This window comes from Choloepus didactylus, chromosome 10 (genome assembly GCF_015220235.1).
Source record: "Choloepus didactylus isolate mChoDid1 chromosome 10, mChoDid1.pri, whole genome shotgun sequence".
Taxonomy (NCBI): domain Eukaryota; kingdom Metazoa; phylum Chordata; class Mammalia; order Pilosa; family Megalonychidae; genus Choloepus; species Choloepus didactylus.
In genome coordinates this window covers 115832124-115904212 of record NC_051316.1, presented here as the reverse complement: position 1 = coordinate 115904212, position 72089 = coordinate 115832124, and the positions used below count along the sequence as shown (strand labels likewise).

At 39.2% G+C, this 72089-nt stretch overlaps 2 protein-coding genes across 2 annotated transcripts; both read left to right on the top strand.

Moving 5' to 3' along the window:
- Positions 1–11996: 11996 nt before the first annotated feature.
- RAD23B (RAD23 homolog B, nucleotide excision repair protein) lies at positions 11997–55832 on the top strand. The gene is made up of 10 exons (XM_037797512.1): positions 11997–12464; positions 26456–26537; positions 27950–28029; positions 33106–33374; positions 39225–39280; positions 44003–44130; positions 47036–47171; positions 48635–48762; positions 49543–49713; positions 53986–55832. Exons 1-10 carry the CDS (start codon positions 12399–12401, stop codon positions 54097–54099), a joined length of 1230 nt encoding a protein of 409 aa, XP_037653440.1. The 5' UTR covers positions 11997–12398; the 3' UTR covers positions 54100–55832.
- A 13336-nt stretch (positions 55833–69168) lies between these two features.
- LOC119504874 (charged multivesicular body protein 1b-like) lies at positions 69169–70915 on the top strand. Its single transcript, XM_037797474.1, has one exon. The coding sequence runs from the start codon at positions 69169–69171 to the stop codon at positions 69766–69768; it is 600 nt and encodes a 199-aa protein (XP_037653402.1). The 3' UTR covers positions 69769–70915.
- Positions 70916–72089: the final 1174 nt, after the last annotated feature.

The following is a 72089-nucleotide window of genomic DNA, read 5'->3' as shown; positions in this document are numbered from 1 at the left end:
AACAATGCGAGGGAATGAAATAGACAAAGATCCCTGTCTTCTAGCAAAGGAGATGGACACTAAACTATAAAAATAATAGTAAAAAATAGGTAAATAAATTATGTAGTGTGCTAGAAGATAGTAAGTTTAATGGAGTGTGAGGAAGAGAAGAAAGTAAGGAGCATCTGAGAGTGCTGGGCTGGGAAGTGTTGGGCATTTTACCATATATAGAGTGATCAAGAGCTTAGGGTAGGTTTCCTTGAAGTGAGACTTGAGCAAAGATTTGAAGGAGGTGAAAGAGATGGCAGATAGCCACAGAAGGGGAGGAATGACAAAAGCCCCAGGTGGGAATGGACCTGGCCAGTTCAAGGATCAGTAAAGAGGCCAGTGTGGCTGGAGCAGAGGGAACCTGGGGACATGTGACGAGATGAGACAGATAACTGGGAGGAGGAGGGGACAAATCACGTAGAATGCTCTAGGCTACGGTAAGGACTTGGGGTTTTACTGAGTGACGTGGGGAGCCCCTACAGAGTTTTGAGTAGAGGTGACCTGATACATGTTTCGAAAGGATCATGCTGGTTGTTGGGTTGAGAATATATTATAAGGAGGCAAGAGCAGAAGCAGGGAGGCCTCTTAGGAGGTGAGGCTTGGACTGGGGCTGCACAGGAGGTGGTGAAAATCAGGTGGATTCTGGAGGTATGCTGGAACTAGTATACTTTATTGATGAATCAGATGTGCAGTGTGAGAAACAGAGAATTGTTGTGGCGAAGCAATTGTGAAAAACTTCCAGTGTAATCAGACTGTCCTTCACTTTTTAAAAACTAACCACAGAGATAGCCAGGGAGATATACCACTCCCATCTCCCTTTCAGAAAGACTTGCTGTTTAGCTAAGAGGAGATGCAATTAGCTGTGGGTCTCCACCTGCAGCACATTTGGGATCCGCCACAGCATTTGAGCCAAGGCCACACTCCTCCAGAGCATGGCAGAAGTTCCAGGATCTGACTACTCTAACCAGCAATCTTTGCTCCACAGCTCCCAGCTGGGTCAGTAGAGACTTTGTCAGATCTGCATCATAGTTTGAGTATTTCTTAGCCCAATTCTGCCTCCTCCTCCCTTACATTTCAAAGGTGATACTCACCCAGAAGCCTCTTATAATCCTAACTCGATTTCAGTGTCTGCTTACCAGAGGACTTGTGCTGACATAGCAACTGAGTGACGAATAAGAGATTCCTAGGGCTGAGAATCTTGGGGTGTGGGAGGCTGGATGGAAGTTGAGGAAGCTCAGTTGTTAAGAGCTGAAGGTTTGCTTTTGTTTTTGTTTTTAATTTTTACTGTGACTTTCAGAGTTGAGAACTTTTCTTTTAATAGGGAAATATTTTTGCACTTAAAGCATGATATTATTAACAAAGTGTCACCATTCTACAAATACCTAGAATTTAGAAAGAAGTTTTATTGAATAAAATGTGTGCCGTACATAACCTATAGACTAAACAACAATGAAGAAGGGGGCCATAACCTATGTGGGGTTTATGGTCTCAAGAGAAAAACATGCCACATTCAAATTAGGTTTATTCAAGGATGATTCAATAAAGGGACTCCTTAGAAGGATGTGGCGGGGAATATAGGGAAACCCCACGGAGAGTGCAGTACCCTGGGGTCAGAAATAGGGGCCTTTGAGTCCTGAAGGGTCAATGTGGGAAGCAGTTTCCAGAATCCAGAAAAAGAGAGTCATGTGGAGAGGGCCCACCCTTCAGGAGCAACGACCTATCATTTAGAGGTATGGGCAGCCGCATAGAGGAATAAATACCCTAACCTCATTATTCTCCCCCATTCCCGGATCCTAGAGAGACTTCCCAGGGAGCCAGCTGAGGTAGTCCATATGGGTCAGCCTTCTTGGGACCAACTGATGGGTGAAAAGGGAGAGGAATGATGGTGTGGGGGATAAAGATATCTGGCATATTCTCTCTAGCAAGTCATCTTTTCTCCAGCACTGTTGATCTTTATGTGCTTTCTTAAATAGCACTTATCATTGCTAGATATACTATAAATATTTTGTAATTGTTCGTTTGTCTGTTTATTTACTTATCCCACTAAAATATAAGCTCCATGAAGGCAGAGACTTTGTTTCGTTTCCTACTGTCTCCCCAGCAGTCAGAAGTTTCTGGCATGGAGAGAGTCTCAATAGCTCTTTGTTGAATGAATGAATGGTTTGGAGTCTGGCATTTTTACTCTAGGATTTTCTAAGTCAGTTGCTGCTGCATCTCTGCTTGATCAGTCTCTTCCCGGAAATCATTTGACTGATTTCCAAAAATACTGACAAAATTCCCTGGCTTGTTACCAAGTATTTGGAATCAAAGATTCCCTTCCAATTTCTTCATCTTGGCCCAAGAGCTCCAGAAGAGCGTTCCAAGGCTGATCTTGCAGAGCTTTGCTCGCAAGCTCACCTCAGTGGTCTGATGGAGGGGTCCTAGCCTGTGAGTTGTGGGACTCTGTGATCTTGAGTTTAGGCAACTACCTCCTATGAGGCAGCATTGTCTGTCCAACCTCTGCCACTAGGTCTAGAGCAGGTTTGTCTGAGATGCAATTAGAAATTCAAAAATATAAACAACTTTCTATCCTGACCGTGTACTTTAGAAAATGCTGTTGAGAGAACCTTTTAATTAATTGACATTTAAAATCTGCTGTCACAACTACTGAGGGGAATATATTCTTGTACGTATCTAGAAAATTCCTGAAGACACTCAAAACAATGGATATTTCTGGGGAGGGAAGAAGGGAACTTTTAGGGGGGATACAGTGTACTTTATTTATGTTATATGACAAGGTAGGGCTCTCTGAGCCCCTGCCCTTCTTCGGGGGGTCTGGGAGGGACAATTATTGTGGAGGATGGACATTTCTCAGTGTTGGGGAATCAAGTAGGGGCTAGGGCTCCCCAGCAGCTGTCTGCCTCTCCCTTTCTCTTGTGCAATTGCTGGGGCTGGTGGTCCGGGGGGCTCTTAATGCTTGGAGAGCTGTGGACCAGAAGGTCTACCACCCTGTTGCTGTACCCAAATTCACTGTCATACCAGGAAATGAGCATGATGGAATGCTCATTGAGGATGATACCAGCACCAGCATCAAAAGTGGAAGACTGGGTGCCACTGTTAAAGTCTCAAGAGATAACCTGATCCTCAGTGTAGCCCAGGATGCCCTTTAGGGGGCCCTCTGCACCTGCTTCACCACCTTTCTGATGTCATAGTATTTTATTTTTTTATTTTTTAAATTCAATTTTATTGGGATATATTCATATACCATACAATCATCTGAAGTGTACAATTGTTCACAGTATCATTATATAGCTGTGCATTCATCACAATCAATTATTGAACATTTTCATTACTACAAAAAAAATTTAAGAAAAATTATAGTAAAAAAGAAGACCCAAAACATTCCATCCCACTCCCATCCCTCCTTATTATTCATTTACTTTTTTGACCCCGTTTTTCTACTCATCTGTCCATATACTGAATAAAGGGGGTATGGGCCACAAGGTTTTCACAATAACACGTTCACACCATATAAGCTATATAGTTATACAATTGTCTTCAAGAATCAAGGCTACTGGGTTGCAGTTCAACAGTTTCAGGTATTTCCTTCTAGCTATTCTAATACACTAAAAACTAAAAAGGGATATCCATATAACGCAGAATAACAACCTCCAGAATGTCCCTTTGGCTCCATTTGAAATCTCTCAGCTGCTGAAACTTAATTTTGTTTCATTTCTCTTCCCCCTTTTGGACAAGAAGGCTTTCTCCATCCCTCAATGATGGATCCAGGTTCATCCCCAGGAGTCATGTCCCACATTGCCAGGGAGATTTATATCCCTGGGAGTCATGTCCCACATAGGGGGGAGGGTAGTGAGTTCACCTGTGGAGTTGGCTTAGAGAGAAAGGTCACAACTGGGCAACAAAAAAGGTTTTCTGGAGGCGTCTCTTAGGCACAATTATAAGTAGGCTTAGTCTCTCCTTTGCAGTAACAAGCTTCATAAGGGAAAGTCCCAAGATTGAGGACTTGGCCTTCTAAATTGGTAGTACCGAATGCTTCTGAGAATATCAGTAATTCCCCAGGTGGAAAAGTTTAATATTTCCACATTGTCCCCCAGTCCCTCAAGGGGGCTTTGAAAATACATTTTTATTCTCTGCCCAAATTATTCTGGGATGTATTGGGGCTTCACACTAACCTGTAAAAGCCAACCACATCTCACTCCTTATTTGTGCCGGTTTGTATATTTATGTCCCCCAGAAAAAGCCATATTCTTTAATGCATTCTTGTGGGGGCAGATGTATTAGTGTGGATTGGGTTGGAATCTATTGGTTCAGTGTCCAGGTAGATGTGACCCACCCACCTGTAGGTGATAATTGATTGGATAATTTCCATGGAGGTGTGGCCCCACCCATTCAGCATGGGCCTGTTTAGTTCACTGGAGCACTATATAAGCTCAGACAGAAGGAGTTCATAGCTAGCTGGAGCTGAGAGACATTTTGAAGAAGGCCTTTGGAAGCTGATGCAGACATTTTAGAGAACGCCATTTTGAAACACAACCTAGAAGCAAGCAGATGCCATCCAATTGCCTTCCCAGCTAACAGAGGTTTTCCGGATGGCAATGGCCTTTCTCCAGTGAAGGTACCCTTTGTTGATGGATACTTCATGGCCTTAAGACTGTAACTGTGTAACCAAATAAACCCCCTTTTATAAAAGCCAATCCATTTCTGGTATTTTGCATTCTGGCAGCATTGGCAAAGTTCCATGTAATTATTGGTGTTTGAATAAACAGATCATACAAGTTAAATTATATAGTGTGCTGCAGAAAATATATATTTGGAACCAAATAAACATCTCTTCCTTTGGTTTCACACAGAAGTTGAAGTTTTAAAACACTGTTCCCAGTATAATCACATAGTTACACATTCACTACCACAATCTATATGAGGACGTTTCCATTTCTTCCACAAAGAAAGAGGAAGAGGAAAACAAAGAAAAAAGAAAAAAGACAAAAAATGATGACTAAAAGAAATAAAAGAAAAAAGAAAAGAAAAATAAAATACAACTAAAAGTTCAGACAACACCACCAATGGCAAGAGCCCCATACCTCTCCCTTATATCTCTCTCTTATAGATATTTAGCTTTGGTATACTGCCTTTGTTACGCTTAATGGAAGCATACTATAATGTTACTGTTAACTATAGACTCTGGTTTGCATTGATTGTATTTTTTCCCCAATACCATCCCATTTTCAACACCTTGCAAAGTTGACATTCATTTGTCCTCCTTAGATAAAAACATTCTTATAGTTACACATTTAATCACAATCATTAACCACTCTAGGTTTCACTAAGTTATACAGTTCCAGTCTTTATTATCTATCTTTCCTTCTGGTGTCAGACCTACCTCTAACCTTCTTCTTTCAACCATACTCACAGTCATCTTTGTTCAGTGTACTTACAATATTGTGCTACCATCACACAGTATTATGCTATCCATTTCTTGATCTATACCATCAGTCCTCTTGAACATTCTATACTCCTTCAGCATCAAATGCCCAATCTCTACCCTCTTTTCTATCTCCCAATGTCTTCATTTCTACACTCTTCTCCAAACCTCTTTCTCCTGTCTTTTCCTATCTGTCTGTAGCACTCTTTTTAGTATTTCTGGTAGAGGAGGTCTCCTGTTAATGAACTTTCTCTATGTCTGTTTGACTGTAAATATTTTAAACTTTCCCTCATTTTTGAAGGACAGTTTTGCCTAATATAGGATTCTTGGTTGGTGGTTTTTCTCTTTTAGTATCTTGAATATATCATACCACTGCCTTCTCACCTGCATGGTTTCTGCTGAGAGATCTACACTTAGTCTTATCACGCTTCCCTTGTATGTGATGGATTGCTTTTCTCTTGCTGCTTTCATAATTCTGTCTTTGACATTTGAAAATCTGATTAGTAAGTGTCTTGGAGTAGGTCTATTTGGATCAATTCTATTTGGGGTATGCTGTGCTTCTTGGACTTGCAATTTTATGTCTTTATAAGAGTTGGGAAAATTTCACTATTTCTTCTATTATTCTTTCTGCCCATTTTCCCTTCTCTTCTCCTTCTGGGACACCTATAACATGTATATTTGTGCACTTCATGTTGTCATTCAGTTCCCTAAGACCCTGCTCATATTTCTCCATTCTTTTCTCTATCTGTTCTTTTGTGTATAAGATAGCCAAGGTCCTGTCGTCTAGTTCAGTAATCCTTTCTTCTGCCTCTTCAAGTCTGCTGTTATATGTCTCCATTGTGTTTTTCATCTATTCTATTGTGCCTCTCATTCCCGTAAGTTCTGCCATTTGTTTTTTCATGCTTACAAATTCTTCCTTATGGACACCCAGTGTCTTCTTAATATCCTTCATCTCTTTTGTCACATTATCTTTCAACTTGTTGATTTGATTTAGAAAATTTGTTTGAACATCTTTAATTAGTTGTCTCAACTCCTGAATCTCAATTGAGGTGTTAGTTTGTTCCTTTGACTGGGCCATATCTTCCTGTTTCCAGTGTGGCATGTGATTTTTTGCTCTCTAGGCATCTGATTTTCTTGATTAGTTTATTCTGGAGGTTGTTTTCTCTCTTTTGCCTAGGGTTTTCTTGTTGGTTGTCTTTGATCTCTTTCTTTTCTTTGTTTCTCTAGCTGGCCAGTTCAGATTGGGTCTGCCCCTCAGTCTTCCCCCCAAAATCAGGCACCCACCATGGCCTGCCACAAGGATGGGATGTAGGCACTGGGAACCCCAGCAAGTTCACTGTGAGTGGTAATACAAATCTGCTGGCTTCCAGTGGTGCTCTGCTTTCTGCTGGCCCACAAGACCTGGGTTTGTTTTAGAGCCCTACTCTAACAGTTGGCTCTTCTGTATTTCTCAGCCAAAACAGAGCCAGGTTTCCACACAAGGCATGTAGACCAGCTCCTGTCACAAGAAAGGGTCTGGATCCTCTTTTTAAAAGTTTTTCAATTCCCTTGCACCTCCCAGAGTGTCCAGAAGCATGCAATGTTTGGTAACTAAACTGCCCTCAGAAGGTGCTTTGCCTCCAACCACAGGCTGCATCTACATAGATGAGCTGAAACTCTGGGATTCCTATGCCCTCACTTTGCTGACCAAAATCTGGCTCATGTGGGGCTCCACCTGTGGCAGAGTACTCCCTCAGCTGACCTGAGTACTCCAGCCACCCCCCAGGCAAAGAAACAGCCACCAGCTGCTGTTTCTCTCAAGGGCCAGAGAAGGGCTTTCAGACCCAGGGTTGGAAAAACAATGTCTGTCCACATTTTCTCAGTCTCCTTGTCTCTTACTGACCTGGGCCTTGAAATGTCCTCCCCTGTCCCCTGGGTCTTCAAATGTTGGGGGTATGTCTCACTGCTGTGAGAGATTTTGTAGTCTGTGTCCGTAGTGGGAGGGGTCCTGTCTGCTGATTGTGTGCCTTTCCCATGCTGAGACCAAGTGACAGGGAGGGGAGAGGACCAACTTGTCCAGCACGGAAGATTCCTACCTGATATTTCTTCTCTTTCTTCAATTCAGCATTTGCAGGGTCCTTCTCTAGTCTATATCCTCTTCCAGAGTTTCAAACAATTCAGATTTGTCCTTTTTTTCACTGGATCTCTACCGGAGAGAAGTTTCCCGTAACTGTTTACAACTCCATGTTGATGACATCACCCCCCCCATCATTGTATTTTATGGCCACTTTCTCCAGATGGCAGGTCAGATTCACATCAGACACTCTGCAAGTGGGGAGGCAGAAGGTCACCCCATTCAGCTCCAGGATGTCCTTGCCCACCACCTTGGCAACACCAGTAGATGCAGGGATGATGTTCTGGGTAACCCTATGGCTGTCACATGACATTTTTCTGGAGGCCATCCACTGTCTTCTGGGTGGTAGTGATGGTCATGAGTACCCCCACAATGCCAAACTTGTCATGGATGACCTTGACCAGAAGTACCAAGCAGCTGGTGGTGCAGGAAGCATCTTTAGGGAGTTGTCATACTTATGGTTCACATCCATCACAACATGGAAGATCAGCTGAAGGGGAAGACATGATGACTCTTTTGGAGCTACCCTTCAGGTTAGCCCCAGCCTTCTCCATGGTCATGAAGACACCAGTGGACTCCATAACATATTCAACACCAGCATCATCCCATTTGATGCTGGCAGAATCTTGCTCCTATAAGATAGTAATGGGAATCCCATTGATGGCAAGCATCCCGTTCTCAGCCTTGATGGTGCCTTTGAATTTGCCATGGGTGGAATCATACTGGAACATGTAGACCATCTAGTTGAGGTCCATGAAGGGGTCACTGATGGCAACAACCTGCACTTTGTTGGTGTTTACAGAAGCCCTGGTGATCAGGAGCCCAATACAGCCAAATCCATTTATCCCGACCTTTACCATCATGGATCAAGGATGCAGCTGGCACTGCACAAAAAGATGCAGCTGTCTGCTGAGCAGGAAGGAGCAGTGTGCTGAGAGGGGAGCTTTTTGTTCGACCAATCACTTTCTATTCTGTTTATTACTCTTATTTTTGCCATGAACCAAAGATTGTTTAAAAAAAAAACAAAACACTACTGTATGGAAAGGCATCTTTTCTCTCCCCGTTTTTACCACACACAGACATCAGTAGTTATAGAAGGAAAAGATTTAATATTATCAAAGTGTTCAGCATATTCGTTTTAAAAATGTTTTCACATATTTTCTTACCACAGATGTAAATGATAACTAAAGCAATTTCACCATTTTTCCTACCACCTGTATCGAGCACCCACATTGTGCTGAAGACACCAGGGTGAACAAGGCTGATAAGATGCCTGGTCTCCTGGAGCTGACAGTTTAATCAGGGGTCTATTAACATGTTTATTGAGCACCTGCTGTGTTCCAGGCACTGTAGTAAACGCTGGGGATAGGATCATGAAAAAGACAGCGAGTTCCTCTCCCCAAAAAGCCGATGTAGTTGAGTGGGGAAGGGAAAACAGTAATATGAGACAGACAATAAGCAAGTTAAAAATAATAATTTCGGGCAGGGCCATGAAACATTTAAACCAGGGTAAGGTTGTACCTCTCTCAAAAAGTTTTGTGGGGATTAAATGAGATAATCCATTTGAAGTACTAGAATGGTGGTGTAGTGGGTTAAATAACGTTCTTCCCTAAAGTTCACACACACCCTAAACATCAGACTGTAACTTTATTTGGGAATAATTCTGCAGATGTAATTAAAGATCAAAATGAGATCATGCTGGATGGGGGTCGGCCTTAAATCCAATGAGAGGGTCCTTATATGAGACAGAAAAAGACACACTGAGTCAGAGGAGAGAGGACATGTGAAGATGGAGACAGATTGTAGCATCTACAGGCCAAGGAATGGCAAGGGTTGCTGTGTGGCTGCCAGAAGCCAGTAGAACAGACTCTCCCTCGGTGCCTCCAGTAGGGACCAACCCTGCCTCCCAAACTATGAAAGGATAAATGTTTGTTGTTTCAAGTCACCCAGGTTGTGGTAATTTGTTATGGCAGCCTTAGGAAATGAGTGAGGGTTTAATTCATGTTAATAATATGTTATTACAGTCATGGAAGACGTCCCCACTAAGGACATAAAATTTGACTTAAAACCTTAATGATGAAAAAGTGTCAGCCCTTCAAAGATATGGGAAGACAGTTTCAAGCTGAAAGAACCTCAGGTGCAAAGGCCCTGAAGCTAGAATCAGTTTAGCCTATTTGAAGGATGAAAGAGGGTGGGGCGGAGGGATGACAGGGGCCAAGGAGAGAGAATGAAAGAGATGAGGCCAGAGGATTTGGCCAGTCAGATCATGTGCTCTCTCTAAGGCCAGGTATAGTTTTGATTTCATTCTAAAGCATACTTGGGTATTAAGCATAGATGTGACATCATCTGATTTATGGTTGGAAAAGAGGACTCTGGCTGCTGGGGAGGGTAGATTGCTGGGGGAAAAGAACGGAAGCGGGGAGACCAGTTGGGAAGCAGGTGAAGGATAATGATGGTGAAAAACTGCTGAATTTGGGATAGTTTGGAGAAAAAAATTTAACCAGACTTGCTAACAGATTGTATGTGGTGGTAGAGGATAGGGATGATGACACGATTTTTGGCTTGAGCACCTGGGTAGATTGGTGGTCCCATGAACTAAGATAGGGGAATGGAGAGAAAAGTAGGTTGTGGTGTCTGGGGAGAGGCAGAGGGCAATCAATGGTTGTTTAGTCATGTTAAGTTTCAGAGGCCTCTCATATATTCAAGTGAAAATATTGCCTAGGCAACTGGAGGAGATCCAGGCTGGAGGTATTTCAAAATGAGGGACAGGGTATCACCTGGTGACTAAGTGTAGCTATACAAGAGGACAGAGGGCAGAGGATTAGATATTTAATCACCAGGCAGTGAGATAAGTGCTGCAAAAGGGGAAACACCATGTTACAGACCAGGGAGGTTGGTCAAGGAAAGCCTCATGGAAGAATTATACCTGAGCTCCTGGAATCCATGAAAAGCCAAGTAGTGACACTGTATCAGGGAGAATGCTGCTATTGGTCACAATTTAGCAGTCTGACTGTAACTGGTTTTTTAAACTTGAACCACTGTACAACAAATATAACACAGGGACCCCTTTTAAGAGGGGAATAGCTGTATCCCTAGGAGCACAGGGTCTGGAGTCATACTGCCTTGGGTTCGAATTCTGGATCTCCCACCTATTAGTTGGATGACCCAGAACGCATTACTTAACATCTCTGTACTTTGGTTTCCTCTTTTGCAAATCGGCATGCTAACAGTAGCTAACCACTTATGGAATGAGAATTATATTCCTAGCATTGAGATTTTACATGTAATATTCAACCTCACCCCCTCACCGAATAATCAACGAGTTGAGTACTATTATTATCCTCATTTTCATAGAACCACATAGAACTGTAACTTCATCCACCCATTCTACAAATCTTTTATGTGCCTGCTATGGGGCAAGAAGGTTCTTAGGAGCTGCCAGGAGTAGCTATGATTCATCTTCCCATCATGACCCCTTTCCATAATGTGGTTCATTTCAACTCTAGCCGAAAGTAAGCGAGCCCCTTTGACCGCACCGAAGGATACACCAGTGAACTCTGCACAGCTTTAACTTCGGGTTTAGAGCAAAGAGAGAAAGACGATAAACATAGTAACTATGCACAATACATGATGATTTTAAAAATGATACATGCTACGGAAAAATAGAGCAAGAGCGAGGGAGGTTGCGATTTTGAGTAAGGTGGCTAGTGCAGACTTCACTGACAAGGTGACATCTGAGCGAAGATTTGAAGGTGGTGAAAGCGAGCCACCCAGATACGGGTGGAAAGTGCACTTCGCGGGAAGAGCAACACAAAAGAAAGTCCTTCGGCGGGAGCAGGCCTAGCATTCACCGGAATCTCTGGAGAGTTCTGCGCCAGGAGTGACATGACCTGACCTCGGTTTGAAATCGATCATTCTGGTTAGGTCCAAAGTCACCAGGAGAAGTAAAAGAAAACAAAAAGTAAAGTCGGGCGGTCTGGCGTTAGAGTCTGTGCCCTCGGGGTTAAGGAATCAGTCCACACCACAAAGGCTCAGCCCCACAGCCAGCGCTCTCTAAATGCTGCCGGCTAATGGGTTAGCACGACCCTATCACTCAAACTCCACCGCGACCCACACCCTCCAGTTCCCCCGCTGCAGAACTCGGCATCCGCTTACTCGTCTCTCCACGTAGCTCTTCCCCGGCTACGGATTGCGCCACTCCGGCGGGAGGGCGGGGTCTGGGCGTAGGCGGGGGGGCCGCGGGCGGGGAGGGGCTGCAGACGCCACAGGGAAGACCCGAGGGCCCTAGAGACGCCCTCCATGTGCGCCTGCGCCCGCCGGATCCTGGCGGCCGACATTCCAAAGGGGCGGTCCGCTCCGCCCCCAATTGCGGGGCGGAGTTCTCCACCGCGCCTGCGCGCAGCGTCGCCGCGCCTCCACGCCTGCGCGCTCCGCCAGCCCGACCCAACCTCAGGTTTTTCGGGTGGGGGAGGGGTTGCCTCTCGGCGAGTCACGGTGATGGCGGCGACCATCCTGTGGTGAGCTAGCGGATTCTCTGCTCGTCCTTCGGAGTCCCTCGCGCTCCCTGCAGACCCAGTGGCTGGGGCCGGGCGCGTGAGGAAGCACGGCGGCCCGAGCTCGCGGGAAAGGCCGCAGTCGCGAGGGCAGCGGCGCGGCCCGGGGCCAGAGCTGGGGGAGAGCTCGCTCCGCTGGGCGAATGTGACAAGCCCCCACCCCCACCGCCTTCCTCTCGAGTGCGCGAGGAGCGTGGCGACCCCGGGGCCCGGCCAGGCCACAGACCCCGCCCAGCGGCCAGCACCCGGAGCAGGCCCAGCAGCGGAGCAGCGCGGTGGCACCATGCAGGTCACCCTGAAGACCCTCCAGCAGCAGACCTTCAAGATCGATATCGACCCGGAGGAGACGGTACGCGCGGCGGGGAGCTCGGGCGCTGCGCGGGCCCGGGGTGGCGGCGCGCGGGCCTCGGCGGGCGACGCGGCGGCTGAGCGCGGGGCCCGGCTTCGGCCGGAGCAGGGAGGGCCTCAGCGCACCCGGGAGCACGCGAGGTGCGGCCTGCGGGATCCGACGTGCCGACCCTTGGAGCTAAAGGCGGGCTTTGTGGTGGGAGGATGGGGAAGCGGTGGCCGGTCGTCGACGGCCGAGTGGCAGATGGCGTGGAGCACGCGTCCGCGGGGCATCGGAGGCCTGGGCCTAGGAGCTGGTGGTAGTGGGGCCGAGGGGGAGGCCGGGCAGCCTCCGGAGCCGAGCCGGACTTTTTGGGGTAGGTACACCGGTAGTGGAGGAAAATCTGGGTATTGCCACCACCCCGGTGTAGACCTGGTTAGGCGCTAAGTTCTAGGAGGTGGTAACTGGAGATGGTCAGCCTTAAAAAAGAAGTATCAGGTTTCGTCTCTCACAGTTGTCGGAGATGAGTGGGGAAGAGCAGTGAAAATGGATTCTTTGCCCCTCCCCCCCGAATTGCTAACCCTTTTTCTTGGATATATCTCGAATCGTTTTGCTACCGCCCTCCCGCCACGGAACCCACATCCAAACGCTGATTGCACTTTGAGGCCCTTTCAGTGGTGAAGATTTCTGCATTAGAGCCTTTCAAATCCGGCTTCAAACTCTACTCCAGATTTAATGCGTCCTCTGTGATAGAAGGCTTGGGATTGTAGGAGTTGTATTGGGACCCTGCATTTCCCCTCCAAATAAGAAATCTCTTCTGCAGTTAAACTCTTGAACACTTGAAAAATCCACGTGATAAATTCTCTTGCCTTCGCCTGTATTTGTGACAGTCGGTACAACTTTATACCAAGACTTTAAAAATGCCATGAGTAAATTTACTGTTTATGATACCATTAAGATTGGGATAATACTAAGCTCGGGTTAATACTAAGCTTAAACCAACAACTTTCTATCTATTTATGTATTTTTTAAAATGTTGATTCTGTATTTGGTGGAGATGAGGCCTTGGTTTTAATTAATAGGCCAGAGTTCCATTTGTGGTTCTGTAATTTACTTTCAAATTAATCTCTGTTTCATCCTTTGTACAATGGAATGATATCTGGCTTGCAGAAAGTGAGGATTAAGTGTTATTTAGTTGGTGGTTTGAAAACAGTTATTAATCAGTGGATACTTTGAGTGAAGGCATAGTGTTATATTTTATCTGTCTCGTTTAATCTTCTAAAGGTTGCTACATTTTTAAGAAATGGGATAAAAGAATTCCTAACTTTCATGGAATTGTGGCACAAAATTATTTGATTGCAAGATATTTCATAACATACAGAAGTTTGCTATATAATATATTCTTACAGGTATAGGAAGTATCCATTATATGTGAGAAACTTCAGTGTCCTCAATAATTTGACAACATCCTGTGGATTGAGATCATAATAGAATAAAATTCTTCCTGTATACTCCTTTACTGCTTAGTGTGTACTGATAATAAGTTGAAGGTTGAAAATTAAAAAGGGGTTGTCTGTTTAATGTTTTCAGACAAAACTTTGGATGTTACCTCACACTTGTGGTTGCATGTAAAATTTGACTTTGGTTCTTTGTGGTAAAATGTCATGCAACAATAACTTTACCAATTTAAAATATCCAGGATTAAATCCAGAATTATTGAAACCTTAGAGTTTTTTGTTTTTTTGTTCCGTAGATATGAAATATGTGTGGATTTGTTGAGGTTGTGTAGTGACTTTGAACAGCTCTGCTGAAATGTTTATGTTCTGTATAAAATTTGTATAGCTCTTTAGGCACTTTGGGCATACACAGTTAGAACCATTAATTGCATTTGTATAGGTTTTCTGTTGTTTTCCAGGTTAATTCCAAGAGAATGTATTAAATATATGGATTATGATAATATACTCATTTATGGAAAAACTCATTATTACATTACTCATTATTCTTCAGCTTTTTGTTGCTGTTTATCTTAATAATGTTAGTCTGGGAAAGAAATTAAAACATTTAATCCAGGATATAAAACATTTACATCAAAATCACTTGGTTTTCATTTTAATGGCTTTTAAGTTTCAGGACTGTTGATTTCAAGTAGGAAAATTCAGTCTATATAGTGTTTTAAATTAATGTTTACTTATTTTTGGTACAACATTTTGGAGGAAAACAGAACAATTAAAATGATAACAATTTAGGGAGATCCTAAGTGTCCTGCTTTTAATTTGTTGTGATAACTGGTTAACCAAGAGATTAGAAATAGATCTAAAGTAAAGGAAAAAAGGAATTTTTGTGAGACCTGTGGTGTTATCCACATAAAAAACAAACAGGTTTTGGCCTCTGAGACCTCTCTTTTGGCTTTTTAAAACTTTGTTCTTGTTTCCCAGGGATTAACCTAGAAGGAACTAAGTAACTTAAAGTGGCCAGTATAAAAATTCTTTTGAGCTTTAGGTGAGCACCAGCAGAAGTGAGTGAAAGAAAGGATGAAGATGAGGGGAGTCATGGGTGCAATTCATTTGTTGGACGAGTACATGTTTAGTGAGCAGTGACTGGGGCTACTGGAGGAGCACAGAGACGCCTAGGACGTGGCCTCAGGGACCTTTAATGATCGAACTCGGGCTCAGTGGCTGGGGGCCATGGTGGGGATAAGCAGAAAAAAACAAGAGGATTTGTTTGAAGTTGTTTTAAATTTGCTCTAGTTTTGGAATGCTGAAAATCTCCCACTTTTTTTAACTAGAAAAGCTTTCTTACATTTATTAGCCATTTTGTACCATTGACTTAGCCATTTAGTGTAATTTTATACAACACAGTTTTAAAAAAAATTATTAAAATGTAGTGCTCTCCTCTTGTAAACTATTTAAATGATATAGAAACAAAATGAGAAGGTGGTATGTGGGGGGTGGGTGGAGACCATTGCTAAAAGGATATTCTTCGATGTTCTATTTTAATAGATGATTTACTATAACAACATAGGAGATGTTAAAGTAACCTATATAGTAAAGCATTTTGAGATGAAGACTGCTACTCATAAAATTCTTTAAAATTCTTAAGTATCTGATAGATACCTAGAAGGAAATAGAATCGTATAGTTTTAAAGCTTGGATCTAGTGTCACTTAGTTTAAAAAATTAAGAACAGGCTGATTAAAGAAAAATATTTTGAGATAATTGCAATACAATGCAGTATTTATCGTACCCCTCAAAAAAAGGAGAAAATATAGCGTACAGATTTAATTCTGCAGTCTGCTAACTCTTGCCATTGGTTATGTGCTTTGAATAATTGAGAAAAAATCAAGATAAGACTTAAAAGCTGGAATGTGATCATATTATTGAATGTGACATGAAAGCTATAGATTATTGTATAAAATGTTGCTTTAGTCCTTGATGTGTATACAGTATTTGCTGCCCATCACTTGTTAGTGAATTGTTCCAGTTGTGGTTTATTGTATTTTCTAATACAATAAACCACAAAACATAATATTGTTACGTTAGTGATAGTGCCTTATTATAGAAATTTCATAGATTATTAAAACATTAAGTAATAAATATATTAAAATACTAGATTACAGAGGAGAAGTTAAGGATTCTTGGCATATTAATAGAACAGAACACAGGAAGAACCTGGAAAATCTGGTATGGTCTCTGCCAGATGTTTACTCTTTCAATGCCTGGACACACAGTAGGCATTTAATAAATATTTTTTCAATTAATCAGGTACATTCCTTTGGTGAACTGTTTAGTCAGTCATCCTCAAATGTAATGTGTTTGCATGTTGATTCATCCATTTAATAAATATTTGTTGAGCATTTACTAGGTGTCAGGCCCTGGTGTCAGGATGATATTATTTTCAGGGATAAAAGTAAAATAAAACAAGTTTTAAAAATCAGGTAATGTTAAGTGCTATGTAGAGAATTAAAATTGGATGAATTGATGTGATAGTCATGATTGGGTGGCTCCTTTTAAATTTGAGTGTTCACAAGCCTTTCTGAATAAGGTGTCATGTAAGCTGATAACTGAATAAAAAAGAGCACTCAGCGATTGGGAGAATGTTTTCTGTAGGGAACCTTTTTAAGCAGGGGAGAAATGTTTTGTTTTTTTTTGTTGTTTTTTTTTGTTTTTTTTTTTTAAATGATTTTTAAAAGATTACTTTTCCTGCTCTATGGCAAATGGATGGTAGGGTGGGCAAGAGTAAAAGCAGGGGTTTAGGAGGCTTGTATAGTAATCTTGAGTGATACAGGCTTGGAACAGGCAAGTCGGAGTGGAAATGGAAAGAAATAGATGGATGTGGAGCATGTATTGCAGGGTAGAGTTGAGAGGACTTTTTGATGGGTTTGAGTGGGAGAAATGGAGAAATCGAAGATTGAACCTAGATTTTTGGTCGTATGAATTATGTGACTACTTGTATTCTTTCCTGAAATGTGGAAGGCTGAGGGAGGAGCAGGTCTGGGAGTAGGAGTGGAACTCAAGACTTAAGTTTGAGATGCCTCTTAAACATTCAAGTGGAGATGAAACAAGGGTGAGTCTGGATTGAGAAGTCTGGGCTGGAGATAGAGACTTGAAAATAACCAACGTATATGATTGACTTTTCAATCCACTGGACTGGATGAGCTCATCTAGCAAGCAGCCTTTTCACCCTTGTTTCTTTGAGAGAGTTGAGCCCTAATGCCTGTTATGTATGGTACACAATCAATTAACTTCTGTGCTTCTAGAATTGTACTTTTAATTGGACCATCCTTGGGAAAATTGAAAAATCTTGGTGAGAGTGTTACTAGAGAATTGGATGGGGCCTAGGACTGAACCCTGGGGCATTCTAACATAAGGGAGATTGAGTAAAGAAGAGGTCAGTTAAGGAACATCCTTTGAGGAAGGAAGAAGCCAAGAGAAAATGTTTCAGGGAGGAAAAAAGGGTCAACTGTGTCTAATGCTTGAGAGATCAAGTTAGATAAGAACAGAGACGTGATCATTGGTTTTGGCAACTTGGAGTTCATTGGTGACCATGACGAGCAGTCTTTGTGGAGTGGTGGGGCCAGAAGCCAGATTTGAGTGGCTTGAGCAGTGAATGGGAGCTGAGGAAGTGGGGATAGTAGCTGTAACCATATATCGTTATCCTTTTTTCTGATGTGCCTGCCTTTATCTTTGGGTTAGAAAATACGAAATTGGTCACAATTCTGAGCTCCGCAGCATGTGGTAAGCATGGTTTAAAAAGGCAACCTATATGAGACTTGTGAAAACTCTGTAATAGTTTATGTTTTAAACAGAAGAAATGGAAACCCTAGTGATTATTAATTTGCCCAGGGTCACACAGTAAATGGCTTTGGTAGTTTCAGAAATCTATGAAAAATGGTCTATGTAATGCGCTGGCCTTTTATTCCTTAACCTCCTCTCATCCGGTGATGTTTCCTTCTACTATACATCATTATTCATTCCCATGACTAGTAACAGAAAACCCCACCCCCACCCCCAGTAATCTCAGTTTTGAGTGTCCCAGTCTGCTATCCCTCTGATTGCAACTCTAATGAGAACTGTATTCCATTTGATCCATATTTCCTTTTCACTGGCCACCATTCTGCTCATGTTATTGCTACCAGCCTTGTCCAGCTTAAATGGAGTCAGTGATTACAATCACTCCCTTACAAGAGTCAGCATAGCATGACTCTCTAACCAGGCTGCCTGAGTTTCAGTCCTGGCTGGATCACTTACTTTGTGACCTGGGGCAAGTTTTTTTGTTCCTGTTTCCTCATCTGTAAAATGAGGATACTACTACTGGAAGTACTTACCTCATAAAGTTGTTTGGTTATATGGGTTTGAGATAATACACATAACAGTACTTAGAACAGTGCTTGTCAATGTGGTCCCTCTCTTACTCAGTTGTTTTTGCTTGGAAAACCCCAAATGTGATTAAATTTACTCTGTGCTTGTGCTTGCACCTGTGCAGCTGGAGGCACACAAATAGCCCCAGGATTTGCCTCACTGAAATTCATGAACATTAACTTTTAACTGGGCCCTTAATGCTGCATGTCACACATTTCACTTGTCCATTCACTCTTCCACTGCCATAGGCAGATTTTATATCATCTCCTCTCTCCTTATTTTCAGCCAGTGACCCTAGTGTTTATTCTATTGATAATATAGATGTAATCAGGACATAACTACAAGGTCCTAACATATCTACCCACCTACTAGCCTCTTCTTTCTGTGGATGGTGCTATTTTAAGGTCAGTCTCTCCACTTATCCGATGTATTCCATCAACCCTGTCATCCACTGAAGGACATCACTCCATCACTCTCTGCATCAGTGGTCTTTCCATTTTTAGAATATATGAACATATTATTTTTTCCATTTTAATAAAACCCTCCCTTGTCTCCATATCCCTCTTTGACTACTACCTCATTTCCCTGTTCCCCCTTAGAGCAAACTCAACACTATCTCTTGATTCTGTTTACTTTATTCCTCCATCTTGATCTCGTATAAATATGCTGTATAATTCCTAATCTACAGAGGTGTTTTTTCTCATTTACTTGTCCTGTGACCTTGAGCACTACACTTTAAAAATATCTACTTGTTAGTAAAATTGGAGTAATAATAATTGACTTGCTTTCCTCATGGAATTGTGAGGGCTAGATGAGTTCATGTATGTCTAAGTATTTAGTGAGCTGGGAAATTAGAAATAAATTTACAGAGTTTTCAAAATAAATCCTGCTTTTTCATCAGTTTTCCATTGTTTTGATCAATCTTGTCACTATCCTTTCCTAAAAAAAAGGTTTGTTTGAATGAATGTAAGCAGTGAACAAGGTCCTGCCTCTTTGAGAAATTGTGAGATAATTTGGTAGGTAATGTATAATATTCCTGCTAGTTTTTGAAAGAAATGTGCTTAAATATAAGCTTCTAGTAGCACAGTGAAACCTGCTGAAAGACACCACACCATTTGTTCCTATGAATTTGAATAAATAAATGCATTCATGTAATGTCTCAAAGAGCTAATTTTACAAATGTACGTTATAAACCTTTTACGTTTAAACATTATGTAAGCCTATTCCAGGGTAGACCAGCTACAGATTACTTTATATGATCAGGTTCTAAATGCCTCAACAGGTAGAAACAATTATTTTCCATCTCTTTGTCCCCCAGCACACACACACACTTATCACTGAATTAAGTAGGTAGCTTTTTTATAGTGTATTGAAGAGATCTTTTCTCTTGTGCCTGTATAGAAACTTGAAAAGTTACAGGTTTCTTGGGAGTTTCAACTTTTCCACTTACTCAGTCTCCAAATTCCTATGTCTGTTTTATTTAGTCTTGTTGAAATCATACTGTTAGGAATGTTTTATTATAGAATAGGTCAAATTAGGCTTAGGAGCCTGAATAACATTTTATATAGTTTCTGTGGGAAAAAATGGATTCTGGATTTCAAACCATGTATTTAAAAGAGTAGGCTTTTGGATCAATTTGAGGATTGCCTTTATTGTTTATTGTTTCCTCAAAAATATGTATACATTAATAATATAGTTTCATTTATTTCTATAAAAAATTCTTTATTATTGTCTCCTTAAAAATAGATACACATTATTAATACCATACTTTTAGTTACTGTTTCTATTTAAAACAAAAAACAAAACTCTTTTCTTTTCTTATGCTACATTCTTTCATTCCTTGGGTCCAGTAGGGAGATTTTTCCTGTTTGCACTGAAGTCAGCTTCCATCTTTATAATCATTTCTATTTTTAGAATCAGGAAGACCCTACTTTTGGGGGAGTAATTCAGGAAATATACTGCCTGTGCCGGTTTCTTAAATGAAGGATACCACACAAGGAACAAAAACAAAAATTGCTGCAGAGTGTAAATCTATGAAATACTTTTGTAAACCTGTTTGGCTTTCGGAGTCTCTTTCCTTTTCCTAATTATTAATTACCAAAATTTAATTGCTCTTAAACTTGGCTTGGCTATATAGTATGAGAACTACTGCCTCAGATGATTGTTGGCTTTGTTTTTGTTTGTTTTTTAAATAAAATCTACACTCAAAATTGCAGTATTTTCCTGTGTAATATTAGTAAGCATTGAGGTGCCCCCTTCCTCCACTGGGTGCAGTGAGAATTTTTTCTTTTAAATTTTCTCTTAAATTACTAAAATAACCCAGACTTGTCATAATAAATAAAATATATAAAGCAAAAAGTGAAAAACTCTTGCCCCCTCTGGTCTAAGTAATCATGGTAGACTCTATATTATTCTAGTCAATTTTTAAATATTTACATGTACCATATAAACATAACTAGTCTATATTTGTTTTTTAAAAAGCAGTTGCCTAGCAACTAGCTTTTTACCCTTAAAGATAATTATAAACATTTCATTCATTCATGCATGCATGCATACATTCAGTGAATACCTTGCATATCTATTTGTTCTTGTTATGTTGCATACAATTCAAATGAATGCATGTGCAATAATTTACCATTTCACTGTTGATGTACGGTTAGGGTTTTCAGTTTTCAGCATTATACACAGTGGTGTAGTATACATACTTGTACGTATATCCTTGAATTATTTGTGTGAGCATCTCTAGCATAGATTTCCAGATGTGGAATTACTGGATCAAAAATTGGCAGAGTGTATGCCTACATCAACTTTCACAAATTCAGGCAGTCTGGCTCCACAGCCTTGTACTTAACCTTTCTATGCCTCTGTGTCCCCATTAGAAAATGAGGATGATAATAACATCCACCTCTGTACTAGTTACTGGTTCTCTCACGTAGCTAGTGACTTAGCGCTGTTCGTTGTCTGGAGACCTCAGTTATTCCCCATATAGGCCTCTCCCCAGGCTGCTTGAGGGTCCTCATGGCATGGTAGCTGGCTTCCAAGAGAGCAAGATAGAAGCCACAATAGCTTTTATAAACAAGTCTTAGAAATCATACACTATCATGTTGACAGTATTGCATTGTTCCCATGGGCTAGCCATAATTTATTTTGGAAAGAGTGTGGACAAAGGTTTTGAATACCAGGAGGCAGGGGTCATCTTGAAGGCTGGTTACCATAACTCATTGAGTTGTAGTGCAGATTAAATTAGTTAATTATTGCAAAACTCATATAGTACTTGGCACATTTTAAGTATACAGTTCACATTAGCTGTTATTCATTCAGCCTCTACATTTCAGGGCTAGCTGTTGAAGTTTATGTAATTCTTTTTACTGTTCAATGGTAATAAGGAAGAAATACTGTAACTGATGAAGCTGGGTTATTACGTGACTATTCTGTTGGTGACCTAATCACTAAGCAGTATCTAGAAATCTTATGCAAAAGTGCCATGTAAGTAAAAAAGTTGGCATTCGGCACATCACTTTACTGTCATGGGAATGTAATTTTTAAACTATTTTATTCTCTTTTTGATTCAGTTTTACTGAGATATATTCACATACCACACAGTCATCCATGGTGTACAGTCAACTGTTCATAGTACCATCATATAATTGTGCCTTCATCACCCCAATCCAATTTTGGACATTTTCTTTACACCATAAAGAATAAAAATAAGAATAAAAAACAAAAGTAAAAAAAACACCCAAATCATCCCCCACCCCACCCCACCCCAATCTTCATTTAGTCTCTGTCCCCATTTTTCTACTCATCCTTCCATACACTGGGTAAAGGGAGTGTTATCCACAAGGTTTTCACCATCATACTGTCACCTCATGTAAGTTATGTAGGTATACAGTCATCTTTGAGTCAAGGCCACTGGGTTGGAATTTGATAGTTTCAGGTATTTACTTCTAGCTATTCCAATTCACTAAAACCTAGAAAGGGATATCTTTATAGTGCATAAGAATGCCCACCAGAGTGACCTTGACTCCATTTGAAATCTCAGCCATTGAAACTTTATTTCATTCCGCTTCCTCCTTTTGGTCAAGATGATGTTCCCAATCCCACAATACTGGGTCCAGATTCATCCCCAGGAGTCATCCTGCATTGGCAGGGAGATTTGCACTCCTGGGAATCAGTTCCCACCTAGGGGGGAGGGCAGTGAGTTCACCTGCCGAGTTGGCTTACATGCTGGGAATTTCTAATAGACTATTATTAAGAATGTTATGTCTCCCTTTTTGGGAAAAAAATAAAAGCCATGTCAACTCTGTTTAACATTAGATAGTGAATATGTTTTTGTTTTAAAATGCAGGATTTTATAAGAGCATTATGTGGATAGAAAAAAAATTGATTTCTTGTCTGTTTCTAGTTCAGTTGATAAACTCCCTCTTTATTCAGGAGGAAATAAGCAGCAAAATGAAAGTTTAGTCATGGCTTCTTGCTTATCAGCCTTGGGTAAAGTAGTCCTGGTTATTTACTGGATTGTAGTCCATCCTGATGAGAATGGGGTCCAGCTCAGTTAGAGGAGTCATAACTGCATCTGTTACCAGCCATAACCTTTGTAAGAAAAACCACATCCAGAGTTCGTACTTCTTCCATCTTCCCAGCATCCAGAAGAAGACATTTCTTTCTAAACTGTTTGTAGGCGTGTTTAGTTTGGTTGGATTTAGAAAATTTAGACAAGCTAGTCTAGAAACAAACTAGTCAAAAAATCATCCTGCAGCAAACACTTTATGATTGAAATGTCTGTGGGACATCCAGGTGAAGGTGTCCAGTAGAGAGTTGAATATTCATAATGAGAGGTCTTGGCTAGAGATACAGATGACATCTGGATGGTTATTTAAACTAAGAGTAGATAAGATGGATTATCTTGGAAGTCTATGTAGAAGAAAAGGCAGTTTGGGGCATAAGCTTAAGTAACATTTAAAGGTCTGGCCAAGAAAGAGAATTTCACAGAGGAGTGAACAGAGAGGTAGGAGTAAAACTAGAAAAGTATGTTGTTATGGAAGCTAAGGGAAGACCGTGTGAAAAGGAGGGACCGGACTGGCCAATATTGTCATATGTGACAAGGAGGTCAAGTAAGAGGGAAGGACTAAGACATGTCTAATGACTACGATGTTGCTGAATCTCTCGATATTAAGAGCAATCTTAATGGAATTTTGGGGGGTAGGCCCTATAGGAGGATTGAACCGCAAAATGGTAGTAAACTCCATGCGTCTGCTTATCAGTGGAAATAATTGGTATGGGGTTAAGAGTAAGTGAAGACAATGTGTGTAGTTGAATTTTTGTAGTTAAGACACAAGTGGTTATGAAAGGGTGTTTTAAGATGATAGAGAGTTCAGTCTAAGTGTGAATGGAAATGAGTTGGTTTTGAGGGAGAGGTTGAAAGTAAAGGGTGGTGGGAAGAAGGAAACAGTGAATCCAGCCATGTACTGGAGAACAGGAGGGGAACCAAGGACATGTGGAATGAATTAGGTTTGAAGGAATTATAGAGGGATTCCGCTTTCTTTTAATAGGTGTGAAGGAGATTAATTGAATCTGGATGCAACAAAGTGTCAGTTTAGTAGCAGAAAGTTGAGGGTGAGTTTTGCTGATGGCTTCCATATTTTGAATGAAGTAGAAAGTGATTATCTGCAGGGGCTGGGGGAGTTGTCGAGAATTAGATTTAGAGAAGAGTGCCAAATGTTAGGAAAATCTTGAAGAACGGAGGTCAGGGCCAACCAGGGTTACACAAAGAGTGAGTTTAGTTTTCTTCAGTAGCATATAGAAGATGATACAAATATGGGAAAGCAGCCAGTTGAATAAAAGGTTGAGATTTGCTAGCTAAGTGAGGTAGAAGGGGTAGGTGGGATCGCTAGTGGACCGCTAGTGGACCGCTAGTGGTTGAAGTAAATTTTATTTTGAATACTGATGGACATAGTCTGTTGCTTCAGATAAGGAATTTTGCTTGGCAGAAGTAGCACAAGAACAAGGGAGTCTGTGAGATTAGGAAGAATGTGATTGAAGCAATGACAATGTTATCTGAGCTGAAGAGATTAGGCAGTGAAGATCAAAGTCAAGAGAGGAAGGTCTCAGGTTCAAGATCAGGTGTAGGGAACAATTACTGAGAGAACTGGCAGGAATAGTAGATGGGTCACTTATTTTAAATGTGGCACTGTTTTTGGATGACAAGATTCAGCTGTGTTCTGTGAGTGGGTGACTTAAGTGGATTGCAAATAATGATCACTGAGTTGAAGTTAAGGAACAATGTCAGAATTAACGCCAAGGATTTTTCAAAACTTTTTTTTTTTTACGGTATGACGATCTCTTGGGCTAATGATGGATGACATTAAAATGTGTGCTTCTGGTTACTAATGAGGTTGAATTTTTCTGTTCATTGGCTATGTAATTGTGAATTGCCTGTCCCTCTCATTTGTCCATTTTTCTCTTGGTGCAAGAACCATTCTTTTATTCTTAACCTTTTCTGCTTTCTTAATTTCTGTTACTTGCATTTTTCTTGTTATTTGTTTTGTTTTTTATGTGTAAGTTGCATTCTTAGTTTATTAATTTTCCTTCTTGAATAATAAACATTTTTAGTATTAGTCTATGATCACTTTAGCCAAATCATAGATATATTAATATCTAGAATTATTTGTGTATATATATCATTTAAATCTGTCTTAATTACTTCACTCATTCTCACCTATCAAGTAATGAGACTCCTGCTCATTCCCTTTCTCAGTTTGTTTCACATGTTTCTCCTTTACATAGTTCTATGCTATATTCACTTATTTATTCAGTGAGTAGGAAGTAAGCACCATTTTGAGAACTGGATTCCCCCATAATGACAAATGTAGTCAGTTGTCTGTGGTTCATTTGTGATTCTCACCAAGTAATCACGGTTCCAAATACTGCATCTCTTTTTGCTCTCAAAGAAAAAAGTTTGAAAGGAGATTTACCACTCACCATAGTGTGCTCCAACCCTGCTCTCGCACTTTGGGCAAGTCATTTAGCATGTAGGCAGTAGTTCTCAAACTTTTTGGTTTAAGTCCCCATTACACTTAAAAATTATTGAGGACTCCAAACTATCCATGTGGGTTGTATTTTATGTATATAAATATTTACCATATTAGAAATTAAAACTGAGAATTTTTAATGTTTACTTAAAAATAATAAACCCACTAAGTGTTATATTTATATTTTTTGGTGAAAAATCACTATTTTCCAGACCCAAAAATAATAGCAGTGAGAAAACTGGTATTGTTTTGTGTTTTTTGCAGATTTCTTTAGTGATTGGCTTAATAGACACTAGCTGGATTCTCATCTACTTCTGTATTCAATTTTTGGTGGTTTCACATGCTTTATAACCTCTGGAAAATTCCTGAGAAAACTTTTTACCTCCCAAACCATCTTCTAAGGCCTAATGAACCCTCGGGGTTCCCTGGGCCACGTCTTGAGAAATGCTGCTCTGGGCCTTAGCGTTGAATAGCAATATAGGGGTTTAACTAGATAGTCTTTAAAGATTATTTTATCTCAGAAATTTAGATAGTATTCTTTATTTCCCATTTATCATAAAGTGCTAAACCACATGTATAGGTGGAATCAGAAATGACAGCATAAATAAATGCTCTTTAAGGCAGGAGCAAATCACATAATTAAAGAAGTTGAAGCTTCCTAAACCACTCCTAGCATAGTTACCATCTAATACAAAAACAGTAATACTGAATTGAATAAAGACATGGAATTTATGTTGAGATGAGATTTTTGAATGATTTTTTAAAATGTTGGTTATCTTGTTAGTTTTACCTTTGAAATTTGGAACAGCAGAAAATAGTGGCCTGAGATTTCTGCTTTGTGCTGGGTTTCTCCATTGGGGAAATCAGAAAAGCAGTAATGCCACTGAGCCATTTCAGAAAGATTAGTGGAGCAAAGGCGATTTATATGGTATTTATAAAGTATTCTGCTCTCTAAAGTTTGTAATCAGAAAACCTAGTTTTAGATTCCAGATACCACTTAGTAGTAGCAGTGTGATTTGGGGCAGATATTAACCTCATGATGGCCTCATCATTTATTCGGATTCTAGATTGCCATTTTTTGTTTAGATTTTTTTTTTTTTTTTAATCCTTTATTTCTCCTATAGGTGAAAGCACTGAAAGAGAAGATTGAATCTGAAAAGGGGAAAGATGCCTTTCCAGTGGCAGGCCAAAAATTAATTTATGCAGGTATGAATAAAATATTGAAATTAATTTGCCACTTTCTTGCTTACAGTGACATTATTTTTAGTTTTCAAAGTAGTTATGTTAAGAATTATGGTATAGATTGTTTCTGTCAAAAGCATGATTGTCCATATAGAAGCAGTGAAGAGCAGTCATTTGAATATATTAATATTCAATCTTCTCTTTTTTATCTGTCTTATATAACTTTCCCTGCAATTATCTTAGATCTGTTTAGTTTTATCTTTTATAAGCATCATATAACTGTATTTTGTGTTTCTATTCAATCTGTTATTTGTGAAATTGAAACAATTGATATTTAATAATGTATTTGGAATCATTCCTGTGAAATTAAATTTCAGTTATCTGTGTTTTAAGATAAATTCCCAAAATGACTGAAGAATACTGAAAACTGTTCTATAGTGTAAATATTCGTAGTATAAAAACCTTATACTATACTATAAAATAAGTGATGAGAAAAAAAGGCTAATATTCAGAGTATAATAAAGAGCTCTTATAAATAAATAAGAAAAAAAAATCCCAATAAAAAAGCAGCAAAGAATAGGAACAGGAAATTGCAAATTTAATAGCCTCACTAGTAATAAAAAAATGTATGTTAAAAAGACAACATGCAAATTTTGTGGGGAAAATTTTTTTCTTTGTTTTTCAAAGTAAATACTTAACACAGCTCACTGAAGATGTCAGTGAAGTGTAGGGTCTTGGATTGTCTGTGGAGTCTTCTCCTGGATAAACATTGTGTGGTATTTCTTAACTGAAAAGGTTTAAAGGAAATGCTCACCCCATAATCTTGCCTCACCTAAAGAGGCAGGTAGTTAGTGACAGCATAAAACTAGTTCCCAAGTCTAGACCCGGCCTGTTTTCTCATTCCAGAGTAGAGGCTCTTTGTTCCTCTCTGTCCTCATGCTTACAGTTTTTGACTCAGTAATTTTTGAAAAATAGAAAACTAAATTCAAGGAAAAGAAACCGGAAGGAATCCTTCCCTAATATTTGACCTTCACCATGACCAAAATCATGTGTACTCCTTTATGCCTTACTCATTTCATTTACAGTTTGCTTCTTTTTGCATACCAAGTCATTTTCTGAAGTACTTTTTGCTATAAATATCTCACTTTCATAGCACTGGGACTTTCCTGTTTTGTCAGGTATCCTGTATTTGGGGGAGCAGGAAGTTCATTGCTTGCCCCTTCCTCTCATCAGTAAGGGATATAGGTTAATCCCCCAGATATCCCTGGGCAGTCCCATACTTAAATCTCTTTGTCTTCATATCTCCCCTAACTCAGAACCTAGTTCATATTTCCTGACCCAGCAAGTCTAATTAATAGAAAGTTGTTTAAACTTCAGTTAGGTGTAAGACAAAGATTACTGTGCCTTAAATAACACCTTTTCTCTTAATGTATTAGGCAAAATCCTTAATGATGATACTGCTCTCAAAGAATATAAAATTGATGAGAAAAACTTTGTGGTGGTTATGGTGACTAAGGTAAGTTTCATCCTCATTCTTTAAATCTTTATGTATGCATGTGAGTCTTAAAAAATAATGATCCCAAGCCCAACCTTTATTCTTTTAAGTTTATACACACCCATTGAGCTCTGCACTTCACTGCTATTAAAGGTTTTAAGAATTTACGTTGGGTCCCCCATAAAGTTAATAGTTTTATACATTGTAGTTTTAATATGATTTTTGAGTAAATTAAAACAGTTGAAAATGTGTTGAAAAATCATTAGATTTTGTTGAAATAATAAAATCACTAATTATATAGATCACTAGAAAATGTGCTTCTTACAAATTGAAAAATGTTTATTTTGTAGCTTTTAACAAGGCTGCCTTAAAGGACTTCCTAAATTATGTATTAGATCTGACAGACTCCTCAAGACAGAAGAGACATACAGACTCAGAATTTCAGAGATATTTCTTAGTGAATAGAATAACTTTTTAGAAACTACAAAAAGGAAGACAGCCCCCCCAAAAAGTGGCAATGATTATTGTGAGAAAGTTCTGAAAGAAATTTTGTTTATATACTTGTTTTGTTTAAAGATATAATCATGCAATAGCGAGTTAAGACAAATAGAGAAGTATTAGTGCCCATGACATTAATCTTTAGGACTAAAGTGTCCTAATTGTCATTCAAGAACAGTGTTACTTTTGATACTGAAAAAATAAGTTTAAATGGGTGATTGAAACTGATACTTTTGTATTGGGAAACAATAAGCAGCTTTAGTTTACATGTGTTGGACTTAAAAATTGTTTAGTCCATTAAGAACCATATTGATTTTGCTGTATTTAAGAATTTACTCAACATTAAACTTTAAATGTAGAGGAACAAAAGCATGTGAGGAAGCCTTTTTGCATCAAGTTTTATCGTACATAGCAGATAATGGAAAATGTAGCCACACGTTTGGATGTGTTTCAATATTGATCTTATTTCCTTTAGTATGGCAGTAATTTGAACATTCAGAACATAGTAATTAAACAGAATTAATCTCAGAATAGGTTCATGCATTTGAGAAATAGATACTTGCAGACCATTCTTACTTTATATGGAATTCTGATAGTATTTGTGGGTGTTTTATTTTGATGTTAATGTAGAGGCTTACAATCAAAAGGGGAAGGAGGCTGCTACAGTTAGGTACTGTGGAAGCGGTGAGAAAGGACCTTATTACAAAAGCAAGCAGAAAAACTTAAAACCGGAGGGACTTGGTGCCATGTGGTAGAAGGCTAACTAGCCCCTCTAGGCAAAAGGGACTTTGAGGACATGGTACATGTTCCCCTTTGCTAATGCTGCCGTTATGTAAAATACCAGAAATGGATTGGCTTTTATAAAGAGGGGTTATTTGGTTACAAATTTATAGTCCTAAGGCCATAAAAGTGTCCAAATTAAGGTGTCAACAGAGGATACATACCTTCACTGAAGAATAGCCGATGGCATCCGGAACCTCTGTTAGCTGGGAAGGCATGTGGCTGGAGTCTGCTGCTCCTTTGCTCCTGGATTGTGTTTCAAAATGGCTTTCTTCAAAATGTCTCTGGCCTTCTTTTTCTCTTAGCTTCTCCAGGGCAAACTCTGGGCTTCATCTCTTAGCTTAGCGTCTCCAAACGTCATTCTGTCTGCATCTCCAAACATCAGCAGACATCTGGGGCTGTGTCAGCTCTTAGCTTCTCTCTTAAATACTCCAGTGAACTAATCAAGGGCCACACCTCCATGGAAATAATCTAATCAACAGACTAATCAGTCTGCCCCTCCAAGATTACATTAAAGAATGTGATTTTGTGGGGGGCATAATAAATTCAAACCAGCATATCCCTCCCCACCCCAAAAAGACGTGTTCCTTCCAAATGCAAAAATACATTAATTCCATCACAGTACAGATAGGTACAAAGTCTTATCAAAATCAGTTAGTGGTGTGGTCTGTCGTAAGGCATAATTCCCCTATAGATGTGGACCTGTGAGACTTAGGACAAGTTATCTGCTGCCAATGTACAAAGGAGGGACAGATATAGGATAAACATTCCCATTGCTGTAGGGAGAAATTGAAAGGGAAATAGGGGTGACAGAACCAAAACAGTTCCCAAAACTTACAGGGCATACTTCATTAGATTTCAAAGTCTGAGAATTATTTATAGAATGACATTTTATCCTCTGGACTTGAGAGAGCAGCAGTCCCACCCTTTCCAAAGGCCTTCGCTGCAGCGCTTGTCTCTCCAAATGCTGGGGTGAGTGCTCCAACATATCTGCACAATGGGGAGACCACCTTCTTCTTAACCCCACCCTCCTCAAGCATCAGGATTCCTCCTGGACTCTGCATCTCTGGGGCAAAGACTCTCCCCTCTGAACAGTGGGGTGGTGGCCAGGTTCTCCCCAATCCCCGGGGAGTGTACTCCATTCTTTCTGAGGTCTGGGGCAGCAGCACTCTTCCTGCACATTGAGGCAGAAGGCCCGGCCTCTGCCTCCAGGGCAAACTCACCCTTTCCACGTACGTGGGTTGTTTGCTCTCCTTGTAAGAGGTTTCTTGGTTTCAGACCTTGGCTTCCATGTTTCTGCCTCTTCTCAAGAAATGTTTCCTTCAGTCTATCCCTTTTAGTCCAGACTGGCAGTGGTTCTGTTTATACATGTCTTGCAAAAAAAAATTGTTGGCTTGGCATGCAGTATACAGGGGTCAAACCCATCAGATAATAGGAATTTCCATAAAGCCTTTCTGGATAACTCCATCTCCTGGCTTGTACCAAAATGGCTCGCTGGTTCCAGGTTTTGTTAAATCCTCACATGGGGCTATAGCCTCTGGGGTTTCACTTTCTGGAAGCCCAGAGTTTTTCTAGACCAGCAACTTCTGGTTTCTTTGAACCCAAGAGTTCAGTTCTCAGCTATCTCTTTCCTCTCGCATTTTACTATAAGCTGCAAGGAGAAGCAGTCTGCGTTTTCCACTTTTAGTTTGAACATCTCTTCAGCTAAGAATCCCAGCTCCTCACTTTCAAATTCTGCCTTCCATCTGACACTAGGACTCAATTTTGCCAAATTTTCTGCCACTTTAAAACAAGGATCACGTTTCTTCATTTGGCAATAACACAGTCATCATTTGTTTAAGTCTTCATCAGAAGTATCTTTAGAGTCCAAATTTCCACCAACAGTCTCTTGAGAGCAATCTAGGCCTTTTCTGTCAAGTTCCTTGCAGTTCTTCCAGAGTTTTCCCCTTATCCATTTAAAAAGCCATTCCAACATATTTGATATTCGCAAACTCAGCACTTCACTTCTCTGGTACCAAAATCTGTTCTGGATTGCTAATGCTGCCATTATGCAAAATACCAGAAATGGATTGGCTCTTATAAAGGGGGCTTATTTGGTTACAGATTTGTAGTCCTAAGGCCGTAAAAGGGTCCAAATGAAGGCATCAGCACGAGATACCTTCCCTGAAGAATAGTCATTGGTGTCTGGATCACCTCTGTTAGCTGGGAAGGCACATGGCTGGCATCTGCTGGTCCTTTGCTCCTGGGTTGGTTCAAGATGGCTTTCTCCAAAATGTCTCTGGCCTTCTTTCTCTCTTAGTTTCTCCAGGGCAAGCTCTGGGCTTCATCTCTTAGCTTAGCATCTCCAAACATCCTTCTGTCTGCATCTCCAAGTATCTCCAATCGTCAGCAAGCATCTGGGGCTGTATTGGCTCTTAGCCTCTTTCTTAAATACTCCAGTGAACTAATCAAGACCCACCCTGAAGGGTTGGGGCCACACCTCCATGGAAATAATTAATCAAACAGTCCACCCTAATCATCAGAATAATCAGTCTGCCCCCCACAAGAGTGCATTAAAGAATCGGGCTTTTGTGGGGGGCATAATTAGATTCAAACTGGCACAGTACATTACAAGATAATATTGATCACAAATAATTAAGGAAAATATTAAATACATATAATGCATTTAAAATGTATTTTTATCTGAATTGATTATTGTAAAGTTTTGGTGCCTAGAAATGCAAATCTTCACCTATCTGAAGCTCCAGTTTATCCACAATGAGTTTTACAATACTAATAATCTGTAGAGTAATACACTGACTGTTAAGAAAGTTATAGAGCTAAATACAAGACCCTTAGAATAGAGAAAGGGTGGACTAAATGCTACTAGTATTTTTAAAAGCACTCCCCCTACCCTCTGCACTTGCCACCTTTTCCCTAATGTACTCTACTATCTCAAATCGAACAAGACATGAAGCAGCTCCTTGCTTTTACAGTTTGTTAATTTATACTTGAGGCAAATTATGTTGAATTTTTTCCATCTTCCATAGTTATCTGCTGTCCTTAGGAAAGACTATGACCTAAATAGGTAGTGAACATTGATAGGCCTTAGGAAAAGAATAAAACTCAGGTAGTGTTATTATATAGTATTATATAGTATTATATTCATACATATATAATTGCTTTTTTTCTCTGTGGGAAGTTCTGTGGCTTTAGTTTTAAATCAGAAAGTGCTGAAGCTAAGTACATAGTTATGTGGTTATAACTTTATTTGGTCTTTATTTTTCTGTTTATCTACATATTCATCTCAGTGTTTGTTTACTTGTTTGTACTTATACCTGTTGGTTTGTAGTCAGTGTTGTGATTTTCCCCTTTCTTTAAGTTCAGAATATTCCACATGCTCATTAATTATACTTTTATTTCAAGAAAATTATTTTGGTAATGCTTTTAAATGATGGCAGTAGGTAAAGGTTATAATCAAGGAACTCAAATCATAAATCAAATTCTGCTGGGAAATTATATGGTTCTTTTTTTGGGTGCAGATTGTGTATATTTTTAAATATTGGCTTTGTTTTTTCAGATTAACTTAATTTGAGGGCAGAAATTAATAACTGAAGTTAATTAAGGTTGATAGTTAAGATCACATGCTCTTATCAGCTTTGAATAAAGTGATTCATATTGCTAATTTGATCACATGATGACACTTGATAAAGTTATTTTCAAATTACAAGTTTTTATCAATGTTTATTGGTAACATCCCATAATAATATAGACTAATTAGAGATAGAAGAATAATGTATTTTGTCATAATTCATTATTTTGCTTTTTAATTTTTTTTAGCCAAAAGCAGTGACAGCACCAGCACCAGCTACAACTCAGCAATCAAATCCTGCCACTACTGCTACAGTTACTTCCTCTACAGCAGCAGCCGCAGCTCAGGCTCCAACCCCTGCCCCAGCTTTGGCTCCCACTTCCACACCTACACCCATCACTCCAGCGTCACCAACAGCATCTTCTGAACCTGCTCCTGCTAGTGCAACTAAACAGGAGAAACCTGCAGAAAAACCAGCAGAGATACCAGTGGCTTCTAGCCCAACATCAACTGACAGGCAAGAACTAGATTCTAAGAAATTTTATCTCAAAATTGTTTTATAATAGGAATTTCATCTGTGTTCCTATTTTGATTATTTTTTGATCAAACTGACATTCTGCTGTGTTAAGCTTTTTCTGTACTTTGAACCCTGATTAAAACATGTGCTTGTGGCTACTAAGGGAGAATATAGGTACAAATTTCTGTAATCCAGGTGTCTACACTTCTGCATTCCACCCGATTGGGCTGGGGTTTGGGGGACACTGTCAAAAGTCATTATTTGTTTTGCGTAGATGAGTTAGGAAATACAAGTGACCAAAAAGAACAAGAATTGCTAAATATCTAGACATTGCCACCATCAATCATTATATTTGATCTGTATTCTTTCTGGTCACTGTCATATATATCATAAGCATCCTTCCATGTCAGTAAATATTTTTAGTTGCTGTCTTGTTTTTGATTCTGACATTTGTTAGCTCTGTGGCCTTAGGCAAAATAATTAACCTCTTTGGGTTTTTTCCTCATCTATGAAATGTGGATAATACTAGGACCTGTATCATAGAGTTGTGGTAAGGGTGAAATGAAATTATAAGTGGAAAAGTTGTAAAATAGCACCTGGTACACAATAAATATGGAGTAATAAGTATTAGCTGTTACTGATATTTCACTTGCAACCTTTTGTTAGATATATGGATCGTTTTGATTTTTCTCTATGTTGTTATCTTTGCAAACTTATGTAGACATTTTAGCTTCTGCCTTTTTAAACCAAAAGAAAAATAAATGAAACAAAACTTAGAATTTTGGTGCCACTCCAGTGCACTTGAATGAGATGGAAAAAAATTGTTTTTACATTCACTATACTTCCATATATTGTTTCAATTTTGTTATCATAGTTTTCAGTTTAAAATTGTATTACTATGGTCAAGACTCATAATTTGAGTTTTTGTCTGTTTTTCTGTTATGAACCAGAACCAGGTAACAAATATCTTTTTGGTGGTTCCTGTCTGTTCAGTACTATGCTTAGAAGAGAGATAACATGCTGGGATACTTGGGGAGCAATAAATCATTTTTTGTGGAAGTTGGCAGGTTAGGATTATTGATCACTTTATGAAAAAAAGTTTTTTCAATGGTGAATAAAATGGCCAAAGCAGGTGCTTTAGTCAGGGTTCTCTCGGTTGGGAAGAACTGAAACCAATAAAGAAAACTGTTGTAAACTTATAGGGGGGTCCCTCCTTAATCTTAGAGCATGGGCTTTATATGGCTGGCCTTTGCTGGCCTTCAAGCTGTTCTGTTTTATGATTTTGTGCAACGTGAGACCTCAGTGCTAGCGGTTAAGATCCTTTATTTTATTGTTTTGCCTCTAAATGCAGTTTCCATGTGTGGCACAGTCAGCCATGGTTGGCAGAGTCTGAGTCACCTGGTTCATTGCTCACTGAGGGTATCTTCCCAAGGAGTTGATTCCCTGAGAAGGGGGAACAGGCTCAGGTGAATTGTGCCAGCCTAGTACAATTCGCTTTAAGCATTTGTTCCGGTTTGCTAATGCTGCCATTATACAAAATACCAGAAATGGATTGGCTTTTATAAAGGGGTTTCATTTGGTTACAAATTTCCAGTTCTACAGCCATAAAAGTGTCCAAACCAAGGCATAAACATTTGTATACCTTCACTGGAAAAAGGTCACTGGCGTCTGGAAAACCTCTGTTAGCTTGGAAGTCACAGACACATGGTTGGCATCTGCTCCGAGGTTCTGCTGTCAAAATGGCTTTCTCCCAGGACATTCCTCTTTAGGCGTCTGTGGGTATTCTCTTAGTTTCTTCCAGACAAACTCTGGGCTAGCAAAAGTCTGCTTTCAGCGGCCATCTCCAAAATGTCTCTCTAGGCTGCAGCCGCACTGAGTTCCTTCTGTCTTAGCTCTTATAGGGCTCCAGTAAACTAATTAAGACCTGTGCTGAATGGGCAGGGCCACGCCTCCATGGAAATAATCTAATCAAAAGGTAGTACCCACAGTTGGGTTTGTCACATCTCCATGGAAACAACCTAATCCGAAGATTCCAACCTAATCAACGCTAATATGTCTGTCCCCGCAAGATTGCATTAAAGAACATGGCGTTTTGAGGGGCATAATACTTCCAAACTGGCACAGGCATTCCAAGACACCGTTGCCTAACTTAGTCCATCTATCCTGTGAACAACCAGAAATATGTTTAATTTGGGAGATAACCCAGAGTTTGATTAAGTTCTTACATCGAAGGGCTGTTGACCAAAACAAATTGGTTTCCCAAAACATTTAAACACTGTTAAGTTTAAATCTGTCTTGCTTTCAGTACAGTATATCTTATTTTTCTTAAATGCTTTAAACTCCTTAAAAAGCTTACAGTGTATTTCCAAATTGATCAATACATTTGAGACATTAGTTAAAAGATGTCATGCTAATATCACTTTAAATTTGTTTCTTTTTTTATCCTTGTTCTCTTTTCCCTCTTGGGGGCACAATTTTATTCACCTATTATCAAGAGTCAGGATTACCTTTTCAAACCTACAGAGAGGCTGAATAAATGAGTTGATGGTTAGTGATCCAGAAAAGCAGACATCAGAGTCCCCACTTAGTTGGTCTTTGTACACCAATTACTTTTTCTTCTTTCCCCAAATTATATCCCTCATAGAAAGATAACACAAAGGTAACGATGAGAGAAGGTTTGAATACAAGGCCCTTAAGCTGTGCCTTATTCCCTTCGTCTGTATTTTAAAACATTTTGCATCATGTAAAGCACAGAACTTAGTGAGAATGATTATCCGGAAATATGTTGGCATGAATTTGAGGGTTGTCAGAAAGTTTTTCCATCACCTCTGGCCTCACATTTCATTATTATGGATTTGTTCCTTTAAGTCGATTTTGTTGTTTAAAAACTACATAACACAGTGCAAATTCCACTTGCTGTTATCTGCCTCTGAGAATTGTACTTGTGCACAAGGACTGTATTGTCTATAATTGAGGACACCTGGAAATGAACCTAAATCTCCATCAGTAAGGAAATAGCTGACCTGTGGTATGTTCATACCAGAAAACAAAGCTACTAAAGTGTGGCAGCCAGCAAGTAGCAGCAGCATCACCTGAGAGTTTACTTGAAATGAATTCTTAGGCCCTACCCTAGACCTCTAATCAGAATTGTCTGGGGATGGGTCCTCAGATCTTTTTGTTTGTTTATTTGTTTTTTAATTCAGTTTTATTGAGATATATTCACATACCATACAGTTCCTCTATGGTATACAATCAGCTGTTCACAGTACCATCATATAGTTGTGCATTCATTACCCCAATCTATTTTTGAACATTTTCCTTATCCAGAAAGAATCAGAATAAGAATAAAAAATAAATATAAAAAAGAACACCCAAATCATCCCCCCCATCCCACCTATTTTTCATTTAGTTTTTGTCCCCATTTTTCTACTCATCCATCCATACACTGGATAAAGGGAGTGCGATCCACAAGGTTTTCACAATCACTATCACCCCTTGTAATCTGCATTGTTATACAGTCGTCTTCCAGAGTCAAGGCTGCTGCGTTGGAGTTTGGTAGTTTCGGGTATTTACTTCTATCTATTCCAATACATTAAAACCTAAAAAGTATTATTTATATTCGTGCTTAAGAATGTCCACCTGAGTGACCTCTCAGCTCCATTTGAAATCTCTCAGCCACTGAGCTTTATTTCGTTTCACTTGCATCCCCCTTTTGGTCAAGAAGATGTTACCAATCCCACAATGCTGGGTCCAGATTCATCTAGGATCTGTTTTTTAACAAACTCTCCTGGTGAATTTTTAGGCTTGCTGAAGTTTGAGAAGTCCTGATATTCAGTACTATGGGGCAGTTAAAATATGTGGTGTGTGTAGAGGCAGGTTGCAAAACAATTCAGGCAATAACTATAAACCAAATCAAACCAAATGAAAAACCATAGAACATGGTACATTTTCCATGGGCATGCATGTTAATGTGTAGGGAAAAAAGTAATGACACACTAACTGATAACAGTGGTTTCCTCTGTGGGTAGGGGAAGGGAAAGTGGTAAGACAGAATCAAGATTAAATCTTGTATCTGTAATGTTTAAAAATAGAAACAATATATGAAAACAGTGTAAATTATTATATAAAAGAAAAGTAGTGAGGGAGGCTAGTCTATACATTATAAAGATTAAAACAGTTTGGAGTGGTTTATTTTAGAAAGATTGCTCTGTGAAGTAGAGGTAGATACAGGGCCTTAATATAAGGTAAAGACATAATCTCAGACCACAGAATGGAAAATGCAATTGGAATAAATGCTTAGCCATCTGGAGGGAAAAAGGATGGATTCCCTCATACCTTACTCTCATAAAAAGAAATTCTAGATGGATAAAGATTTAATGTAAAAATTAAACTGTAAACTAGAGAATACGGGAAAAATAATCTTAGCTTAGAGAAGTCCTTTCTATGCAAGATAACCAAAAATTAATAGGAAAGGCTGAGAAATTTGACTATAGAAAAAATTTAAAAGTTGGTAACCATACTAAAGATTCCTTAATGAAAGCTTGATTTGGTCCACCACTGGAATACTGTACATTTGGGGAAAAATGAGGTGGGTCTGGTTATACTCACATGGAATAATTGTTAAGTTTAAAAAAAGAAACAACAGCATAAAAGCAAGACACAAGTTGTTATTCTTTCAAATAGAAACTGTTAGTAGTGGTTGTCTCTGGTAAGGGGTCTTGGGCAGGAGGGTAGTGACTTAGTTTTCCTATATATGTTCTTCCTGAAATTTAATATCCTCCACATGTTAGTTTATTATCTAGTTTAATGAAGAAACTTAAAAATAATACCAAGGTATTGTTTTAATCATAATAGTTAATACCGGGCATTCCACATTTACAATGTTGAATGCTTTGCAAAGCACTTCACACGCAGAAGAAGCCCTAGCCATAACAGTATGGGATATATGGCTACTAATGTTGACCTTTTGTATTGATGAAGAAACTGAGCCTTAGAAACTTGTTAAGTAATTTATGAATTTAAACTTGTGTTCCCTTGCTCCTGCTATGCCACAGAGCTTTCTCAGTACTGAAGTCCAGAGTATTTTTGTTTTTAAAATTAGGATAGAAGTTTAAGTGGGTGTGTGTATTTTAATTTAAACTGCTAACTGTTGTTACCATTTCCACTTTTGTAAACTTAACTTTATTTTTCTTTGGTCTGCTCTCCATGGCTTTCATATACTTTTTTTCTCAGTCTCATTTGCAGTTCCTCAACAGAAATTTTGTCCTTTAAAACTGGTTTACTTTAGGTTAGAATTTGGATTTATCCTAGCTCTGTATTTTTGCGTACGCTATATGTTCCTTTACTTGAGTGCTTTCCTCTTTCAGTTTTCTTGTTCAAAGCTTATCTATAAGAGCTGAGATTTTTCTCTATCAAGACTCCTAGTCCCTTCCAGCCTAATTTCGTTTCTGCATGTACTGTTTTCTCATGTGCTACTTTTGATTTCTCTTGTATTGTGGCTTGACTTAAAGTTTACCTAACTTCTCATATAAATTCTAGTGGTGTGTTATCTTTTTTAAATACCTTAAATAGAGAGTAAGCTATTTGTAAGGATTTTATTTAATATCTTTGACCATGTAAAATGATGGATTTTCAAAATAGAATGAGTATTGAAATTGAAAATTCTTTCCAAGTCATAAATGGTGTGGGTCAAGCTTTTGAATTTAATCTAGACAGAGACTGTTTAAACATTGTAACCAGGCTTTTACATTTAATTAAAATCAGAGAATCTCTTTATGAACGGACAGTTATTAAGCTTTAATGTTAACCTTACGTGCTTTTTGAAATCGATTTTCTGAAACCCCTTTACAGCACATCAGGAGATTCTTCTCGGTCAAACCTTTTTGAAGATGCAACAAGTGCACTTGGTAAGTATCTACTTTACCTTGTAAGTATCCTATACAGCTAAGGAAAATATTAAGTTTCCTTTCTGTGATCATGAAAATGTGTTCATTTTTGTAGTTGCTTACAATGGAGCTGCAAAATGATTGATTTAGATAATTTTCAATTACTAACTTGGTGTGTTTTACTAAGACTTTTTAAATTCATATTTTATTAATGGAATTCTCAACATTTGCTAGTTAAGTGTATTCCTTTTCCTTAAAGCCAGAAATTTTTCATATTCCAAATGTGAATTTTAAATGAGGTTTTAACAAAATTTGGTCTGTATACAGGTTTATTACAAATTAACTTTGGGATAGGTATAAAATTTTACTAGATCTGCCTCATTCTTCATCTTTATTCACCTCCAGTCTTCATTTCCAACTTGTGACCTATAGATTCCCATCTCCATCTTGTTCCTTGTATTATACTTGCAGCGAAAATACCTTTTTATCCCAACTTTAAATTTTATCCATTGAATAATGCCTATCTTCCCTTCACCCCCCAATCTGTCAAATCAATTATTTTAAACATTATCTCATTGTAACATCTCTGATAGGGTTCCTCCTGTGCTTGCTAATTGTTGATCTTTTGGCTGGCTACCCCATTCCTGCACTTTGCTATTTTCTGATATTACTGGAAATGGGAGGCCTGGAAGACTAGGGGCAGGCAGGAACAGCAGCTTCAGTGGGTTTGGGCTCCTGGGTTCCTGCTTACCTGCAGCAGCAGGGTTCCAGCAGCAGTAGCACTTCAGAAGACTGGGTGGGATTGCTCCTCTGTTCCAGTTTGCTAATGCTGCTGTTACGCAAAATACCAGAAATGGATTGGCTTTTATAAAGGGGGTTTATTAAGTTACAAATTTACAGTCCAAAGGCCATAGGAGTGTCCAAACCAAGGCATAAAATGAGAATACCTTCACTGGAGATAAGGCTGTTGGCATCCGGAAAACCACTGTTAGCTGGGAAGGCACGTGACTGGTGTCTGTTGATCCTGTGTTCCAGCTCCTGTGTGTTCTTGGTTCTTTCTCCCAGGACGTTTCTCTCCAAGCACCTTGGGGTCATGTCTTAGCATATCCTGGGGCAAACTCTGGACTTCATCCCTTAGCTTAGCATCTCCAAATGTCCTTCTGTCCACATCAAATGTCTCCAAGCATCAGCATCAGCTCTTAGCTTCTCTCCGAAATTCCCTCTCAGCTGCTCTGAGCTCCTTCTGTTTGTGAGCTCCTTTATAGGACCCCAGTGATTTAATCATCCTGGATGGGTGAGGTCACACCTCCATTGAAATAATCTCATCAAAGGTATTACCCACACTTGGATGAGTCACATCTCCCTGGAAACAATCAAAAGGTTCCAACCTAATCAACACTTAGGTCTGCCCCCGCAAGATTGGATTAAAGAACATGGTGTTTTGGGGGGCATAATACATCCAAACTGGCACATCCTCTAACCTAATTGTGCTGAATCCATGATTCTCTCATTGTCTTGGAAAGGGGCATACTAATTGCCCATAGCATTTAGTGGCAAAATAGTTTATTTAAATCATCAAATGTACCAAACCCAGATTTCCGTCTTTTGAGGGGACTGTTTCCTGGGACCATTCTGTTACCAAATAACTTATGAGTTAGTGTCTAGTCAAGAAAGAGAGAGAAATCACGTTAGCTCTTTCAAACAGGAGAAGGGTTAATCCTAGGAAATTATTACATAGGTATTGATAGGCTGGAGAAGGGAATTACCCAGAGCTCAGTCAACTGCTCTGTAGTCTTGGGGCTGGAACCAGCTGATGCTGCTGAAGGCTCTGCTGCTGCCACTGCTTTGTCAGTGCTGCTGAGTAGGAGCTCAGGAATCCACAGCTCCAGCCCTGCTGCTGCTGCTCCTGCTGCACCCAAACTTGGAAAATCAAATAAATTATTGTTAGTTCCTTTAATCGTTCCTCTTTATTTAGAAGATCAGTCCAGAACTCATTCTGTGACACATCTGTTATATATTCTTCACCCCTGCCTCTTAAGGCTTATTAGCTCTCTCTCTTGTCCACTGTCCTTAGTTTTTCTTTTTCATGTGCCATCCTAAGATGTGAAAGTATCAAACTGCTTATGGGCATTTCTGTTTGAATTTTTATAACTTAAGATATTAGGAGGCATGGGGTAGTGATTAGGAATGCAGGCTCTCGAATCTGACAGCTTGTTTTGTATCTCTACACCACTACTTACCAGCCATTGAGACCCTGAGCAAGTTATTAATCTCTTAATGCCTCAGCTTCACCGTCTTTAAATGAAGATGAAAATAAAACTTATCTCATATGATTGTTGTGAGAATTGAATGAGAAACACTATAATTAAGGTTATCTGGTTCCGATTCTCTACAGCTATTTTGTTTATATTTTTTGCTGATCCCTGTACCTGGAAACTAGACTACTGAAAGCATGTTGGCAGTTGCATGGCTTTGTGCTAGAATTATTGTATCATTGGGTAATTTAGAAAATACAAATATATTAAAAAGTGCTTTATGGGATAGGAAAGGACCGTTACCCTTGAATGAGATATCAGATGCTAAATTTGCTCAGTGATATTTAGGTTTTATAGCTAAATATTTACTTTCATAGCTATTAAATATCTTTAGTATTGAAAATTATGCAGGAAAAAAATATTTATTCAACAGATATTGAATGATCAGCTTTGTGTCAGGGAAACAGTGATACAGACTGACATGGTGGTCCCATACACAGTCAAGCCTGCATTCAGGTGGGGGAAAGAAAAAAAGAATGAAGTATAATATAAATTACACATCATCATAAATGATATTAACAAAACGAATATGGGGCTTTCATAAAAAACAGAGGGGAAAGCTGTTCAGGGTGGTTAGGCAGTAACTGTCTGAGACCAGGGATTTTTAAGTGGAGAACGGGAGCATGTGAAAGAACTGGCCATCCAGATAAAGCTGGCTTGTTGAAGTACCCGGAGGAAACCTGTGTGGTCAGAGTGTGGTGAGTAGATCATTGAGGGCCGGGAGCACAAAATAAGATAAGGTTTTCTTTTATGAAAGCTCACTTTTGCAACTGGCCGACGAATGGATTGTAGGGCAAGAGTTGGAGGAATCAGGGTGTGATCCAGACCAGAGATGGTTTTGAGTGATGGCAGCAAAGATAGAGGGAACTGGATGGCCTTGATAGATAATGTAGAGATAGGGCCTACCAGAAGTGCTGATCGATTAGACATAAAAGCTGAGGAAAAGGAATGGGAATCGTGTGGGTTTCTGGCTTGAGAACATGGGTGGATGGAGTTGCCATTTATTGAAATGGAGAAGGCAGATAATGGTGGGGTGCATTTGAGGTCACAATATAGAGAGATCATGTCCTAGGATTGGTTGAGGAGTGAGTGGAATGTGAGGAAGTGGAACACAGCATATGTGGAAAGCTTTAACTGAAGGGAAGAGAGCTGAAAGATGGACTCATTACTGAAAGAGGAATTGGGGTCAGGTCAAGAGAGGTATGTGTTTTGGTTTTAGGATGCCATAAAGGGACATAGTTAACTGATCAGAATAATTAATTGGAGAGAGAGATAGATGGGAGATGGAGAAGAGAGAGGGTAACTGAGAGTTCAGCTGTCTGAGGAGGTGAGAAACGGAATGGTACCCAGAACACAAGTGTAAGAAGAGGTGGTTTTAAGTGAGGGGAGCTCAGTGATGGGAACCTTGAGTTTCTGCTTTAGTCAGAACGGAGCATCTTCTGTTGTCTGTTGCATGACATTTCAGTGAAGAGTGAGTTAGGTCTTCAGCTGAGAGGAAGGGTAAGAGAGAGCCTGTGGGAAGGGACTAAGTATTGTAGTGCTTGAGGCATTATACCAGTTTTGTGTGGTAAGTGAGAGTAATTTATCTGGCCCCTGACCCCCTTTTCTCCACTGTTTTCACAAAATGAGGTGTCAGAGTTGCAGGGTTGATTGTTCGAAATGCTCCTCCTATGTGTTTTTTTCAAAAGTGTTTATCTGTCTCTTTTTCCAGATGTCTTCTCTGACTTCCTGTTAAGTCTCTGCTCTTTGCTACATTTGTACCTGATACTGTACTTACTGTGGCACTTACTTAACAAGTTGTATTCACTTTCTGTTGTTTCTGTAATAAATGACCACCAACTTTGTGGCATAAAGCAACACAAATTTATTATTTTAAAGATCTATAGGTTAGAAATCTGACATAAGTCTCACTGGGCTAAAATCAAGATGTGGGCAGGCCTGTGTTCCTTCTGGAGGAGAATCCATTTGCTTGCCCTTTCCACCTCCCAGTCCAGCTACCTTCCTTTGCTGGTGGTGGCCCCTTCCTCCATCTTCAGAGGCAGCGTCTGTCCTCACGTCATTTCTCTGATCCTCTCTTCTTCATCCCTCTGCTACTTTTAAAGCTCCTTTGATTATATTGAGCCCACCCAGTTAATCCAGAATAATTTCTCTTTTTTAAGGTTAGCTCGTTGGCAGCCTTAATTTCATCTGCAGTCTTGATTCCCCATTACCATGTAGACCAATATATTTATAGATTCTAGGAATTAGGGCAGAGACATCTTTGGGGAGCGGGGGTCATAATTCTGTTTACCGCAGGTATGTTGTAATGTATTCTGCTGTTTATTTTTGTGTTCCTAGCACTGTGGTGACTGAAATATTGTATAGATATGCACTCAAGAAATATGTGGAGAATGTTTATTTAATGTGTCCCCCCTCTTTTTTTTTTTAGTGACAGGTCAGTCTTACGAGAATATGGTAACTGAGATCATGTCAATGGGCTATGAACGAGAGCAAGTAATTGCAGCCCTGAGAGCCAGTTTCAACAACCCTGACAGAGCAGTGGAGTACCTTTTGATGGTGAGAAACATGATTTTACTTTTCTTCACTCTAGTTGTATAAGATCAATAGCTCAAAAGATTTTAAAGGAAGAGTAGCAAATCACTGCAGAAGAATAATATTAAGTGTGCTAGATATTTATGTAATGTTTTAATTTTTCCTAGTACGTTAACATTTTGTGTTGACATAATATAACCTTTTCTAAAAGATTTTGATATGGTTTTAGTCAGAAAACAACATTGTTAAATGAGTTGTGCAATCAGCTATCTGGTTGGAATAGTACATTCTACCCCAGTTGTGATATTCTCAAAAGATGACAGTGTTTGTTTAGGGGTGGTGGGGCAGTGTATGTTTAATGGTCCAACATTTTGTAGCTTTTTCACTGTCAATAGATGTACTATTTAGAGTGTAAGTTTCAAGGTGAGAGCCCAGGCCAAATGTTACTTGGCTTATACTATATAAAAAATGACAGATCATAGCCTGTCTAATTCATTATCTTCCCATCCTTCCCCTGTTACACATTTATTTAATGTACGATGTTATTTGCCTGGTTTCTATTGACATAAACTTAACCTTTTAAGTCTTAAAATTTTATTCTGTAATTGTCTTTGGTGTTTTGGGGTATTGTCAAAGTCCAAATTGCCCAAAATATCATCTTAGCAATCCACAATTCTAACTCTTTGAAGAGTACAGTCCACAGTTTAACCTGTTCCTTTGTTTCCGGGTTATACTTCTGTTAGAAACTTCTTTTTAAGTGACTGACTAGCTTCAGGGGGCCTATAAATTGAATTCAGCGGCTGTAAGTTGAAGGGCTGCACTCTGCCTACATCCAGTTATTTGCCTATTTGTATGTGAGACTCACAAAGCCTTTTCACATAGCATGCCATTTTATCTTTTTGAATTCTCTTTTCCTCTTGGGTAGAATCTTTAAATGCTGGCAGTTTATAAATTTGTTTGAAATTAGAGAATCAAATTGGATTGCTATTTGTTTTGGATCTGTGGGAACCTCACCCTCCGAGACCGATTCTATAAAAGTATTCTTTTTGTTTATATGGAATGGCTTTAATTTATAGCTAGTTAGAATTCTGCATAAGTTTAATAGTATCAGATGTTTTGAGTTAATGGATTTGAACCTTTGAGGTATAAAAAATTGAGTAACTTTTTGAAGTTTCTGAATTTTGAAACTACTATGTTAACATTGAATACAAGTAAATAGATGACACAGTTCAACTAAAGTAGTTTTGGTATACTTACTGTTTGTTTCATACATACACTTTTTTTTTTTTAGAAATGCCTACATTTAACTGTTAATTGTGGTTGAGAACTCCACCTAATAGAGGGTGGCTAGGTGGAAAGAAGAAATGGTGCTCACTTATCTAAGAAAAGGCTAATACCCATGTTTGAGAATTAGAGGTAGATCAACAGCAGTAATTATCAAACTTTCGGTTTAACTACCTGTTAAACTTTCGGTTTAACTACCTGTTTCGGTTTAACTACCTGTTTCGGTTTAACTACCTGTTTGAGAACGTGCTGAAAGTTCTGGACCTTCAGTCTGTAGGTATTAGCACTTACTAATTCACCTGAGAATTTGAACAGGTGGCCTCACAAAAATATTATTCCTAATGACCAGGATGATTGATCGCAGGCAGCTATTACCCTGCTTTTGTTACCCTTTGTGTGTGTGTGTGTGTGTGTGTGTGAGAGTGAGAGAGAGAGAGAGAGAGAGAGTTTGGCTTCTGGTATATTGGGAAAGGGAGTCATTTACTGTCTGTTTTTCATTCTCCTTCCAAAATCTAGAAGAATTTCATAAATACTTTTTTAAAAGTTGTAGATGAAAAGTCTTGTAAATCATGTACATCAAAAATAGGGTGTGCCAAATGTCTCTGCAGTTTTAAGCTGTAACTTTAGAAGATAAATGCTGCAAACTTTTAAAAAGCATTCTGTGAAAATTTATTTAAATTTCTTTTATACTTATTTAGTGCTGTGAATTTTGAATAATTAATTAATTTATTTTTTTTATATGTGACACTTTTCTGGATGACACCTACTCAGATTCATGGATCCAGTAGGGAGAGATTCTCCTGCTTGGCCATCATGGTCACCTGATCTGTCTCCATGAGACTTTTCTTTTAAGGGTCATTTCAGAACTGTCATGTATGCATCAAAACCTCATTCTTTGAATGATCTTAAGGCTAGAGTTATAGATGTAATCCTGTCACTGATCTGTCACCTCACTGAAAGTTTCTGTGAAGTTCAAAAGTCAGGTAGTGTGATATATAGGCCAAAAACCATGATTATGTTGAATTTTAATGATAGGTATTATTTTTTAAACTTAAATAAATTAACCTTTTAAATGCTTATTATTACTTAATGTAAGTTTAGATCTTGCCCCAGATACTTTGGAATGATATGTAATACGTGTTGCTTGATAAAACATCATTTAATGGCATTTTTTAAATTGCAAAGCCCTAGACCTGCACTACCTAGTAAGGGAGCCATTAGTCACCATAGCTCTTTAAATTTAAATTAATTGAAAATAAAGTAATAAGATTTCAGTTTCTTAGTAACACTAGTCACATTTCAAGTTCTTGCTAGCGACATATACCTAGTAGCTATCTTAATAAACAGTGCCAATATAAAACATTTCCATCATCTTGGAAAGTTCTGGCAGACAACGCTGCCTTATATTACACTATAGCAATGTGGATTCCTTGACGCTGTCTTTCATCCCCAGGTCATTTCCAGTCTAATTTGAATACATAAAGCTTTCAGACAAGGTTTCATAACCCTATACTTTTAATTGAAGGACCTCTGGTGCTTTTGGAAATTAGACAAGGATATTAAATGGACTGATTGCTCTTTTACTCTGTATAATAAAAGAACATTGAATGCTGGGATATTTTAAAGCTTGGAAATTGTGTTATAGGGAATCCCTGGAGATAGAGAAAGTCAGGCTGTTGTGGACCCCCCTCAAGCAGCTAGTACTGGGGCTCCTCAGTCTTCATCAGTGGCTGCAGCAGCAGCAACTACAACCGCAACAACTACAACAACAAGTTCTGGAGGTAAAGTAGAGTCTTTTGGGTGGGGAGGAAATGGTCCTGAACTTTTAGTGTAAAGTATTTATTCTGAAGTGGTTTACTGAAGTAAGGTTCATAGCCAAAGCATTTTGATAATCCTCAGATAAGTTCCCTATACATTGTTAGAGAGGGGCCCAAAAGAAATTCTGCCAAATGGATGTAAAAGATATCCTTACTTATTTTAAAATCTTGATGCAGTTTTGGCAAAGGGTGTGTTATGTTTAGCTTATTCTAAGGAAGAGATGCTTCCTGGTTTCCATTTAGTGTTACATTCTGAAGCCATTTGGAATGGTTTGCTAGGCTTGTTTCATCCTTCAAGTTCCAGCAGAACCTGGAGCCAGTGATAGGCCAGGAATTACACGGGGTTCTCCTTTGTTCTGTCTTCTGTTTATTTTTGAAGAGGCCATTCTTTATGCCTTTCATAGCTCAAACTGTGGCAGTCAGCTCATTGTCAAAAATCCCTAAGTCCTTTGTGTTCAGTTTCCCATGGGACAGGCTTTTCATTTCTTGAGATTCAGCATGAGTAGTACAAAGAGGAGGCAACAGTCTGGTGTCAGATTTGGGGTGCTGTTATGTTTAGCACTTACTAGGTAACTTAATTTGCTGGGTGTCAATTTCTTCATCTATAAAATTAGTGTTATGCAAAGAATAGATATACATGTGCTGTGGTCATTTTAATTTGAATGATTGTCTTCCTGAATAATTTAGGAAATAACATATTCCTCTAAAAATTCTCATTACTCATTTAGTAACCTCATCTACGTAATTCCTTGTTTTTTACAATTTTTGGTTTCCTTTAGCATAACCAGACGAGCACCAGCACCCCCACAGAGGCAGAAGTTGTGTTTCTTATGTCTTAATTGGTATTATTTATTATTGTAAAAGGATCTTAGAACAAAGAGCTCTAAATGTATTAGCACTAGATTGTCTTACAGCCTATTTGTCTCATTTTTATACATCACAAATTTTTGAAGTTAAATGGTGACAATCAAAAGGCTTCTTTCTAGTTGTAATTGTTTGTATTAAAAAAACCTCCTTCTGATCTATAAACCTGAACTCTTTTTAAGTATTAAACTTCTCTCTCTTTTGGTTTAGCATTTCTTTGCTCAGATTGTTTGCTTTGAGGGCTTTGGTTGTGTTATAAAGTAAGTGAGGTTTTGTTTTGGTTTTGTTAGTCCTGGTTATATACTTAGGAACTTTTCAGCAACGGAAGCAACTTTTAGAACTTTCCATTTTGATAAGAGTGCATGTAGGGCAAAAGCTCTCAGTATTATGTGATAACACTTAGCACCTAAGGCAGTTGTAAGAAAGATTGATATTTATAGTGTTCTGCATTTTGCACTTCTGCTAATAGTAATTTCTGCAGCATAGGACTTGCAAATTGTAACTGCTCTTTTTATATATGAAAAGTTATTCCTTTTGCTTAAAAATATTTACATGTATTTTAGGACATCCACTTGAATTTTTACGAAATCAGCCTCAATTCCAACAGATGAGACAAATCATTCAACAGAATCCTTCCCTGCTTCCAGCATTGCTACAACAGATAGGTCGAGAGAATCCTCAGTTACTTCAGGTAACTTTTTAATCAGTGTTGATTTTGAAAGAGGGTTTAGACTAACATATTTTTAAAAAGTCCATCAGAGTCCCTGACCCCACACCACCTTCCTATAAACCATTCTCCCAAGTTGCATTCTGTAAATGTTATGTTCAAAATGTGTTAATAGGTTTACTGATAAAAGGATGCGAGGGGATGGAGGTCGGGTTCGTTTTAACTTGGTCAGGTAATAAATTTGGGAAACACTTTGTTTCCTTCTTGGACATTTGCAGTGCATCCTAACATAGTAAAGAATCTGAGAAGCTGTGTAACAAAGAAACGCTGTCTTAATTTTTTAAATCCATGTTTTCCTTAACTTATCAGTGGAGCACTGCCTCTTAGAAAATATAGCTGTGGGCTAATTTAATGCTCACATCATGAAGTATTTGAGTTTTGCACAGCTTTGTTCTAACTTCTAGTGTGAAAGGTAAGAAACAGATATATAAAGAATATGTTCTATTAGTTTATAGTCCCAAAGTAGTTTTTTAATACTGATTTTTGGGGGGCGGGGTGGGGGACTTTTATGAAAGAGAATTTGAATTCTTTTCATTCTTTACTGTATACCTCATGGTCAAGTACTGAGTTTCTTTAGTAATATGCAGGAAATCGCATCCTTCCAAAGACTGAATAATCCAGAATCACTCCAGAGAATTGCAGTTGCAAAGTTATAGGTGTCCCTCTTATTTGTACTTAGAATTATTTTCCCAATGATACTTAATTTCAGTGTGTTATTTTTCTCTGTCTTTCATATCACCACAGCAAATTAGCCAACACCAGGAGCATTTTATTCAGATGTTAAATGAACCAGTTCAAGAAGCTGGTGGTCAAGGAGGAGGGGGTGGAGGTGGCAGTGGAGGAATTGCAGAAGCTGGAAGTGGTCATATGAACTACATTCAAGTCACACCTCAGGAAAAAGAAGCTATAGAAAGGGTGAGTTTAAGTTCCTTAGAAGCATTACGCACATTTCAGGTGCTCAGTAGTCACAGGACTAGTGACAACTTTATTGGACAGTAGAGATATGTCTCCATTTCCATCACTGGAGATAGTTGTGTTGGACAGAGCCAAATAGAGAACATTGTCCTAGGGGTTGCAATAAAGATGGTCTCTTCTCAGCCCTGTTCCCTGACCTCTGTGAAGCCAGGGGACTAGCTGTGAAGTACCTGTCTAGCATGGAATAGGTATAAATGTGGTAAGAAACTGTTAATAATTTCATTTATGTTTTAAAATTCAAGTAGTAAAAAACTGATCTTAAAGTGTATACCCAATTATAAATTACTGGTTTTTAGATTTATATTTCAAATTTTACTTCACTTCTATCTCTAAAATATAGAAGAGGTGTGTATTTAAATTATGTAAAAATTATGTACAGTAAACATCACAACCAAGTATTCTGCTTCTTTTTCTATCCTTCCCAGGTTGACCAGTACAAGTTACAGCACTGCTGTAACTTCGTTTTTATGACATTGTGACTAGTCAATCATTTTCTCTGAGCCCTATTGTAAACAGGGAATCATAGTGCTTGCAGTCTCATCTTGCAAAGTGTTTTGAGATGGAAATCAGATAAAATTGTATTTTAACTTAATAGTTACAAAATCATTGAGACAAATGTTTGTCCTTGTTTATGATATGCAGGAGTGCTCATGGTTTATAATTGTTTCTTTAAAAGTATTTTGTATATATCATACTAATGGCTATTTCCTTAAATAACAGAAGCGAGTAAATAATGCTACCTGAATTGTTGTATGGCATCTGTCTGTTAAGTTTAGGGTTATCAGTTCTTGATTTCTGTGTTGGACATAGCGTTTTGTAGTTTTAGCTCTTACATTTAGGTCTGTGATTCATTTTGAGTTCATTTTTGCAGTTGGCTTGAGGTGTGGGGGTCCAGTGTCATTCTTTCGCTTGTGGATACCCAGTTGTCCCAGGACCAGCTGTTGAAAAGGTTATTCTTCCCCGCATTGAATTATCTTGGCACCCTTGTGGAAAATCAGTTGACCTCAGATGTGAGGGTTTAATCTTGGGCTCTCAGTTCTCCTCCATTGATCATTATGTTTATCCTTGTGCCAGTGCCATACTGTCTTAATTACTATGGCTTTGTAATAAGTATTGAAATCAGAAAGTGCAAGTACTCCAACTTTTTCTTTTTCAAGGTTATTTTGGCTATTTTGGGCCCCCTGCAATTCCATATGAATTTTAGGATTAGCTTTTCCAGTTTCTGCAAAACTAGGGTTTTGATAGGAATTGTGTTGAATCTGTGGATCAATTTCAGGAATATTGGTATCTTAAAATATTAAATCTTATGATCCATGAACATAGAATATCTTTCCATTTATTTAGGTTTACTTTCAGTAGTGTAGACGGTGCACTTTTGTTAAATGTATTCCTATTTTATTCTTTTCAATGGTATTATAAATGGAATTGCTTTCCTAATATCGTTTTTGGAGTGTTTATAATTACTGATATATGGAAATGCAAATTAATTTTGTATATTGATCTTGTATCTTGCAACCTTCCTGAACTCATTTATTAGTTCTGGTGGTGTGAGTGAAATTTTAGGTTATATATATTTGGAAACTGCCATAGATTTCAACAACTAGGTCACAAATTAGTGATTTCAAGACTTATTATAAACTATGCTCTAGTGATTTGAGCAAAACAAATTAAGTATAGCACAAATACTTGGTGAGGAAAGTAGCAGAAGCCATTTCTTAAGCAGAGGAATGAATGCAAACATAATTTGCTTGACATAAGCCATGTGCACTTTCAGACTTTGACATTGTTATAGTGTAAGGTAAGGAAAGACCCACAAAAAGAATAGGCATAGTATGCAGAAAAAAGACTTTCAAAATAAAGTTATTATTCTTTCTGGGTTTTATGACAATTGTCTCTCATCCTCTTCCTTCTACCACTACTTGTATCTGTGATTATTTTTTTTATAGGAAAACAGGATCAATTGGTTTAACACAGAATAGAAACAAGATTTGAATATCTTTTAGCAACTATATTTCTAAGAACCAAAACATGTTCTTTGGGTATGTAATTTGAAATTTTGTACTGGGGGTCAGTTTGTGTGTACATATTAGCAATACATTCTGTTGAACCTCTCCATAATCAGTGTGGAATAGCGTAAGTAAGGTTAGGAAATGTGTAGCCATAATCACCTCACTCAGTTTGCTTCCTTGGTATAGGGGATGTTTATACTCAGTGGGGGGGTCTTAAACCTAAAACAAAATTTATAGTTGCATTAATTGTGGAAAAATCGTTGTTAATGACCTGTTGTCTTTGACGTAGCACAATTATGTTTAACCATAATCTGATATCTTAACTAAAGGAATTAGAATGACTCTTTCTGAAAATGTGAAAGCACTGAAGTGTGTGTGTGTGTGTGTGTGTGTGTGTGGTCAGATCTGCAAATAGAGATACTTTTACTTCTTCCTTTCTAATCTGGTGCCTTTTATTTCTTTTTCTTGCCTAATTGCCTAGCTGGAACCACCGGTACATTGTTGAATAGAAATGGCAAGAGCAAACATCCTTGTCTTGTTCCTGATCTTAGGGGGAAGACAGTTAGTCTTCTACCTTAAATACGATGTTAGTTATTGGGTGTTTTTGTAGATGCCCTTTATCAGGATAAATTCCCTTCTGTTCCTAGTTTGTTTTTCTCATGAAAAGGGGTTGGATTTTGTCATTTATTCTATTTTTATGCTGTATTACACTGATTGTGTTTTGTATATCGACCCAAACTTGCATTCCTGAGGGAAATCCTACTTAGTCATGTGCATAATCCTATGTTGCTTGATTGGCTTGATTTGGTTTGCTAGTTTTGTTGTTGTTGTTGAAGAGTTCCCTTAACTTTATTAAAGGCTCACAAGAAGGTAGGGTTCTGGGCTAGAGAAGGCAAGAAATACAATGTATACAACAAAGCACCTGACTTCAAGAGTTACAATCAGTTTGGGAAAGTACAGCATACTGAAAGATAACTGGCAATACTGGAAATTGTATACAGAATATTCCTCTCCTTAGTGCATTTTTGAGGGATTGCTATGCTGATTGTCTCTGTTCCAGTTTAGGAAGTGGTCATTCCCCAATATCTGCAGATTTTCCAGAGATTTATAATTGCCCGAAGTTTATTTTTAGAAGTATCCTGAGATGCCAGGGCATTTTGTTTTCTGAAGAATATTGTATAACCAATCCCGAAGCAAGCCTGGCTTTTCCTGCTGTTCAGGTGCCAGAAAAATTCTTTCATCACTTTTAAAGTTCAGTAGCTGAATCAGGATAGACACTGGAATTAGTCTTTCTTATATACTCATTGCTATGACATAAATGGGTCTTTCTATATATAGATTCTGTTCTTCATTTCAAGAATGTTTTCCTAGTTTCTTTCTGTTAAAAAAAACCGAAATCAGATAAGTTTTGCCCTAAAAAATGGGGATGAAAATGGTATCTACCATAGTGGTTAAATGACTTAATTCACATAAAGTATCACACTGGCCTGAAAGTCTTTTTTATTCCCATTTCATTTATCCCCCCAGTATAGTTCTATCTCAGGTTTTGTATTATTTTTCATGTAAATGCAATTTACAAAAGATCCACATAGTAGACTATGATTACTTTCCTGGTCTTGAACAATTTTTTGTTTTCTTTGGAATTAATAATTTTCTTACTTTTTGCTTGCTGAGTTTTCCTTCTGCTAATTACTAATTCTTCCCCAGATCCTTACCTAGTGGAACACTCATTTCAATATGTCCAAGTACATCAATGGTCTTTCAATTGTTTAACCTTAGGGACATTATTCTCTGAGTCCGCTCACCTGTTTTAATCTGGCCTGGATGTTTTCCATGCCTGTTGGACAGCTGTCATCCCAGGTCCCATTCGTATTCTGCCTGAGGACTCAATTTGCCTCTCTCTTTTCTTGGATTACTCTCTTACTAGTAACTCCCTAAGAAAGGGAATAAAGAATTGTTTAGGTAGTTATTAAAGAAAGGGGCTTAGATTTCATCTAGCCCCTTGTATTGGACTATGAATCCATATTCAGGTGGTGATGAAGTCATAAAATTTTCACGAACTTTTTAGTGTACTTTGTAGTATGCTTTCAAGTGATGATCTGTCACTTGTGCTAGGCTGTAATCCATAATATGTCAAGAAAATTAAATGTGCTCTAATTGATGGGTTGAGTTTATAAATACATGTATTTTTTTTTTCTTGCAGTTAAAGGCATTAGGATTTCCTGAAGGACTTGTGATACAAGCATATTTTGCTTGTGAGAAGAATGAGAATTTGGCTGCCAATTTTCTTCTACAGCAGAACTTTGATGAAGATTGAAAGGGACTTTTTTTATCTCACACTTCACACCAGTGCATTACACTAACTTTGTTCACTGGATTGTCTGGGATGATTTGGGCTCATATCCACAATACTTGGTATAAGGTAGTAGATTGTTGGGGGTGGGGAGGGAGGGATCTAGGACATAGGGCAGAGATAAATACAGCGCATGTCTGCTTATTGGCAGATGCTGCAGATCCACACAGTGTGTAAAATATTATACAACCAAAAATCAGCTTTTGCAGGTCTTTATTTCTTCTATAAAATAGTAAGTAACTTTTCCTAGGTTTCACTCTTTTTAGTGTACTAGATCCAGAAATTTAGTGTAATGCCCTGCTTTATATTTCTTTGACTTAACATTGGTTTCAGAAACAATCTTTGCTACCTAGAATCTACAGTCTCTATTTCTTGGCAACACTGGATAATGGCTTTGTGAAATTGGGAAAATTTTTGGAGCAACTGTAAACAGAAATGCCAAATTATTGATGGTTATTGTTGCTGCTTCAAATAAGTATGAAATTAATATGTTAGGAAGCCCATTCTTTCATGTTGAATACCTGGGGTGTGAGGGTGGGGAAGAAGGGGTACCTTTTCTTAAAATGAAAATAATTACTGCTATTTTAAAATTCTTGATCATTGAATGTGATGAGACCCTTCTAACATGATTTGAGAAGCTGTACAAGTATAGGCAGAGTTATTTTCCTGTTTACATTTTGTTTGTTTGTTTTTTGGGAAAAAATTGGTAGGTGTCTAATTACTGTTTACTTCATTGTTATATTGCAGTAAAAATTTTAAAACAACCATTGCATGTTTGCTTCTGATGTATCACTTTATGAACTGAGCACTTTTGGGGCTAATAGAGAAATGCAGCATTCTCTCTCTCTCTCTTCCCCTTCCTGCAGCAGAAACGTGTTTCACATCAGTCATGAGTTCAAACTGCTGCCTTCTTTAAAACCCACAAAATGCTGCTTCAGTTCAAAAGTAATGCAGATGTTTCAAAACTGGGTTTCTGGTATTTGTAAATGTTTTTTGTTTTTTTTTTTTTTTTTTTTTAATTAGATAAGAATGTATGACCATTGAAGTCATTAGTATTATATTTCTTTAAAAAAGATAAGTGGACAGAACCATATCCAGTACCTTTTATTGCATTGAAAAAACTGGCAAAATCTTCTGGAATGGTTAGGAAGATGCAGCTGGAAAAGTACTTCAGAAAATATACAATCAAGATATCTCATGGCATATTAAAAGAAAAATCTTAATAGCAGTGTTGACTTCTATTTGGATTTTTTTCATCTCAGTTTTTCCTGTTGAATCTCCTTCATTGGCATTGTTATTTGATCATAAAGAAGGAACAGATGTCTACTTCAATTTTTCAAATGTATTTTGCCTGAATATAAGCAAACTATTTAAAGAAATAATATCGGGGTCCCCCCCACCAACTGATACTGAGTAAGAAGATGAATTTGCACAGATTTCTCCCTGCATAATCTCTTGCAATATCCTTAGCACAATTTGGTGATGATTTTTAAGCTTTTAAGTCATGCACTCGTAACCTGTCTCTTATGAAAAATAAATGAAACCATGATTTCTCCCCACATTGTTATCATGTAGTTTACTTTTCATGTGTTTATTTCATAAATATGACATGACAAGCCTTTGGACTTTGTATTACCTGTATGTTTTATCATGGATCATGCATAATATCTCAGGAGAATAAAATGACGATTCATAAATACGTTCCTCTTTCAAAGTAAAGGGATAAGTTGGGAAGAGGGGTGGCTTTTCTGGTTGGACAATGAAATACTATTGTTTGTTTTATGGCGTTCTGTGTGCTACCTTATTGTTAAGCACATTTCAAAAACCTGGGGTGCGGATGGGGTGCAACCATTGCCTCTTTTCTCTGAAAAGTGACAAGCAGAAGTTGGTGACATGGAGCTTTTGTTCTTGAACAACGGAGCTACAGATAATGGGATTGATGGTTACCAGAAGACAGCTTGGGCCAACTTTTGACCATTCTTTACAGTACTTTGTTACATGTTTCCTGATAGAGACTTAAGGAACCAGCCAAGATACTATAAAAGAAATAGCCTTTCATGACCTTTTGTTGTTTTTAATTTACAGTTGGGGTAAGGCTCTTAATGTAAGTGGCTATTTTGATTTCAGAATTTTGCATTTGAGGTATTCTGCCATCTAGTTCTTGAGATATTTTTATTGTTAGGTGCTCTCTGGAAAATGTGAGGAAGCCTTAACTTTATACTTGTTAAATTCTGCCATCTTCAAGTCAAGTATTCCTTTTCAGTGTTTAAAAATGCTGAAGTGTTCCACCATATAAATTTTTCCTGGTACTAGATAGCTAGAATTCTGGAGAATTGATGATAAAATATTTTCAGTACATCCAACATTGCATTTCTCTTTTTAAAAATGATTCAGCCACAAAGAATCTTAGATTAAAAGTAGATGTTGCCTCCATCACTGATACTTTTGTTTTCTTCGGGAATTGAAAATGTAGATTATTTGTAGGTGGGAGCTTGGTATTTTATTGTGTCTCCATATCCTCATCTAGAGATTTCAGAATTCCCATTTTCCCCATACTACTTGTTTTGTAACAGCCAGCATAAGGCTGCTACAAAGTATTCAGAAGTAAGCAATTTCAGGGAAGGAATCCAGACCAACTCTTGATTCTCTGGTGCAAGGGATCCTTTGTCCATTTTTTTCCCTTTGTTCCTCTCAGCCAGGGGCTACCAAACCACAGCCCTGTGGGCCAAATCTTTCTCACCTGTTTGGTCCATAAGCTAAAAAGTGCTTTTACATTTTATAATGGTTAAAAAAAGGTTAGTATATTTTATGATGTGAAAATTATGATTCAAATTTCAGTGTCCAAAAATAGTTTTATTGGAACACAGCCATGCTCATTTACATATTGTCTATAGCTGCTTTCATGCTCCATAGGTCTCTGTTGAGTGGCTGCATTAGAGACTGTGTGGCTCCCAAAATCAAAAATATTTACTACTGGCTCTTTTAGCTGTGACTAGCCCATGGGTTAAATTGTATGCTACTCTTTATTCCTTTTTTGGCATTTTTGGGCCTTTCATTTCGTGGCTTCAGATTGTTTTCTGTGTGCCTATTGCAGGTTCTTTAAGGGGGAGAGGTGGTATCTCCATTCCCAGCGTTGCCCCTGGTGCTAGCATGTACTTGGTGTCAGGTTCACCACTTGGAAATTGTTCTTTGCAGTTTTTACATTGTTTCTTGCTCTTGTAGCAAGATAATGAATTTCAGCGCTGAGCACACTGTCAGGCACCTGGCATAGTGATGGGTGAACCAAAGGGAAGAAATGCATTCATGAATCCTTGGTCCCTGGGATCAGAGTTGGGGCAACTGTAAAAAGCATCTTAATTAGAACTGGAAGAAAGAGGGTGAGTGGAGCTCTAGAGGAAGGAGTGCCACAGTTGGACCTGTTTGGATGGCAGGATAGTTTCCAGGACTGTGTGTATGTAGTTTGAGGCTGGGGAGTTGGGAGGGGTATTGGTTAGGGTGCACGAGACCAAGGCATGGGCTTTAGGGAAAGCAGGGCAATAATGTTTGGAAAACTGCAGAGAGCGCTATAGGGAGTGACAAAGATTATAAAGGGCCATACCTGTCATGGTGTTCAATTTGGAAAGCAGTGGTACCTCAGGTAGGGTTAGCATGGAGAGGAAGCTGGAAGGACCAAAGAAACATCCAGTGACAATTGCTTTTAGGATCAGAGTCTTGGGAATGAACAAAGACAAACTGGTATGAGATCTGGTGTGGGTGTGACTGCAGCTTAACAGTCATAACTGCCATCTGGTTTTGTGATAAGCAAGAAAATGGCTTTGTCTGCTCTATGGAAAACTTAAGCCAACCTACGAATTTTTGTTAAGATCATGATATAATAATCAGTTTCCAGTATTTGCCAAATGGGAACATGGTTCCACTTAAGAAATTCCACTAATGAAATTCACCATTATGAAATAGATATAGAGGAAAATGGCTTTGTCCTTTCTTTTTAGAGGAGAAGAAAGGTCTTTTAATAGTGCAAATATTCTAAAATTCCATTTATGTTTGTCTCCTGTCTGCCACTACACAACTTCAAGTGAGCAGAATTTTCCCTGTATTAAAACATGCTCCTTTAGTTCTTTATTAATTCAAAATCTCATATCTGAAATCTTGGAGCCTAATGTTTTTTTATACTTAATATCATTTTCCAGGTTTTGCAAATGTGAAGCAGAGCATTTATTAAATGTCATAACTCCCCTAGTGAGGTCCTAGGCTACACCCAGTAATCAAGTACTAAGATTTCTGCAGAGACATGTAATATTTATACTGTGTAAAAATAAATAAAAACTATTCATTCGGCTAGGATTTGCTGCATGTGTTTATCAAAAATTTAAGGAAAAACTTGGTTTTGAGAGCTTGGATCTTGGGATTGCAGTGTCATCTTTCACTGGGTATGTGAAAGCGGGTTGTCAGCTCAGACCGCTTCCTCACCGCTCTTACTAAGTTAGCTGCCTACTAAGTCTTTATGCTCATTCAGTATTCAACATTAAGTGACAAATGGTTGTAAAAGGCCTTCCCTGTTGTGATGTTAAATTTGGAAAGCACTGGTGCCTAAAATAGGGTTGTCACCATGGAGAGGAGACTAGGAAGACCGGTGAAACATCAGTGGTGACAAATTTGCTTTATTTGTAGGTGCCAAAACAAACTGAGACAGGGTCTCTCCCATTGAGCTTGAGATGTTATGATGAAGACTATTTGAGTAGTCATGAATCCTTTAGCAGGTATAATATCCTCTTCAAGGATTACAAATTGGGAAACCATCCTCCCATACTTCTACCTCGTGTCTCAAACTTAGTTTTCCATTCTTCTTGCCTTTGATCTAGGCCTTCCTCATCTTCCTGTCCCAGAGCTTCCCAACCCTACTTTCATGGGCTCCAGATGGTTAGAGACAGTGATCCTGTCCAGCCATGAGGTGGTCTTCAGGACAGCTGGAGAACCCGGGCTCCTCAACCTTAGCCCCAAACAGCTTTAGCTCTTGGCCCCAATGTGTTGTACAAGTATGTGTTTGCCATGATGGAAGATTGGGGTGCTCTACCCTACGTTTTTATTAGCTTTCTAGATGGGCTCCCTACCTGTTAAATTAGATCTTCCACACTTAAGCATTTGTCTACCAGGGCTGGTTAATGTCGATTGAATTGCCATCTTATGACTCAAGGGATGTTTGATGGGGATGCTGGGGTCAGTTATTGACAACTTCCATGTCTACAGCAAAATCAAAAATTGTCTCACACCTGCTTTTAGTTATTTGGCTTTCCAGTTACAGAAGCCATGTGGGTTTTATTTGCACTGCAATAACAAATTGAGAAATACTGAATATATTACCTTGAAATTGGTTGAAAAACTGATGAGAATAAATATTTGGGCTATCCCATAGAACACTTGGGGTTCTGTTGAATGATTTTTTGAACCCCATAGTGTTTTTGCAACTTTTTAGCATTTTAGGTTTAATTTTTTTTCTTCAGATTTCTTTTTGGTCAGTTAGGCATAGTTATGCTTGTTTGACAGCATTTTATATTGTCTTCAGTTCTAAAGGAATTTATTTCTAAGTTATTTAATCGTAAAGTACTTTTCATTCATGTCTTTAACTTTGCTGTAACCCAAGGTGGTTTTATAATTTTAAACCATGTGCATTTTGCAAAAAGCATTAACAATTTTTTTTTATTCCCTACACAATTTTAAAGTAGAAAAGAGAGCTCCCATATATGCCACCACCCACCCCCCCTCAGAAAATTCAAATTTAAGTTTTGCAGTTGTCCCAGCATTGTTCGCTGTAGCAAAAAGACCCAGTCCAGGGTCACACCCTGCATTTGCTACATTTAGTCTCCTTCAGTCCACACATGCTCTCAGACCTTTCTTGATCTTAACGACTTTGACCTTTTTTTAAGATAACCCTGTCTTCCAGAACGTCCCTCAGTTTAGGCTTGTCTAGTGTTTTGTCTGAGTAGATTCAGGTTATACATTTTTGGAAAAAATGGCATGGAAGTGCTGCTGTGTTCTTCTCACTGCCTTCCAGTGGATGGCATGTATGACTGTCTCATCATTCTTGATATTCCCTTTGATCATTTGGGTAAGTTGGTATCTGCCAGGTTTTGCCACTGGAAAGTTACTCTTGGTGCCTTTCTTTTAAGTATTTGATGGGGAGAGATTTTGAGACTATGTAAATATCCAATTTCTCATTAAACTTTTGCACATTGGTTTAGTATCCATGGATGTTTGTTGCCTGAGTTATTACTCTGATGGATGCCAAATGGCGATTTCCTAATCCCATCATCCTGTCTACATTTATTAGCATGTGTTCTGGCATTCTCTTTCCCCCATTTATTAATTTGTACCTTTGTGGATTCCTATTTTATTCAGTGGTATATATTCCATTACAATTATTATTTTGATGCTCAAATTGTCCTGACTTTTGCCATTGTGTGTCTTAAAGCTGGCATCTGTGCTGGAGCCTGCCTTCATTCTGGGTCCTTCCTTTCTGCCACAATACAATATTCCAGGCTTTTCTGGTACTTGCTCTGGAATCAGCCATTTCCCCCAGGGAACTCTGGTTCCTTTTAATGGAGATGGCATTTAGAAGCCAAAATCTTGTGCAAGGAATGCACATTGCTACTGGACTGTCCCTGCTCCCAAGTCCTCTCATTGCGCACACAGAAAATAAACATGCACACTCATATGGATCTATACTTCTAGATCTATGAATTTATATTGAAAACTAACTTCACACTGATACCTTCAATTCCAATCCAGCACCACAAAGTTCATCTGCGCTGCCTCCTTTTCAAAATTTCTTAACTCCTTGGACGTGAGAAAACTGACTCCTCTTATCCTCAGTATATTTACTTTTTTTTTTTTTTCCAAATCCCCCATATGTGACCCATCTCCTTGGCACTTAGTTGCCTTTCTTGCTTGAGCACTGAGTTGCCACCCACTTGCCCACTTTCCCTGCACATTTGGAGTATTATTTTTACATGTTTTTAACACATGGGACTTGTAAATGGAGGTGAAAATGTGTTCTTTTTTTCTTTAAAAATTCAATTGAGATATTCTCATACAATACAGTCATCCATGGTTTACAGTCAGTTGTTCACAGTATAATTATATAGTTGTGCATTCATAACCACAGTCAATTTTTGAAATTTTCATTACCACACACAAAAAAGAATAAGAATTAAAGTTAGTAAAAAAGAACACCCAAAACATCCCATACCCCACCCCAGTCCCTCCCTATTATTCATTTACTTTTTTGTCACTTTTCTATTCATCTGTCCATATGCTGTATAAAGAGAGCAGGAGCCACAATGTTTTCACAACCACATGGTCTCACAGTGTAAGCTATATAGTTACACAATCGTCTTCAAGAATTAAGGCTACTGGGTTGCAGTTCAACAGTTTCAGGTATTTCCTTTTAGCTATTCCAATACACTAAAAACTGTAAAGCGTAAGAATAACCACCAGAATGACATTTCGACTCTATTTGAGATCTCTCAGCCACTGAAACTTTGTTTCCTTTCTCTTCCCCATTTTGGTCCAAGAAGGCTTTCTCAATCCCCTTATGCTAGGGGCAAGCTCATCCCTGCAAGTCACATCCCATGTTGCCAGTGAGATTTACACCCCTGGGAGTCATGTCCCATGTAGGGGGTAGGGCAGTGAGTTTACCTGGAGAGTTGGCTTTGAGAGAAAGAGGCCACATCTAAGCAACAAAAGAGGTTCTCTGGGGGTGACCCTTAGGCACAATTTTAAGTAGGCTTAGCCTCTCTTCACAGTAACAAACTTCATAAGGGCAAGCCCCAAGATCGAGGGCTCAGATTTCTAAATTGGTAGCACCCAATGCTTGTGAGAGTATCATTAATTCCCCAGGTGGGAAAATTTAATATTTCCACATTTTCCCCCAGCCCCTCAAGGAGGCTTTGGAAATACATTTTTAGTCTCTGCCCAAATTACTCTGGATGTATTGGGGCTTCACACTAACCTGTACAAACCAACCAGATTTCACTCCCTATCCAACGTTCCATGTAATTATGTTGTTTGAATAAACTGATCTTACAAGTTAAATTACATAGTGTGTTACAAAAAAATATAGATTTTGCACCTAATAAACATCTCTTCCTTTGGTCTCCCACAGAAATTGAAGTTTTAAAAACACCATCAATATCGTCCTTTACCCTTCAGTTCAATTTACCTTAGTCCTAACCAAGTCCATTTCATTCATATCTCTAATTGAAGTTGGACCTCTTTTTTCAGACTCCTTACATTTGCTGTATGGGGTAATGCTGACATTCATAGCTGCTGGACTCTGGCTCTGAGTCTCAGGTGTCACACAGATACCCAAAGTTCCAGGGACCAACCAAGTTATACACAAAGAGCTCAGCATCTCAGAATTTAGAAATAACCATTACAACTCAGGAATAGATGTAACTGCAGTAAGAGCTTACAATCTAGAAAGCTTTACAATAAGTCTTTTCCTGATAACCTATGTGCTAAGGCTCAATTCTCAGTTTGCACATTGTACTTAGTCCATATTAGTGAGAAATTACAATGTCCCTTTCTTTTCATTTCTGGTTTATTTCACTCAACATACTGTCTTCAATGTCCAGTCACCTCACAACTTCTCTCCTTGTAGCAGCTCAATATTCCATTGTATGTATACACCACAGTTTGCCATTCTGTTCATCAGTTGGTGTACCCTTAGGCCACCTCCATCCACTGCAAATTGTGAACATTGACAACATAAACACCACTGTGCAAATGTCCATTTGTGTCCCTTTTTTCAATTCTTCCAAGTATATACCCAATAACCAAGTTGCAGGACCATATGGCAACCCCATGCTTAGCTTTCTGTGGAACCACCACACTGCCCTCCAGATGGGCTGCACCATTCTACCTCCCCACCAACAGTTACTAGGCACAAGCCCCTCTCTACACTTTCTCCAGCACTTGTATCCCTCTGTTTATTTTTTAGATGGTTTTATTCACACACCATACACTCCATCCTAAGTAAACAGTCAATGGTTCCCTGTATAATCACATAGTTACGCATTCACCACCACTATCTATATAAGGATATTTCCATTTCTACTAAGAAAGAGTCTTCCCACATCCCAAAGTAATTTGGGCAGAGAATAAAAAATATATTTACAGCCTCCCCCCCACCCTGAGGAGCTGGGGAAGGTGCAGAAGTGTTGGACTTCCTCACCTGGACTGGTGTTGATGTTGTCACAAACATTGGGACTGGCGGTTTGATGTGCCAAGCCCTCGATCGTGGGACTTGCCCTTATGAAGTTCGTTACTGCAAAGGAGAGGCTAAACTTGCATATAATTGTGCCTAAGAGTTTCCCCCTGAGTACCTCTATGTTGCTCAGATGTGGCCCTCTCTCTCTCTAACTGAGCCACCTCGGCAGGTGAACTCACTGCCCTCCCCACCTCGGCAGGTGAACTCACTGCCCTCCCCACTAGGTGGGACCCAACTCCCAGGGGTGTATATCTCCCTGGCAATGCAGAGTATGACTCCCAGGGATGAATCTGGACCTGGTATCATGGGATTGAGAATATCTTCTTGACCAAAAGGGGGATGCAAAATGAGACAAAATAGTTTCAGTGGCTGAGAGATTTCAAATGGAGTCGAGAGGTCACTCTGGTGGACATTCTTATGCACTATATAGATAACACCTCTTAGGTTTTAATGTATTGGAATAGCTAGAAGTAAATACCTGAAACTACCAAACTCCAACCCAGTAGTCTGGACTCCTGAAGACGATTATATAATAATGTAGATTACAAGGGCTGACAGTGTGATTGTGAAAACCTTGTGGATCACACTCCCTTTATCTAGTGTATGGATGGGTGAGTAGAAAAATGGGGATAAAAACTAAATGACAAATAGGGTGGGATGGGGGGGATGGTTTGGGTGTTCTTTTTTTACTTTTATTTTTTATTCTTATTCTGATTCTTTCTGATGTAAAGAAAATGTTCAGAAATAGATTGTGGTGATGAATGCATAACTGTATGATTGTACTGTGAACAGCTGATTGTACATCATGGATGATTGTATGGTATGTGAATATATTTCAATAAAACTGAATTTAAAAAAAAGTCTTCCTCTTTCTTTTCTTAGTCGAAAAAAAATTGACAACTAAAGAGCAACAAAATTAAAATTAAATACAATAAAAAAGTGAGACAACAACAGAAATGCCAAGAATCCCATACCCCTCCCTTATATCCCCCTCTTTTAGGCATTTAGCTTTGGTATATTGCCTTTGTTAAAGTTAATGGAAGCATATTACAATGTTACTGTTAACTAGACTCTAGTTTGCATCAATTGTGTTTTTCCCTGGTACCAACCCATTTTTAACACCTTGCAAAGTTGACATTCATTTGTTCTCCCTCATGTAAAAATGTATTTGCACATTTAATCACAGTCATTGACCATTCTAGGCTTCACTAAGTTATACTGTCCCAGTCTTTATCTTCTATCTTTCCTTCTGGTGTCCTACGTGCCCCTAATCTTCCTCTTTCAACCATACTCACAGTCATTTTTGTTCTGTGTACTTACATTGCTGTGCTACCATCATCCAATATTCTGCTCCAAACCTCTCTCTTCTGTCTTTTCCTATCTGTCTGTAGTGCTCCCTTTAGTATTTCCTGTAGAACAGATATCTTGTTCACAAACTCAGTGTCTGAGAATATTTTAAACTTCCTCATTTTTGAAGGACACTTTTGCCAGATATAGATTTCTTGGTTGGCAGTTTTTCTCTTTCAGTATCTTAAATATATCATACCCTCCTTAGTTTCTACTGAGAAATCCAAGCTTCCCCTGTAAGTGATGGATTGCTTTTGCTGCTTTCAGAATTCTCTGTCTTTGATACTTGATAATCTGATCATTAAGTGTCTTGGTGTGGGTCTATTTGGATCTATTCTATTTGGGGTACACTGTACTTCTTGGATCTGTAATTTTATGTCTTTCATAAGAGATAGGAAATTTTCAGTGATTATTTCCTCCATTATTGTTTCTACCCCTTTTCTTCTCCTTCTGGGACACCCACGACATGTACATTGATGTGCTTCGTGTTGTCATTCAATTCCCTGCGACGCTCCTCATATTTTTCCATTTTTTTCTCTATCTTATTCTTTTGTGTATGTAGGATTTCAGATGTCCTGTCTTCCAGTTCATGAATCTTTTCTTCTGCCTCTTCAAATCTGCTGTTGTATGTCTCCATTGTGTTTTTCATCTCTTGTATTGTGCCTTTCATCCCTATAAGTTCTGCTAATTGTTTTTTCAAACTTTCAAGTTCTTCCTTATGTTCGCCCAGTGTCTTTCTTATATCCTTCATCTCTTTTGCCATATCTGTCTTCAGCTCATTGATATGATTTTTGAATTGATTTAGGAGAGTAGTTTGATTAATAATTAGTTGTTTCAATTCCAGTTGAAGTGTAAGTTTTTTCCTTTGACAGGGCCATATCTTCATTTTTCCTAGTGTGATTTGTAATTTTTTGTTGTCTAGGCATCTAGTTTTCCTGATTACCCCAATTAGATTTTCCCAGACCAGATGGACTCGGGTCTCAGGAGGAGACTGTATTCAGTATCAGGTTTCCCTGCAGGTGAGACCCAGAAGACTGTCAGTCTTACCAGTGAGGCCTCTAGACTCTGTGCTTTTCCAGTCCTGCCTGGCAGATGGTGCTTTCAGCCCACAGCTCCTCACTGGTGTAAAGAGGTGTGGTCCCTTTAACTCTCAGGAGACCCTGTCCTGGCCAGGGGCAGATGGTGTCAGAAGCCAAGTTTAAGTTATATCTGTTCCCGCCCACCGCCGCCCCAGACCCTGAGGTCAGGAATTCTCTGAGGGAGGGCAGTCACTTGAGCTTGGTGCCAACCCCCTTTTCTTAGGAAAGATACACCCCCTTTTCAGAGCCAGTCCCCGGCCCCCCAATTTCGCCAGTCGACCGGTGTTGGTACCCAGTTCTCTGCGCCCCTTTTCTTGGGACACATCCATTTTCCAGTATTCTGAGTTCAGCTATCTCCAAAAGCCTCTATTTATTTATGTATATATATATTTTTCCCATCAGTCCTGCATCCTCTCTACTGGAAGGAACCTCAGGTTCCTTTCCTGCTTGCTCTGGATTTATCCGTGCTTGTAGCTTATATTCAGTGGTCCATATTTGTTAATTAAAACCACAGTTGGAGCTTGGTTGAGTTACTTTCCCTCACTCCAGGTAACCTGTTTCTTTTTTCCACAGGGAAATGTTTCAGCTCAGTCTGCCATGCCGGGGCTGGGGGTGGGGGGCAGCTCTGCAATCTGGGGAGCTTTACTTACAGTTCATGCTGCGATCTCAGCTGTTCCACCCATTCCAGGCTGGTGTACGATGTGTGTCCAGTCACGGATGTCACCCAACAGTTGTTCCAGACTATTTACTAGGCAGTTGTTCCTGGCTATTTACTAGTTGCTCTAGAGGACTAACTAAATTCCACACCTCTCTAGGCTGCCATCTTGCCCCACCCCTGTGTTTAGTTTCTGTTTAATTTAGCATCCCAATAACAGTGCTGCTGCATATGGTAAAGGGAAAGCCTTATTTATTCTGCTCCAGCCACTGTGCCACCAGGAGGCCGGTCTCTATAGATGCCCCGGAATCTCTGCACATGGAGTTAAAATGCTGGGTGAGTTTTTCCAGTTGCCTTCTACTTGGGGATTGGGACCAGTGTGTTTTAGATGCCAGTGGTGGGGTGGAAGCCTGGAGGGAGCAGATTAGTGGAGGGAATGTAGCTCCCATGCTTGACTAATCATGGTTCCTCCGAAAACACTATGCTCTGCCATATCTCTTGGCACGTGCTGCTTCCCTGATTCATACGTTCAGCAAATAATGAAAGAATAGTCCTACCCCCTTGTTCTAGTTTGCTAATGCTGCCGGAATGCAAAACACCAGAAATGGATCGGCTTTTATAATGGGGGTTTATTTGGTTACAAAGTTAGTCTTAAGGCCATAAAGTGTCATCAACAATCAAGTACTTTCACTGGAGGATGGCCAATGGTGTCCAGAAAACCTCTGTTAGCTGGGAAGGCATATGGCTGGTATCTGCTCCAGAGTTCTGGTTTCAAAATGGCTTTCTCCCAGGACGTTCCTCTCTTAGCTGCAGTTCCTCAAAAAATGTCACTTAGTTGCTCTTGGGGCTTTTTTCCTCTCTCCTTCAGAGCAAAATCTGCTTTCAAAAGCCGTCTTCAAACTGTCTCTCATCTGCAGCTCCTCTCTCAGCTTCTGTGCGTTTTCAAAGTGTCCCTCTTGGCTGTAGCAAGCTCTCTCCTTCTGTCTGAGCTTATATAGTGCTCCAGTAAACTAATCAAGGCCCATGCTAAATGGGCGGGGCCACATCTCCATGGAAATTATCCAGAGTTATCAACCACAGTTGGGTGGGATGTATCTCCATGGAAACAACTTAATCCAAATGTTCCAACTTAATCCATACAATATGTCTGCCCCCACAAGATTGCATCAAAGAACATGGCTTTTTCTGGGGGACATAATATATACAAACTGGTACATCCCACCCCCTGGACCCCAGAAAAACATGATCTTTCCATATACAAAATACATTCATCCCATCACAATATCAGAGAAACTTAAATCATTTCCATAACAATAGTTAAGTACAAGATCCCATCAAAATCAGTTATAAGCATGGTCTGTCCAAAAGAAAAATTCCCCTCTGGCTCTGTACCTGTGAAACTTAGAACAAGTTATCTGCTTCCAATATACAAAGGAGGGACATTTAAAGGGTAGACATCTCATTGCCATTCTTTGGAGCTTGAGCAAGTGGGAGTCTAACCCTTCCTAAGGGCCTTTGTGGCAGCCCTTTCCTCTCCAAACAATGGGGTGAGTTCTCCAACATATCCACACATTGGGGAGGACACCTTCTCGGCCCCATCCTCCCCAGACATTGGGCAGCACCCAGATTCTCTTCCATCTCTGAGGCACATGCTTAACCCCTTCAGAACAGTGAGATAGTGGCCAGGCTCTCCCCAGTCCCCTGGGAATATGCTCCACCCCCTTTGAGGCCTGAGGTGGCAACACCTTTCCTGAGCATCGAGGTGGAAGGCCCACCCTCGACCTCCGGGGCAAACTCACCCTTTCCAAGCATGTGGGCCACTCTGTTCTCCCAGCCTGAGACCTCTTGACTCTAGACCTCAACCTCCATGGCTCTGTCTTTGAAGAAATTTTTCCTTCAATATGTTTCCTGTCTGTCTCCTCCAGTCCAGACCAGCAGCATCTCTGTCTATAAAGATCTCACAAAAATCCTGTTGGCTTTGCATGAAGCACACAGGGGTCAAAGCTGTCAGACAATAGAACTTTCCACAAATCCTTTCTGAATAACTCCATCTCCAATCCCGGCTTGTACTGAAATGGCAGCTGGGTTCCATGTTTGGTTAAATCCTCACGTTGGGCTGTAGCTTCTGGGGTCTCACTTTTTGGAAGCCCAGAATTCTGCAAATTGTCAGTTTCTGATTTCTTTGTACCCAAGAGTTCAGTTCTAAGTTTATCTCTGTCCTGTCGCATTTTACTATAAGCTGGCAAGTAGAAGCCAGGCTAATACTTCTATAATTTGCTTGGAGAATTCATCAGCTAAATATTCCAGGTTGTCGCTTTCAAATTCTGGCTTCCATCCAACACCAGGACTCAATTTTGCCAAATTCTCTGCCACTTTAAAAGAAGGATCACCTTTCTTCCAGTTTGCGACAACACATTCATCATTTCTGTTCAAGGCCTTATCAGAAGTATCTTTAAAGTCCTTATTTCCACCAATAGTCTCTTCAAAGCAGTCTAGGCCTTTTCTATCAAGCTCCCCACAATTCTCCCAGAGTTGACTCTCATCTGCAGCTCCTCTCTCAGCTTCTGTGCGTTCTTCAAAGTGTCCCTCTTCTCCTTATCCATTTAAAAAGCCATTCCAGGTCCTCCTGCGTCTCTGCCGCGCAGACCCCGGCCCCAGCCGCAGACCCGAAGAGCCGACCGACCATGTCCAACATGGAAAAACACCTGTTCAACCTGAAGTTTGCGGCCAAATTGCTGAGCAGGAGTGCCAAGAAATGCGACAAAGAGGAAAAGGCCGAAAAGGCCAAGATTAAAAAGGCCATTCAGAAAGGCAACATGGAAGTGGCAAGGATACACGCGGAAAACGCCATCCGCCAGAAGAACCAGGCGGTGAATTTCCTGAGGACGAGTGCGCGGGTGGACGCGGTGGCCGCCCGAGTCCAGACGGCGGTGACGATGGGCAAGGTGACCAAGTCCATGGCCGGCGTGGTCAAGTCGATGGACGCGACGTTGAAGACCATGAACCTGGAGAAGATCTCCGCCCTGATGGACAAATTCGAGCACCAGTTTGAGACGCTGGACGTGCAGACGCAGCAGATGGAAGACACGATGAGCAGCACGACGACGCTGACCACTCCCCAGGGCCAAGTGGATATGCTGCTCCAGGAAATGGCAGACGAGGCCGGCCTCGACCTCAACATGGAGCTGCCGCAGGGGCAGACCGGCTCGGTGGGCACGAGCGTGGCCTCGGCCGAGCAGGATGAGCTGTCGCAGAGACTGGCCCGCCTGCGGGATCAAGTGTGATGACGGAACCCACCCTGCGGCTTCCCGGCCGCAGCCACCTTCAGGTATACAGAGAGCCACCTTTGCCCTCTGTATATTACGGAGATACGATACACTAGAGATTGAACATACCTGAATGCTGAAATGCTCTCTATTTAAGATGCTTCTATCTTTGGGTTTACGGCGCTCACCAGATACATTAAAAAATGCCCAGCTTTCTCCATTCTTAACTGAATTTTATAGTTCTGTATAGCTTGTGATGGTGTGTATTTTTATAGCTGCCTTTGACAGAACTAGTTAATTTGGTGTATATGAATCTTTCTCAAAAATTTCCTTTAAACTCTAGTTCCCGTGTACGCGATTTTCTGCGGAGAATTAATCAAATCGAAGGATTTTTTTTTTAATTTAGTGTAACTGCTAATACCTGTAATTGGCAGGTAATGCATAAAAATTAAAGAGGGGAGAATAATTACTTAGTTTGATTACAGGGCTATAAACACCTCGTTCAACATATTTAATGGACAGTGCTATGTCTGTGTATTCTGTTGCCTTTTTTTTTACTTCCTTTTTGCCATCAAAGTGAGACTACAATTGACTATTTGTTCTCCTAACTTGTTTTGCATAATACTCCTATTGTTTACCTTCTATAAGTTTTTCATGTAATAATTGCCTTTGCAAAACTGGATAAAATGCCAACTTCGTTTATGGGAAAAATTGTTCTCTCATTTTTGTTTGCTGTTTAAATAGAGTTTTTAAAAAGACTTAACCAGGCTCTCTAACACGTTTCTAGTTATTTTCCTATTTCTACCTTGTGTTTTACTTAGGCTTCTTATAAAGCATGTTAAGTAGCATGGCAGTCATAATAATCACTCTAACATTGCCAAAGAACTCTTGATTGGTTTGGGAAAACCCTGGGTCTATGTGTTTGTAGGTTTTGTATTATTTTTGACAACCAAAAGTAGAAATAAAATTAGAACTGTATTTTAAGTTCTAATTACTTGCATTATTTATTGGTCTTAAGCGACAACTCTTAGAGAACCTTGGGAATATAAGTTGAAATATTTGACTTAACCTGTGCCAATAACTTAAATATACAGCCAGCCAGTTGGAAGTCTGGGAAGAGGGAAAGAGGTGAGATTGGAGAGCAAGTTTAACTAAAAGGCTAGAGCCCACCTGTACTTCCTTTCATTTTCCTGGGTATAGCTGTGTGCTCTCTGGCTGAAAAGTGCAGCAGTAGCCTCAAAATACGGAGAACAGTGACTTGCTTTTGCATTGGCAAGTATATTTCTCTTAAGTTAAAGACTTAAGGGTTTTTTAACTCTTTTCTCTCACTGCAAGATTTCTCCAAAAGAGAATTCCTATGTTCCAAAATATAGGAATTCTTGTGAGTCATTTGAAAAATTTGTAACCAAATATTCATCATTATAATATATTTTCCAGTGTGAATGAGTGTGTTTAAGAAAAAAGTTATTAACAAGCAGATGAGAAATGATTCTCACATTTTACACCTCTTGGTTGTCTGCCCAGCATCTTTTCTCTAGAAATCTCTCACCCCTTGGTTGTAACAGAAGCAGCCATGTGTGGGTTCAGAAAGAGTCTTCAGCTGGAAACAAGTAGTTACAACTTAAAAATAGTTTAGCATTGAATCCTTTGGTAAATTGAAGACCCTTTTATAGTGCAAATATTCCCTAAAAAATTAATATATTTTGTGAGATTAAAGAATGTTTGTATATGCTTGAACTTTCTCAAAATATGTTCATTTCAAACTAGCTGAATGTACATTTTTATGAACCATAAATATTATTTTCAGGAGCACACTAGGCCCATGAATTATTTCCTCACTTTTGCAGTTGTTGAAATGCTGAAATGTAAATCACAGAAATTTATCAAATAAATAATTTTAAACTGCAAAAAAAAAAAAAAAAAAAAAAAAAAAAGCCATTCCAACATGTTTGGTATCTGCAAACTCAGCAGCACCCCACTTCCCTGGTACCAAAATCTGTTCTAGTTTGCTAATGCTGCCAGAAGGCAAAACACCAGAAATAGATTGGCTTTTATAAAGGGGGTTTATTTGGTTACACAGTTACAGTCTTAAGGCCATAAAGTGTCCAAGGTAAGTCATCAACAAGCGAGTACTTTCACTGGAGGATGGCCAAGGGTGTCCAGAAAACCTGTTAGCTGGGAAGGCACATGGCTGGCATCTGCTCCAGAGTTCTGGTTTCAAAATGGCTTTCTCCCAAGATGTTCCTCTCTTAGCTGCAGTTCCTCAAAAATGTCACTCTTAGTTGCTCTTGGGGCATTTTTCCTCTCTTCTCCAGAGCAAAATCTGCTTTCAACAGCCA

Bases quoted from the DNA above. Each gene is read 5' to 3' on its own strand.
- RAD23B (XM_037797512.1), top strand. From the start codon at position 12,399: ATGCAGGTCACCCTGAAGACCCTCCAGCAGCAGACCTTCAAGATCGAT. The intron at 33,375-39,224 runs GCAAGAACTAGA...ACCCCTTTACAG, and splicing joins AGCCCAACATCAACTGACAG to CACATCAGGAGATTCTTCTC. The intron at 49,714-53,985 runs GTGAGTTTAAGT...TTTTTCTTGCAG, and splicing joins AAAAAGAAGCTATAGAAAGG to TTAAAGGCATTAGGATTTCC.
- LOC119504874 (XM_037797474.1), top strand. From the start codon at position 69,169: ATGTCCAACATGGAAAAACACCTGTTCAACCTGAAGTTTGCGGCCAAA.